Below are 72089 nucleotides of genomic sequence, written 5' to 3'. Positions count from 1 at the left end.
AGTCACAAATTATGAAATTGGTTTCTGTATTCACATTTCTTCATTCCTAGACAAAATACTAGTGAGTGGTGTATGTCTATGACATCTAACATTCTTAAATGTACTTTGTAGGTGGAACATCTGGTGCTGGGCCCAGCGCGGAGGTGGAGGACAGTTCTGGTGAGGAGGCGGTGCAAGTGCCGGACGAAACTGCTGTGCGGGTTGCCACGGTAGTGGCGGGCAGTGGTAAGCTCTTATATTCCTTACTTATTGAGATTGCAGACTGCATAGTGTGCTCTCTGCAGGGTGTAGTATATATGTTCTACAGTTAAGTTACTATACTGTTAAGCAGACTTTCAAATTTAGAACAAAGTTTTTTATCAACCAGGTAGTAGCCTCCTCTAAATTTACTTCAACTCAGCGGTGAATTTTTTTTCGCGAATCCAAATCAGATCTGAGATTAACTTGATGGATGGGATGAACGAAAAGCGAAAGAAGGGTGTAAGTAAGTGTGGAAGGACGAGCAAGTTAAAAGTAATGATGACTGACAAAGAAGAATGATACGTGTTTGATTGGTGCCCGAGGTGGCTGGGAAGGGATATGATGCATGGCTGGGTGAAGGATGAAGCAAGGATGGGTGGAAGGAGAACAGCCTGGGTGGGTGAAACAGAAACTGTATGTGTGCGCAATATATGCTTTGGTTGAAATTCAAATGCAAGTCAAGCACGGATGTATGGCTTGCGGTTTCCCAAATAAAATGAAAAGGTTGTTTTCCCGTGAGAAAACGTAAGGTTTGTCCAGATGAGAGACATGAAGAAGAATGATTGAAATATAGTTTGAATGGATGGATGCCTGGATCATGGTAGTATCTGACTCTTAGATAGCATATGTGTATCTAGAGAGAGTAGACGGTCACTGGATGAACTAAGTATTACTTTGAAGAGCATGTAACACCGCACCCGCACGTCCGTCCCAGTGTAGGAAAGGCAAGGAAAAGAAGTTGTAATTTTGTCGGACTACTACCATGAATAGTAGCAGTAGTTTGTATTGCAAGCACAGCATATATCCGGCTATTACGATGGCCACTCACTACCTCTGTTAATAAGTTTAGTAGAACTCGGTCATTCATGTGTGGATGTATCACTGTTCACTTAATAAAAAGCAAAGCACCTAACGTCATCCCATATGTAAGCAAATACATACCATGTGCAGTGATAGATAATCAGATTATTTATCTTTTTCCTTTTCCTTTTCTAGTGTTCATTCGCACTGTAGGGTGAAAGTTAAATTAATTAAGCAGTAGCCCTTGTAACAGAGTATTCTCAGTGCCACCGTAATAGAAAAGTAAGAGCATCACCACCTGCATGTACTGGACTGGTACAGTAACGCAAGTCTGTCTCACTCATCATGGCGGGCGTCTGTTTTTCTCTGGTGCAAGTTGACTGCACTGGCATTATGCCGGCTTGCAGAAGTTAACGTACCAATTTTGCTAAACAAGAGAGAAGAATAAGACTGGTGTACTGTCATAGTCGACTCTAATGGAGTGAGTCCATAGTGCTCGTAGAATTGATTCCTTAAACTCCCACTAATGTTAGAGCAAGGATGAAGAAGTGGGAGGTTAGATAGATACTGGCCACAATATAGTTATGTACTGCGCTTGCAAGTTGCTAGTTCTACTGTGACACCACTTTCTGCTGAATCATTTTGTGTTAATCTTAAAGAGCATTGGTTACAGACTATGTCTTTCTTTCTTCATATAGATGCTCCTTCCAAACCAACACGGAAGGAGCTGGCTAACAGGGCCTGGCAACAGAATATCGACGGCTGGTGGCCCAGGAGGAGGAGGACACGCACAGTACGTCGACAACATCCACGACGACACGTGCATCCTCCTCCGCGCTCCCTGGGTCAGCCAGTCAGCGCAGCAGGTCTCCAGCGGTACGGAGCCGGGGTACCGCAGCCACTCGCCACCGCCGAGCAGCAAAGAAATCAGCTGTCCCCACAGCAGGTGCAAGGCACGCACGCACCGCCTTTCACTGAGGGTGTCCTACCTCGAGCAGGAGCTCCTCAACACCAAAACCCTGCTCGAGACCCTCCGCAAGGAGCATGCAGACCTGGCCCGAAAAGTCAACAGCAGCAGCCAGCAGTAGGAGGAGGAGACTGTCCCTTGCCCCTTTTTTAAAGACTTCTGGGGGGTGGGAATTGGGAGTTGGGTTTTCTATTTTTTGGGACTTGGACATTCGTTGGGGTTTGGGAGGGGGGTAGGTTGGGTCTTGCGGGAGAATATTTATGTTAGGGATATCTAAATATACTTTAAACTTTATCTTAGCATACGTTTTTTTTACTGCTTTTGAGGCTGGTGGGTGGGGGTTTAGCAGTAAGTTTGTTTTCCTGAAACTTAAGTGGTATCTTGATTCAAGTTGTGTAAGTACTAGTAATTGCCCAAATGTTATCAAAACTAAGTGCCTGTCACTGAGTAAGTGAATTCAATAGTCCTAGGACCTTTAGTCTATTGTCTCTCCTAATACTCCATTATACTACCTCCCCCCAAACGCTTATCTTACCTGTAATTTGTGTTTGGAAATAGGGCTAGGCACAGGGCTGGCTGCACGGGAAATGGCGATTAAGGTTGGCAATCCTGGGCGGATGAAATGTCATCATTGCGGTGGTACTTGTGGTGTTACACAGTGGCAGTTGCAGCATCTGAAAAAAAAGAAAATGAAACCTTGTTTGTCCTTACCGTAGCATTAGAACGGTACGATAGAGAATATAGCAGGTGACAGTACAGTAGAACAGTGCCACAATGTAGCCGAACAAATGGTAAAGTATGGAAAGTACTTGCGTTGAATTTCTTTGACATTGGCTACTACTAAATAGTACTGAAGGTGAAGGACACAGCAGTGTAATATTAATTTGCCACGTCTAGTAGGAGGATGTTCTTGATGACCAATCTAGTTGATGGCGCACATGAAAATCTGCTTTTATTTGCCAATAGTTACTCAGTGTCAAGCTGAGTAAGAATATATCCTCGGATTCCTTCACCAGCCTGTTGCTATCACCTTATCCTCCCCAGCAAGTGTGTGGAATTATTGCTGTCATTTAGTCACACATCAATCAAAACCACACAGCCCGGGGGAAGAGGGTTAGGGTTTGGAAAATGGATGGGTATGGGGGTTTTTGGGAAAGTTTTGTTGAGAGAAGAAAAGAAAAGCACAGCATGGACAAACAATAATTGAAGATAAACAAATCTTTGTGTACAAAGCTAGCGATAAATCTTGTAAGTGACATAAAGGAAGTGCATGGACTACTGCATGCATGGTTACTGAAAACAAGTATTACTTTCGACAACCGTGAACGAAAGAATGCGACATACAGGGCTGCAGTAATAATTATGCGTTTTCACTTGCCTATCTCTGCACTCTGAGAAACACTGCTTACATTAAATTAGGTTTAAAAAATAGCAGAAGTAACACCTATAGAATGGCTGTAGGGATGAATTTAGAAGCAGAGATCAAAGAAATGCAGAGTCACACTCATAGAAGTTCACAGCAATAACATTACTTGTAAGATAATTAGAAAAGAACGGATACTGTATCTGTATGTTTTTGTAGTTGTCCTGTTGAATTTGGTAAGTTGCATGCATCCAACCATTCCTCTTATTAGCGGGACTCCTCCATTCCATCTGACGCTCCGTCCATCAATGTTGGTGACCAGAAGACACCCTATCCACTGCCTGCCTGGCGGATGCTGCATTGCGGCTCGCTAATGTGAAGCCTGACTTCATCCTTTTTTTCCCATTGCACAGGCTGAATCCCGGCCTGTAATTATTGATGGAAAAACAGGAGGTGATATTAGAACACCACTGACAAATAAATATAAGGTATGTACGCTGTGTAGTGCAAAAAGTCACACTTTGAATTTCCTAATAGACAGTATAATATTTTTGAAAGTGCCTACTCTGTCTGAGTCTTCTTTTGAAGGATAAATAAGTATGGTCGAATTAATTTAGCGGATACTTACCCTCAAGCTAGGTGTACTGTAAACTGTGTTTTAGAGCAAAATTAGACCTTCCCAGCAGTGCTCCCAGACCCTTACTAAACCCAGTCGCAAAAATGTCGAAGACCCCCAATCAGATCTTCAAAAACGAGGCCTAGTAGAAAATGGTGACAAAACGTACTTGGAAAATTAAGTAGGCCAAAATCCCCCCTTACCCACCATGGATTGTATTGAAACCACTTGCAAGCAAGCAAAAGTATCCATACCCAGCATTGCTCCAAGACTCGCAAAACCCCCCACAAACACCAGGAACCCCCACAAACATCCCCCCGAAAACGGTAGAGTGAGCGAAATCTCAGAAAATGCAAAACACTTTTTCCCCAGGGATTGTCTCCAAAACACTTTCTTTGGGGTATTAGACCTTTCCAGCAATGGCTCCAGAACTGTCAACCTGGGCGAAAATAAGTTTAACCCCCCAACAAGCCAAAAGGAAAAACCCGGGAAAAGCCACACTTAAAAAACTTTGGGCCTACCTGGAATTCAGTCCAAATGCGCTCTGCAGCTAGGCCCTAACTCCCCTTTTCCACCATGGATTTCCTGAAAAACAAATGCAATCAACATTAGACTGTGCCAGCAGTGCTCCCAGACCCCAAAACCCACCCACAACAACCTAAAATCCCGTCAAACAGCACCCCAAAGACAGGCAAGTGATCAAAAGCGCAAAATCTTTTTCTGATCCGATTTTCTCCAAACCACTTTTAGCTGGTATTAGACCTTCCCAGCAATGGCCCCAGACCCGTCAACCCAGGCAGAAAGAAGTAGAAGACCCCCAAACAGCCAAAAAGCAAAAATACCAAAATGGGGACAGAAATTTTCAGGCAAATTTCCAAAATCACTCCACGCGCGCTCTGCAGCTAGGCCCTAACTCCCCTTTGCCATCATGGATTTGCTTCAAACCTCTTGCAATCAAAACTATCTATACCCAGCAGTGCTCCCAGACCTCAAACCCCACCCACAAAAACCCGGAACCCTCCCAAACAGCAACTCAAAGACAAGCAATTCAGCAAAAACGCAAAAGAAATTTCACCTCCGATTTTGTCCAAACCACTTTTATCCGGTATTAGACATTCCCAGCAATGGCCCCAGACCCCTGCAGCCACCTGCAAAAAAGCAGAACACCCCCAAACAGGCAAAAAGCAAAAATGGGCCTACTACCTGGAATTCAGTCCAAAAGCGCTCTGCAGCTAAGCCCTAACTCCCCTTTTCCACCATGGATTTCCTGAAAAACAAATGCAATCAACATTAGACTGTGCCAGCAGTGTTCCCAGACCCCAAAACCCACCCACAACAACCTAAAAGCCCGCCAAACAGCACCCCAAAAACAGGCAAGTGATCAAAAGCGCAAAATCTTTTTCTGATTCGATTTTCTCCAAACCACTTTTAGCCGGTATTAGACCTTCCCAGCAATGGCCCCAGACCCGTCAACTCACCCGCAAAGAAGTAGAACACCCCCACAAGTGCAGAGTCTTTCTTCATTGGGCGTAATCCAGCCATCTGCTTTGAGGGAAATAGGAGTCTGGAGGAGGAGGAGGATAGAGGAGCATGTTCTTGTGAACTGGTGAACATGAGGAATGCAGACTGCGGCACCTTCAAATCAATAAGCAAATAAGTGAAGACAGTTCTGCGGATGGGCTTGTTTTTGTGATTAGGTGATTAAAGTTTTTTTTATATAGATTTTGCAAAACAAAGAAAGACAGACACACAGGAATAAAAGTGAATATGGACGAAAAAGAAAGTTAGTGATTCATTGACTCATTTTCAGGGCTCGGTGTCAGGGAAGAAGAGCTCGTCCTCAAACTCTGCGAATTCATACAGGAGTAGGTCACTTAACAGAGAAGAACTTCCCTCATCTAAGTTGGTGTCCTCCTCGTCTTCTTCCTGCGTGCATTCTCGTATTTTGTAATCTGGTGGTATGAGGTGCTGATTCATCTTGATCAGTGTTAACCTCTCCACATTTTTGGGCGAGAGGCGGGTCCTTTTGGAAGTTACAATGCCACCAGCAGCACTGAAAACACGTTCAGAAGACACGCTTGCGAGTGTGAAAGACAAGTAATTTATAGCTAGGTTGGTGATCTCTGGCCACACAACTGTTTTCCCATGCCAATACGCCAATGGGTCATGAGAAAGATGGACCTCTGTTGAGTCATTCAGATAGGCCTGCACCATGAAATGAAATGAAAAATGGCATTTGTATAGCGCATAACTGCCCTAGGGCCTCGCAGCGCTTGAAGATAAAATGGTTTAGCGCAGGCTCGGGGCAGATCAGCAGGATTTAGCAAACAAATGCGTTTTTAAGGCCTTTCTGAATGAGAGGAGGTTGCTATTTCCTCGGATGGCAAAGGGGAGGGCATTCCAAAGTCTGGTCGCCGAATGGGAAAAAGAGCGGCCACCCCAACGGGCTTTGTTAATTTTAGAGGAGGTGGCCAGCTGCAAGGTACCAGACCGAAGGGGGCGTGCTGGGACATAAGGCGTGACCAAAGGGTGCAGAATCGCTGGGCCTACACGGTGAAAGGATTTGTGCATAATGCACAAAGCTTTAAACTGCACTCTGGCAGCCATTGGGAGCCAGTGGAGGTCTTTCAGAGCCTTCCTCGCCGACTGCCGAAGGGAGAGATTGAACAGTAGGCGGGCCGCACTGTTTTGTGTGACCTGAAGCCTCTGCAGTACCGAAGCCGGTGCTCCTAGGTAGAGAGCATTCCCATAATCCAGGCGAGAGAGAATCAGGGCCTGGACCATGGTCCTCCTCGCCTGGAAAGGGAGCAAAGGGAGCACCCGCCGGAGCATCCTCATTAGTCCAAAGCAAGTGGCGGCAGTCTTAGTAGCCTGGACCGAGAAATCAAGGGCGGTGTCAAGCCAGATCCCGAGGCTCTTTATCTGGGACTTGGGGGCAGGAGGAGCGCCAAGACATGGTGGCCAGACGGGTGCAAGAGCAGACGGGGAGGGATTTCCAAGTAGAATGATGTCTGTCTTCTCCCCGTTAAGCTTCAAACAGGAGGCTTGCATCCATCTGGCAACAGCCTCTAGACAGGGGCCTAAGGTGTCGGATGATCCATCTGCGTGGTCTAACGAGACCACAAGCTGCGTGTCATCCGCGTAGGTGACTATACGCACACCAAAGGGATGGACTATCCTGTCCAGAGGTTCCATGTAGGCGTTAAAGAGGGTCGGGCTCAGGGAGGAGCCCTGAGGGACCCCACACCTGAGAGGGTGTTTGGGAGAGACTATCTCACCCTCGAAGACCTGGAAAAAGCGCTCACTCAGAAAGGAGGTAAGCCAGTCTAGAGCCGCGCCCGACACGCCCATGCCCGCCAGTCGGTGTAATAGCGTGGCATGGTTCACCGTGTCGAACGCGGCGCTAAGGTCTAACAGGATAATGGCCACCTTTCCTCCCCGATCCAAAGTCGTTCTTGCTTCCTCTGTAACCGCTAACATAGCGGTTTCTGTGCCATGTTGAGGGCGAAAACCTGTCTGGGAGGCACGCAACAGACAGTTGGACTCCAAATAGTCTGTTAAGATATTGTTGGCGTGCCTCTCCAGCAGTTTACTCAGCCAGGGGAGCAACGAAATGGGGCGATAGTTGGACAAGTTGCTCTGGTCCAGGGAGGGCTTCTTGAGAAGCGCCCTCACCATGGCGCACTTCCAGGGGAGTGGGACCGACCTGGCCACGATGGAGGTGTTTAAGGCTTCCAGGATGACAGGACGAATAACGTCCAGTGCCTTGACAAGGATCCGGGGGGGTGCCGGGTCATTGGGAGACCCGGAAGAAACTTTAGAAATTAATCTATCCAGGCTGCCGGCATCAAGAAGCGGAATTATATCCAGTTTGCAGAGAGCCGGAGAATCAGCTGGCTTAGATGGGACGGAGGGGGCGTTGACCATAGGATTACTAAAAGAAGAGTATATGGTCGAAATTTTCTTGGAGAAGAAGGCAGCTAGCTCATTACAGCGGTCTTGTGCCCCTTCAGCAGTAGGACGCTCAGCCGGGGGTGAAATAAGGGACTTGGCTATCCTAAAGATTTCCCTAGGCGCGTTGGCTGCAGCACTAATTTTCCCTTCGTAGAAGGAGGTTTGCGCCAATTTAATCTCTGATTTATAGAGCCTTATTGCGGACCTATAATCATCTTTCCTAGACAGAGAATGGTCCTTCCTCCACGCTCTCTCTAGTTTGCGGCAGTCAAGCTTTAATAACCTCAGAGCAGGAGTGTACCAGGGTGCAACTTTAGGTCTTCTGATGAGTTTACAGGGGCGTTTGGGAAGAACTCGGTCTAGGGTGCTGGAGATCCAGTGATCAAAGTTGCTAGAAGCAGAGGCAGGGGTCAAGGCCCTTCTCGGGGGGTCTTGAGTGAGAGCCAATGTCCAGTCGGTGAGGGGAAGTGAGGACCATTTCCTGCCCATGTACTTGGTAGAGGCCTCACGGGGGGAACAGGAGTTAGAAAGCCAGGTGAACGGTATCAAAAAATGATCAGTCCAAGGCAGTGGAACAGGGGACTCTACATTAAGGTTGGTATTACTGTATATGTGATCAAGGAGATGTCCCTTCTTGTGGGTCGCCTGATGGCCTCTCTGGCAGAGGTCTAACGCTTGCATGTTGGCACGCAAGTTATTAGCTGCCATATCCTGGGGGTCATCTGAATGGATGTTAAAATCCCCAAGCAGGGTGAGGTTAGATGAGGTCAAGACTGCGTTGGCAGTGAGATCAGTAATTTGAGTGATAAAATTATTCAGGGAACCCGGTGGGCGGTAGAGTAAAATACCAGAAAAAGTGGTGGTAGGGGAGAGATCAAGTGCAAAGTGTAAGCTCTCGCAAGTCAGCAGGGAATTAGGAGTGACCCGACACTTAAAGCTGTCCCTGTATATAATTGCTAGGCCTCCGCCTCTCCCCGATTGGCGGTCGAGGCGCTTAAGTGTGTAGCCTGGAGGTGTGGCCCATATTAAGGACGGGTCGTTGTCAATCTGAAGCCAAGTTTCCGTTAAAAATAGGGCGTCAGGATTAAGCTCATCGATCAACAGATGCAGCTCTGTGAAATGTTTGGGTAGCGACCGGCAATTAAGGAGATACATTCTCCAAGTCTCTCCCAAAGGGAGGGAGTCGCTATATGGGCGGGAGGTGCTCCATGTACAATGTTTACAGTGATGGTCGATATTAGCTGGGGAGACAGAATGGCAACAGGAAAGACTGACGGGGGGACGTAAGGAGTGTAACCTCGTGGAGCTATAGGCAATTCGAGTACCCACCATGGTGCCGGTCACCACCCCAGACCCGGGCCAGCGAGAAGCGTCTGGACGCGGACTGGCGCAGACTGGCTTCTCTTTGGCGCCTCTTCGGCGCGTATACGGCGCTACCGCTGCGCGTCACTGCTGCGCGGGGTGGGAAGAGGTCATATAGATTAGGCGAGGGTGGAGACTAGCCCGTCAACCTCCCCAAGAAGGCTGCCCAGGATGGGACAACCAGGAAGTGGTGTCGCTTAAGCCTCCCTCCACACAATCAGCACAGGCTGTGGTGGACCGGGGAGTAGCGACCAGAAAACAAGTAAGAGCACAGAAATGTAATTTTAAAAACACATATTCTCACAGCAATAGGTTTTTAAAATTGTTAAAACGAAATAGCAGCTTGCAGAAGTGTAATTTTAAAAACACATATTCTCACATCAATAGGTTTTTAAAATTGTTAAAAACGAAATAGCAGCTTGCAGAAATCCTGGTCACATTCAAGCGCTAGCGCTATGATCTTCGTTTGGTAGGTGATCGTGCGCGCAATATTCCCGCCCTAAAATAGTGAGGGCGAGGGGGGAGACTAGCCCGTCAACCTCCCCAAGATGGCTGCCCAGGATGGGACAACCAGGAAGTGGTGTCGCTTAAGCCTCCCTCCACACAATCAGCACAGGCTGTGGTGGACCGGGGAGTAGCGACCAGAAAACAAGTAAAAGCACAGAAATGTAATTTTAAAAACACATATTCTCACAGCAATAGGTTTTTAAAATTGTTAAAACGAAATAGCAGCTTGCAGAAGTGTAATTTTAAAAACACATATTCTCACATCAATAGGTTTTTAAAATTGTTAAAAACGAAATAGCAGCTTGCAGAAATCCTGGTCACATTCAAGCGCTAGCGCTATGATCTTCGTTTGGTAGGTGATCGTGCGCGCAATATTCCCGCCCTAAAATAGTGAGGGCGAGGGGGGAGACTAGCCCGTCAACCTCCCCAAGATGGCTGCCCAGGATGGGACAACCAGGAAGTGGTGTCGCTTAAGCCTCCCTCCACACAATCAGCACAGGCTGTGGTGGACCGGGGAGTAGCGACCAGAAAACAAGTAAGAGCACAGAAATGTAATTTTAAAAACACATATTCTCACAGCAATAGGTTTTTAAAATTGTTAAAACGAAATAGCAGCTTGCAGAAGTGTAATTTTAAAAACACATATTCTCACATCAATAGGTTTTTAAAATTGTTAAAAACGAAATAGCAGCTTGCAGAAATCCTGGTCACATTCAAGCGCTAGCGCTATGATCTTCGTTTGGTAGGTGATCGTGCGCGCAATATTCCCGCCCTAAAATAGTGAGGGCGAGGGGGGAGACTAGCCCGTCAACCTCCCCAAGATGGCTGCCCAGGATGGGACAACCAGGAAGTGGTGTCGCTTAAGCCTCCCTCCACACAATCAGCACAGGCTGTGGTGGACCGGGGAGTAGCGACCAGAAAACAAGTAAGAGCACAGAAATGTAATTTTAAAAACACATATTCTCAACCATCAACTCAAGGTTCTCCCGGGTTCCTCCACTTTGCTTACTTTTTTCTGGGACCATTTCAGAACGGACGCTCACTAATCAAACGGACGTACCTGGGCAAATTACAGAGGCTCCACAGCGCAGCAGACCTCCAGCCCTCCTCTCCAAGCCCATTTCTCGCAGCACCCGCTCCGCGGGTGCCGCCTCGTGTCTGGGCGCAGAAAGCAAACTAACAGCTGGGAGGAGCAGCAACACCGGAGAACAGCGGAAAGGCGGTGAGAGGCGTGAGGCACCAGCGGGGCTGCGAGCGTGCGGGGACTTCATTTCCCAGAAGTCCCTGCAAGACCGACGTATAGCTTCCGGTCCGCTCTCCCTGCTGGCCCCGCCCCCCGCCCATCAAAGACATTTAAAAGCGTTCCTGCCCTTTAGCGAGCGGGACGCTCACTAATCAAACGGACGTACCTGGGCAAATTACAGAGGCTCCACAGCGCAGCAGACCTCCAGCCCTCCTCTCCAAGCCCATTTCTCGCAGCACCCGCTCCGCGGGTGCCGCCTCGTGTCTGGGCGCAGAAAGCAAACTAACAGCTGGGAGGAGCAGCAACACCGGAGAACAGCGGAAAGGCGGTGAGAGGCGTGAGGCACCAGCGGGGCTGCGAGCGTGCGGGGACTTCATTTCCCAGAAGTCCCTGCAAGACCGACGTATAGCTTCCGGTCCGCTCTCCCTGCTGGCCCCGCCCCCCGCCCATCAAAGACATTTAAAAGCGTTCCTGCCCTTTAGCGAGCGGGACGCTCACTAATCAAACGGACGTACCTGGGCAAATTACAGAGGCTCCACAGCGCAGCAGACCTCCAGCCCTCCTCTCCAAGCCCATTTCTCGCAGCACCCGCTCCGCGGGTGCCGCCTCGTGTCTGGGCGCAGAAAGCAAACTAACAGCTGGGAGGAGCAGCAACACCGGAGAACAGCGGAAAGGCGGTGAGAGGCGTGAGGCACCAGCGGGGCTGCGAGCGTGCGAGGACTTCATTTCCCAGAAGTCCCTGCAAGACCGACGTATAGCTTCCGGTCCGCTCTCCCTGCTGGCCCCGCCCCCTGCCCTTTACGCCCCCTATTTAACAATATCTTACTCCCGCAGCGCGGGACGCAGCACGGGCGAAGACTGGGCAAAGACAGGGCCGTTTGAGGCCGTTCGAGGACGGCAGAGGACGGCCCTGGCCCTGTCACCCTGCATTTTACTTCGTTCCCTCAGGTCCCCACGATTCCTGATTTACTCCACTGACGATCACGATGCGTCCCAAAACCAGAAGCACATCTAAGAAAGCTACTTTGGTGACACAAGTGACCGGTCCCATAGACCTCTTCATATCCAGGGTAAACGACACCATTGATAAGAGCATAATCCTACTGGAGAAAAGAGTTTCCTTGGACCTCATGCAGGCTAAACGCTCTTCGTTAGGTTCACTTGCCACCGCAAACTCCCCTGCACACCAGGTCGCTAACAACTGCTCTTTACCAATACCACTAACTACTGTTCCTACGATGACTGTCCCAAACTTTGTAGATTTATCCGTAACCCAAACAGATTCCGATCAATCATATGCCGACCTTGAGGAGACTCCAGACTTAGAAGCCTGCCAATCACCAACCGAAAAATTAGACCAGAGTGTCACTAGTAATTCCATACTACCTGATCCAGTAACGACCCTAGAACCGACAAAAACAAGGAAAAACACCCCCACTATCACCAAGGCTATGCCAAATATCAAGGAAAAACCTAAAATAAAAATAAAGAATCACAACCTGATTACGCCCACCTCAAATCCCTCGGCAGGTATCCCCTGCTGGGTGGAAAATATGGTAATGGACCTCAAATCAGACCTCGAAGCCACAATTTCAGCACAAATTAAACCTCTAATATCAAAGTTGGACAGACTCACCTCACTAATCAACACGAAATGTAGCTGCAAGATAAGCGGTAATGGCCCCGCACAAACGCATGGGGCAAAGGAAATATTCCCAAATAAAAACACACCTTGTATTAAACAAACAACAGGCATAACGACCAAGCCTAATACTTTACCAGCGAGAAAGGTGTCAGCAACACAACTTCCAGCTAAAAAAGGGAGCAATTCAGATGCTCCCCCTGACACCTCGGTAGCGGTAGATCTCCCCCCCGCAATACAAACAGACCCAGTAGGCCAAACCAAAACAAACAACCGACAAGTAAAAGGCAATAATGGAAACACCACCATTCCAGTGGAGACCCCCTTCCGAGAAAAACCACTAGAACCTAAGACCAAGCAGTCTCGGCCCAAAATAATCAATTTACCCCCGGAAGCTTCTCCCTTTGTGGTGGTGCTAACAGCTGTACCCCCACTGAAGGAGGGTGTAAGAGAAACTTTCGCAGAGTTGAGGAATAAATGTGCCCAGTGGTTCCAACTCCATAAACCCTTACCCGCTCACATTAGGGGCGATATCTTCTCCGTACGTAGAGGAGATTGGGTCGGCAGAAGCACAAAGTCCATAGCGGGGGACGTCATCAGCATCAAATTTAGGGAGATAGGGGCATCTAACTACATCTGTAACTCACCCAACAGTGGACCCGCTACCCAAATAAATCCCCTCCCCTTGTCCTATTTCCTACCCCCATCCTCAAGGCAAAATTTTCCCTGTCCCGCCTTCCCATTAAACACCGGGCCCATAAATCCCTCAGAATACAATACGCATCAATACCACACACCACGGTTTCCACAAGTACCACAACAATCAATCTTCCAGTGGCAACCACCTCCCCAAATTCCTCAACCTCTACATCTCGCTACCCAACCACCTGCTCATCCTCCTCAATACTTACACCACACTTCCCAACAGTGGTGGCAACCCCATCAATCCACGCAACACAATATTCACCAATGGCAGCAGCCGCGGCAAGGACGGCTCCCCCCATTCAACCCACTAGGCCTTAATCAACGAGGCAGAGAAAGGGACGAATGGTGTGGCCAGGATCACTGGAGAAAGCACAGGGATCCCACATGTTGGGATGGCTGGAATGACCTTCATTTAGCAAATAGGTATAGCGCCTTAGAGTGCGTTGACTGACCATCACAGCTACAAGAACACCCCCAAATTCACACAGACTCACCGGAACCTACGGTCTCTCCATTAGTCCCTCTAGACCTAGAGATCCCTCCAGCCCCAGAGATCTTTAACGAACCAAAAATAGCAAAAAGCTCAAGGAATAGTTCAACAATCCTGAGCCTGATCTCGTGGAACGTCGCAGGATTAAGGACAAAAATAGAGGATGGGACAATTATGCATCACATGCATAACCACCAAATAATATGCATACAGGAGACATGGTCATTACAAGAACACCACCTACAGGGTTACAAGACGTACTCCTCTCTCGCAAAGCCGGGACAGATAGGTAGACCAAAGGGAGGCCTGTGTATCTACGTAGCCAATACTATCCAAAACATCAAAATAAAGGTCATAGAACTGGACTCTAATGTGCAGATCCTTGGTCTCTTCTTCCCGAAAAAAGAGTCACTGGTTATCATTAATTTCTATAACAACCTGGATGAACTAGACTTTCAGGGAGTCCTGACCCATCTCCACGAAAAACTAACCACCCTCAGAATGAAACAAGGAGAAAGAGGCCCGGCAACAATAATATGGGCAGGTGACTTCAACCTTCACGCCTGTACCCAACCAAAAAGAAAATGTCCTGGCATGGTGACAGAAGAAGGCCTCTCACTCACCCATTTTTCGCATAACAACATGGGCAGACAAATGAATGATCTCCTATCCGACCTGGATCTCCAGATAGTAAACACCTTGGACTATGGAGATAACTCACTGGCACCTACTTACTTAGGAAGAGGCTATAAAACCACGGTAGACTTCATACTTATATCAACATCCTTACAATCAAGAGTAAAAAACTTTGAAGTCAAGCCGAATCCCCAAAGTGACCATGCAATATTAAATCTGGAAGTCTTACTAAACCACCAACAATGTTCTCCAGTAACAATAGCCAATGCACTGACCCAAGAAAATATCAATATGGATAAACTAAATGTGTATTCAATAAGATGGGGAAGGATCAACCCAGAAGAACTTACTAAAGAGCTAATAAGATTAGTCTATCCCCAAATCAAAATTTGTTTGGACATAGCAACAAAAGACGAGGAGCTTCTTAACAACTTTGCCCAAATTATGGTCAAATTAAAGGTTTTACTTACAGCAAAACAAAAACCCGGTCTATCTCGACTCAAAGGCTGGTTTGATCAAGAATGTACTAAGGCTCACACAAAGCTGAAGCTAGCCTTAAACAAAGATGAAAGGGACCCTCGCCTTATAGCCTTCCTTAGAAGTGAATACTATAAAACAAGGAAAAAGAGGAAAGAGGAACTCAAGCAAGCGCTTTGGCATGAACTCCACACCAGTGCACAAGAAAAAAATCCTCAAGCTTTCTGGAGAATCTTAAGAACTCCCTTCTTGGTAGACGACACGTGCCCAAAAATCGAAGCCGCCATAGATGCGGCAGCTTGGGTATCACATTTTACCAGCGTCTTCCAAAAACCATCCTCTGATCAAGAGACGGAAGAGGAGGAAAAAACATTCCTACCATACCCTATAGACATAAATTTCGAAATCTCCGAGATTCTTTTGGCACTGAACTCAACCAAAAAGGGAAAAGCTCCAGGCCCGGATGGAGTTCCGGCAGACTTTTTTAAATACCAAACAGAACTTTGGGCACCGATCTTAACAAGGGTCTGCACCGCAACGGCAAAAAAAGGAATTTTGGAGTCATGGACAAGGTCCATCATGGTGCCGATATTCAAAAAAGGTAACCGCATGGACCCTGCCTGCTACCGCCCAATTTCCTTGCTGGATTCACTAGGGAAAATAGCAGGTAGAGTGATCCTAGAAAGACTCCAGGATTGGGCGGAAGAGAGAGGCATCCTATCCGATCTACAATTCGGATTTAGAAAAGGACTAGGAACAGTGGAACAAGCCCTAAATCTATCGGTAATTTTTGGAAAATACGTGCATGCAAAGAAAGCAAAACTTTATATGACCTACGTAGACTTGTCCGCGGCTTTCGACTGTGTCTCCCATACAAAATTATGGTCCCTTTTAGCAGAAATGGGGGTAGATCCATCACTCCTGAACTTTCTGAGAGAACTCTATTCCAATCCATCCGCAAGAGTCCGCTACGGTACAAAGGGGGAACTGACGGCGTCCTTCAGAGTAGAGCGTGGGGTTAGACAAGGATGTGTCCTGGCACCCTTCCTTTTCTCCCTCTACACTAACAACCTGGAGGTAGAGCTCCTGAAGGGTGCCCGAGATCTTCCACTGGCCAAACATCGCCCGATCCCCGCTCTGCTCTACGCGGACGACGCCGTCCTCCTTGCACAAACCCCTCGTGAACTCCAAAGATCCCTCAGCAGATATTCGCAGTTCATGAGAACCCTTGACCTTCATATAAATGTAAAAAAGACTTTCGTAATGAAGGCTGGGGTCGGGAGGAAACAGCAAAAATCTATCTATCTTGACACCCAAAGAATAGACTCTACAAATGAATACTGCTATCTGGGAGTCATGATAGATAATAAACTCTCCTGGAAACCAGCAGTAGAAGCCAGAAAACATTGTTTTAAAAGAGCACTAGCTGCATTGATGTCGTTTACACAAAAATTAGGAAAACGTCCGCCCAGAGAATTGATGACCATATATAAAGCCAAATGCCAATCTACAGCTTTATATGGAGCAGGACTATGGGGCCATACGGATGTTACCTCTCTGCAAATTGCAGAAAACAATTTTTTTAGATTCCTTCTATCAGCCCCCAAAAGCTCTTCGACCTACGCCTGCCATCTAGAATTGGGTGTTCCATATATTGAAGATCTTGCGAAAATCCAACCACTTCTTTTATGGCGACGTATCTGGGCATCAGAAAAAAACGACCTTACAAAAACAATACTGGCAGATGCAATGTCCCTGGACTACGTTTTAAAAATCAAATGGCTGGCCTATATCCGGAACTTCCTCTTTGACCTTGGAATGGAAAAATACTACTCAAACCCCGAAAAAATTGGAGAACTCTCAAAAAATAACTTAAAAACACGAGCCTTGGAACATCTGGGTAACCTGAGATTACAATCAGAAGCCGGGAAACAGTCGGTACAGCACGCAATAATGGTCCAATCCACTCTTTTAATGCAGCCTTATTTAATTCTCGACATTGGCACCTTCGACCGATTTCTCCTGATAAGATTCAGACTGAACATATTTCACAAATTGGTAGCTTTTCCAACGCCAAACGTTTGGGACCCGAATCCTCTCCCATGTCCATGCGATGGGAAATCAAGACAAACCACTCTTCATACTGTTCTGTTCTGCAAATTTTATCAGGAACACCGCAAACTTTGGTTACTGACTCTTTTAAAATCTTGGGGTCTTAAACAATGTCGAGTAGCCATGTTGAGTTTGCAGCTTTTGGATACTGAAGCCACATGTTACCATGTTCTTAATTTTCTGAAATGTATATACGGACACAGGAAAAACCTTTAAAATATAATAGTACTGGATAAACTACCGAAATTCCTTTTGCTATTTTTAAAGTTATCTGTAATTATTTTGCACTGCAGATTCATTTTTACTATGTACTGCTTTTATGGATCTTTGTAAAAAATCCGAATAAAGTTTATTATTATTATTTTTCTGGGACCATTTCAGAAGCAAACCCAAGCTGAGTTAGCCAATCCTCTTCATCACCCAATATTTCTGTTGTGTCTGGTGCAGATGATACGGTTGCTGGTGTTGTTAACGGCTGAGAGGGAAAATCACTCACTTCTGCCACAGCCACAAATGTATAAGTGGATTTTTTTGACTGCGGACGGCCTGCTGATGCTGATGTACTGCCTTTTCCTTCGATTTCCTGCCGTTCTCTTTCAAAAGGAGTGGCTGACACAGCTATCCAATGTTTGTACTTTGTAACATCTGCGTCATCAAAAGGAAAGAATACTCTGCCTACCACTGCCTTTTTGTACCGTGGATCCAGAATAGTAGCACAAATGTAATGCTGTTCTGTCTTGATCATTTCAAGACGACCATCGCCAAGTAGGCGGTGTAATAACTTCTCCACCAACTCAAATGCTTCTTCCTTTCCATCTTTTTCAAACTTAGAACACACCGCCTTCAGTTGGTGCTCTAGCATGCTCAACAATGGGATAGCTTTTCCCAAATTACAGTCCTCCCTGCTGACTGCACGTGTGAAGACCTCAAAAGGACAAAGCATGTCTGTCAGGCTTTTAACTAGGTGCCATTGCTCCACCTGTATCCTCATGTCCATCATAGGTGTACCCAGTTTAAAAAAATACTGATCGACTACCGCATACTGCTCATACAGATGCTCAAGCATGTAGAAGGTTGAGTTCCAACGTGTTGCCACCTCCTGGATGATTGCTTTCACTGGCAATTTACGTTCATGTTGCAGGCACCTCAGCTGCTTCCGGGCCTTAAAAGAATGGTTGAAATGTGTGCACATTCTTCGGCAGGTGGTCAGTAACTCGGAGACTGGACTTTCTTCACTCAAGAATTTTTTAGCAACCAGGTTTATACAGTGCGCCAGACACAGCACTCTGAAATAGTTACCCATATCCATGGCCTTAACTACATTGGCGCCATTATCCGTGGAAACATAACCAACAATGCGTTTTCTTGGGGACAGCCATTCAAAGACCTTTGTGTTAAACTCATGCAAAATGTTTTCTGCTGTATGACTTTTCTCCATGGCAAACATGGCTATTGTTGCATGTTTCCGAGCAGCTTTATAAACTTTGTCCTCGTCAACTCCTGCGTTTATCTTTGCTTTAACCCCTGAAAAAGAGACCCAGTGTGCAGTGATGCACGTGTAATCAGTGGCTGCGCAACTGCTCCACATGTCTGTTGTCAGATGTATAGTGTGAACAGCATTCTTCTGCAAAGCTGCCCCAATCACCTCCAGCACATCTTCATGTAGTGCTGGAACCGCAACTCTGGCAAAATAGAACCGGCTAGGAACCTTCCATTTAGGGCAGAGCGTTGCCACCATTTCAAGAAAACCCACCCCTTCCACAAAAGAAAAAGGGAGAAGGTCCAGCGCTAGCATTTTAGCCAGCTTACTGTTATACAGACGCACCATTGGGTGGTTGCGTTCATATGGCGCTTCTGAAAACAACATGCTTCTAATGGTGGGCTGCACCATTTTACAGGATGATGATGACTTCTGCGACCCAGTTACGCTCCGTGGTGAACTTTTTCGCGTTAGTGTCTCACTCTCTCCCACAATCTTAGTGTGGCTCATAGATCTGCTGCTGACAGGGGTACTGGGTGTAAGTGAAGAAATGTTTGAAGCTTCTTCTTCCTCCTCATCATCAGCAGATGAAACATCAACGGATACAATTTGTTGACTTGCAATTCGGGCATCCTTCATCTCCCTTAGGTGCGCATGCCATTTGACAGTGTGCTGTCTCTCAAGATGACCTCTCTGGCCTCCGGTACCATAGTTGGTACCAAGCTTACCACGACTAACTCGAACCTTACAAATGGTACAAATGGCTATGTTTTCCCTTGTTGGGCTAACACTAAAGAAGTCCCAAACTGCGGACTTCAAATGTCTGTGGGGAGCGGAGGAGGCGATACTGGGAATGCTGCTAATGCCAGTTGAACTGGAGGATGTGTGTTGCCAAAATTTAGTACGTTGTGCACTTACAGCACCAATAATTGAGGAAATGGAGGTCGAGGTGGATGGAGGTCCCTTCTGGCGAGAAAATATGGAAGCTGTAGGTGGTGGTGTACTAGTTAACTGCATTCGTGGTGGTCCCATTGCCACGTCGCCATTATCACGCTTAGCAGCATTTCGGGATAGGGTAAAAATGTCTGTTTGCTGCATGCCCGCTGAGGTTGGAGTGACGGCTATGATGACTGCATCATCGTCGTGAGAGTCTTCATCAGCAGGAGTATACGTCACTTATTCTTCAGCGTCATCATCACATTCCATAACTCTGAGACTTTCGGGGACCTTCCTTTTACGCTTAGCTACCTTTGTCAGATCATGGTGTGCCTCACTCTCATACGGCCGTGGTGGTTCCCAAGTTTCATCCATATCATCAGAAGGAAGGGGGCTTGAAGAAGTAGACACCATCCTTGATCTTTTCCTTGCTGGGGATCTGGAAGACAATGAATCATCAGGAGGAGTGGCTTCCTCATGTGATACCTCGGCTTGAATGTCGATTTCCTGATGTGCCCCTACTTCGGGAGGAACAACTATTGTGGGCAAATGGGGGTGGAGTCGCACACTACTCACACACCAGCGGTGTCGCCCCTAAGGACTCTGGTCAAAGAAGTAAAGTGTTCGCGATGCATCATCTTTCGATCTTCTGCTATCTTCGCTGTCTTCGCCATCCCTGGACACGTGTTTCGGGGTATCACCCCTCGTCAGCAGGGATAGGCCGTGTACTGGGGTTGCAGATGGCTGCCAATATCTGCCAGGTATAGTACCACTCAGGCACGTAGGCGCGGGATCCCAGGCTCGTCAGCCCACTGCTCACGGGACCTTTAAAGTTACAAATGGGGGTGGATTCACACACTACTCACACACCGGCGGTGTCGCCCCTAAGGACTCTGGTCAATGTAGTAAAGTGTTCGCGATGCATCATCTTTCGATCTTCTGCTATCTTCGCTGTCTTTGCCATCCCTGGACACGTGTTTCAGGGTATCATCCCTCGTCAGCAGGGATAGGCCGTGTACTGGGGTTGCCGATGGCTGCCAATATCTGCCAGGTCTCGTACCACTAAGACGCGTAGTTGCCGGGATCCCAGGCTCGTCAGCCCACTGCTCACGGGAGCTTTAAAGTTACAAATGGGGGTGGGGTCGCACACTACTCACACACCGGTGGTGTCGCCCCTAAGGACTCTGGTCAATGTAGTAAAGTGTTCGCGATGCATCATCTTTCGATCTTCTGCTATCTTCGCTGTCTTCGCCATCCCTGGACACGTGTTTTGGGGTATCACCCCTCGTCAGCAGGGATAGGCCGTGTACTGGGGTTGCCGATGGCTGCCAATATCTGCCAGGTACAGTACCACTAAGGCGCGTAGTTGCCGGGATCACAGGCTCGTCAGCCCACTGCTCACTGGAGCTTTAAAGTTACAAATGGGGGTGGGGTCGCACACAACTCACACACCGGCGGTGTTGCCCCTAAGGACTCTGGTCAATGTAGTAAAGTGTTGGCGATGCATCATCTTTCGATCTTCTGCTATCTTCGCTGTCTTCGCCATCCCTGGACACGTGTTTCGGGGTATCACCCCTCGTCAGCAGGGATAGGCCGTGTACTGGAGTTGCCGATGGCTGCCAATATCTGCCAGGTATAGTACCACTCAGGCACGTAGGTGCGGGATCCCAGGCTCGTCAGCCCACTGCTCACGGGAGCTTTAAAGTTACAAATGGGGTGGGGTCGCACACACTTCACACACCGGCGGTGTCGCCCCTAAGGACTCTGGTCAATGTAGTAAAGTGTTCGCGATGCATCATCTTTCGATCTTCTGCTATCTTCGCTGTCTTCGCCATCCCTGGACACGTGTTTCGGGGTATCACCCCTCGTCAGCAGGGATAGGCCGTGTACTGGGGTTGCCGATGGCTGCCAACATCTGCCAGGTATAGTACCACTCAGGCGCGTGGGTGCGGGATCCCAGGCTCGTCAGCCCACTGCTCACGGGAGCTTTAAAGTTACAAATGGGGGTGGGGTCGCACACTACTCACACACCGGCGGTGTCGCCCCTAAGGACTCTGGTCAATGTAGTTAAGTGTTCGGGATGCATCATCTTTCGATCTTCTGCTATCTTCGCTGTCTTCGCCATCCCTGGACACGTGTTTCGGGGTATCACCCCTCGTCAGCAGGGCTAGGCCGTGTACTGGGGTTGCCGATGGCTCCCAATATCTGCCAGGTATAGTACCACTCAGGCACGTAGGTGCGGGATCCCAGGCTCGTCAGCCCACTGCTCACGGGAGCTTTAAAGTTACAAATGGGGGTGGGGTCGCACACTACTCACACACCGGCAGTGTCGCCCCTAAGGACTCTGGTCAATGTAGTAAAGTGTTTGCGATGCATCATCTTTCGATCTTCTGCTATCTTCGCTGTCTTCGTCATCCCTGGACACGTGTTTCGGGGTATCACCCCTCGTCAGCAAGAATAGGCCGTGTACTGGGGTTGCCGATGGCTGCCAATATCTGCCAGGTATAGTACCACTCAGGCGCGTAGGTGCGGGATCCCAGGCTCGTCAGCCCACTGCTCACGGGAGCTTTAAAGTTACAAATGGGGGTGGGGTCGCACACTACTCACACACCGGCGGTGTCGCCCCTAGGGACTCTGGTCAATGTAGTAAAGTGTTCGCGATGCATCATCTTTCGATCTTCTGCTATCTTCGCTGTCTTCGCCTCCGCACCTCTGCTTGCTCCTCTCCTTGCGCTGCCTCTCCTTCCACATGTACTTGGGCTTGTACTTGCACATGTGGTTGTTGTTGCGGCTGTGGTTGTTGACTTGTCAGATGAGATACAACAACCTGTGTTGATTGAGGGATGCTGCTACTTTCTTGCAATGAGCCAACATCACTGGTCGATGGTGATTGAACAACTATACTGGCTGCCTCTGCAGCACTCAAGGGCTTGGACCTAAGTTGGCGTGGTGGTGCTGGCACTGAGCCCAATGGAGCGGAGGTGCTGCTCCCAGCTTGGTCCCCAGCAGACCCCGCTGCTGCTGCAGGCGTACTTTTTTTAAGCCCAAAAAATGTGGCGGTCGTCACACCAGTCTCCTTGGTAAGTGGCGCCAGTTGCTTCTTCTGCTCCTTACTGGCAACTTTCTTGCTAGAGGAGCTACGGGCAACTTTTTTTGGGGCCATCTTCTTCAGATGTCAGAACAGCAGACCGCAGTTGCACAAGTTGCAGAGTTGTCTGTGGCCACACGTGACGTTGTGCTGCACACACCGCAGCAGGACTTCTTCCTGGCACTGATGAGGCTGATGATTCGTGTTTCTGCACCTAAAAGCAAACGAAGCCAGAGGAACATCAGTTAAATATATGTTGCATATGTAGCGCTTCAATTAATAGTTTGCAAGTAAGCATTTTTATTATACCCACCCCGCAAAATGGAAAGACCAATAAAATGCACCACTGACAGAGTACCCCAGGGCATAATGGATGAAAGCATGGCAGACTGGGTGCAGGCCTATGACACAACAAAGCACACTGCCTGGCTTCAAAATTGCCCCTAGACCCCCACCCACATGGCCAGGCCCTGCCTGGACCAGGCCTCAAAATGGCCCCCACCCACATGGCCATGCCCCATCAACACCCCCAAAAATCGAAAAACACACAAAAATCACCACAATCCAATGCCATTCATGCCCTCCATGATGTTTACATTCAAGACACCCCACAGAAAGACTAGGCCCATGCACCACTGAGTGAGTACCCCTGGGCAAAAGGCCCCAACAGCCAAAAACATTGAAAAACATAAAAAAATCACCACAATCCAATGCCATCCATGCCCTCCATGATGCTTACATTAAAGAAACCACACAGAAAGACTAGGCCCATGCACCACTGAGTGAGTACCCCTGGGCAAGAGGCCCCATCAACACCCCCAAAAATCAAAAAACACACAAAAAACACCACAATCCAATGCCATCCATGATGCTTACATTAAAGAAACCACACAGAAAGACTAGGCCCATGCACCACTGAGTGAGTTCCCCTGGGCATAATGGATGAAAGCAAGGCACATTGGATGCAGGCCTATGGCACAAAGCACACTGCCTATATTCAAAATGGCCCCTTCACCCCCACCACATGGCCCTGGACCAGGCCTCAAAATGGCCCCCACCCACATGGCCATGCCCCATCAACACCCCCAAAAATCTAAAAAAAAACCACAAAAATCACCACAATCCAATGCCATCCATGCCCTCCATGATGTTTACATTCAAGACACCCCACAGAAAGACTAGGCCCATGCACCACTGAGTGAGTACCCCTGGGCAAAAGGCCCCAACAGCCAAAAAAATCGAAAAACACACAAAAATCACCACAATCCAATGCCATCCATGCCCTCCATGATGCTTATATTAAAGAAACCACACAGAAAGACTAGGCCCATGCACCACTGAGTGAGTACCCCTGGGCAAAAGGCCCCAACAACACCCCCAAAAATAAAAAAACACACAAAAATCACCACAATCTAATGCCATCCATGATGCTTACATTAAAGAAACCACACAAAAAGACTAGGCCCATGCACCACTGAGTGAGTACCCCTGGGCATAATGGATGAAACCAAGGCACATTGGATGCAGGCCTATGGCACAAAGCACACTGCCTGGATTCAAAATGGCCCCTTCACCCCCACCACATGGCCCTGGACCAGGCCTCAAAATGGCCCCCACCCACATGGCCATGCCCATCAACACCCCCAAAAATCGAAAAACACACACAAATCTCCACAATCCAATGCCATCCATGCCCTCCATGATGCCTACATTAAAGAAACCACACAGAAAGACTAGGCCCATGCACCACTGAGTGAGTACCCCTGGGCAAAAGGTCTCAACAACACCCCCAAAGATCGAAAAACACACACAAATCACCAAAATACAATGCCATCCATGATGCTTACATTAAAGAAACCACACAGGAAGACTAGGCCCATGCACCACTGAGTGAGTACCCCTGGGCATAATGGATGAAAGCAAGCCACATTGGATGCAGGCCTATGGCACAAAGCACACTGCCTGGATTCAAAATGGCCCCTTCACCCCAACCACATGGCCCTGGACCAGGCCTCAAAATGGCCCCCACCCACATGGCCATGCCCCATCAACACCCCCAAAAATCGGAAAACACACAAAAATCACCACAATCCAATGCCATCCATGCCCTCCATGATGTTTACATTCAAGACACCCCACAGAAAGACTAGGCCCATGCTCCACTGAGTGAGTACCCCTGGGAAAAAGGCACCAACAGCCAAAAAAATAAAAAAACTCACAAAAATCACCACAACCCAATGCCATCCATGCCCTCAATGATGTTTACATTCAAGACACCCCACAGAAAGACTAGGCCCATGCTCCACTGAGTGAGTACCCCTGGGAAAAAGGCACCAACAGCCAAAAAAATTAAAAAACTCACAAAAATCACCACAATCCAATGCCATCCATGCCCTCCATGATGCTTACATTAAAGAAACCACACAGAAAGACTAGGCCCATGCACCACTGAGTGAGTACCCCTGGGCAAAAGGCCCAACAACACCCCCAAAAATCGAAAAAAATCACCACAATCCAATGCCATCCATGCCCTAAATGATGTTGAAATTCCACAAAACAGTTGCATCATGCACCCATAACTAACCCTGGTCCTACTGGATACTGTGGCTACCCACAATATATTTTATTTAATGTTCTGAAAAAGTTCCAAAATTGTAGTTGCAGCAACTGTAATGCCCCAAACAAACAACATCAACTTACTTGTGAAATTTCTAATCCAAAAGTGATCCAAAGAAAGTCAAAAAGGTCTCAAATCCAAATATCCAGGAGCATCCGCAAAAAGTAATCCTTCCAGGTCAAGATCCAAATCAAAGTGACGAGCACATGAAGAAAGCACTGGGAGGAGCCTGCTGGACAGGAACAGGAAGTTGGAGACTGTGGGGCACTTCCTTCCTCCCACCCCCCCCAAATGGACTCCTTGCAAAGAAAAAAGTGCAGGCAAATGTCAACCTGAGGAGTTATTCTGATAAAAATCATCATTTTCATACTGCTGGTGAATTTCTTGTGCGAAATTGCAAATTTTGCAATCTCGCAATTGCGAGATTCTCGCTGCCCGCCGCATCTACGTGTTCGCAAGTGTTTACTCCCGCGATGCGTGATCACGGGCCTTTATGACCTACTCGCGTTGACAAACTCTCGCTGTGCAAGTTGGCAAGCCGTGATGACGTAATCGCGGTCGACAAACTCCCGCGGGATCCCGCAGCAAGATCCAAAATGGCGCAGCACACGCAAACATGGAGAAAAACAACTCTTCAAACGCTGAATGACGGTAAGTGAACGCTGCGCGCCGCAAAATTGTATAGTATTCTATTTGGCAAGTGCGACCAAGCAAAAAAATCCACTTCGCCCGGATTTGCGAATTTTCGGCAAATTTGCGAGAGTTCGCGGATTGCGAATTTGCCGAAAATCCGCAAAATCCGCAAGCGGAACGGATTTTACACCCACGCTCAGATATAACATATGCTCATAAGAATAATCTAACTTATATTCTGCTTGATTAAGAGAAAGATTTTCTAAATTTAGTAGAGGAGAGAAGGAAGGATTTCCAAAGGAAGGCTGTTGAGCAGAAGTCACATGCACCGCCATGGGCTAATCAGGAGGGGGACTATAAGAAAGGCGAGACTCATGCTGCAATGTCCCTAGACTTGTCAAAATTGGGGAAATTCTGTCTACATAGGCTAAAAACAGATTATGACAATATCTTCATTGGTTCCAGTGAATGTGAACATCCCTTCCTAATCATGGGGGCATGGGGACTGAAAGGGGGAACTGATCCCGTTTTTCCAGGGATTTGTTATATGTGTGGTAAAAATGCCTATTATAGGTTACCTGCATGATGGAATGGTAGTTGTTACCTTGGAATAGTATGTCCAAAGGTTTATCACATAGATAAGAACAATGGAATCAATTAAGTAAGTCAAGGACTAAAAAGAAGTAAAAGAACAAGTTTTTCAGAAATAGTAGGTGACGTATTTGGTGCACTGATACCATCAGTTGGAGTCGTACTAAATTCACGTCAAATAAGTAAATTGTCGACAGTAGTTGATCGTCTATCAACAGATACTGCTAGAGGATTCTTGATGATTAATTTCAAAATGGTTGCAATTAGATCCATGGTTTTACAAAATCAACTTGCCCTTGATATTTTATTGGCAAAAGAGTGTGGAGTCTGTGACATATTGAAAATTCAACACTGCTGTACATATATCCCAGACAAAAGTAAAGGTGTTGAGGGATATATTTAAAGATATTACAAAGATACGTGAAGATTTGACCCAACTGGAGGTTGAAGGTGTATGGGAAAGGCTAAGTAAAAGTACTTCCAATATAAGTAGTTGGTTTTCTACTTTGGGGAATAGTCTATTAGGGAAAATACTAACCCCTGTAATCTCAATGGCATTAGTTATTCCGATGATAATGATGACCTATAAGTGTTGCAAGAGAAAGATGAAAACAAGAGTAGTGACAGAAATAAAGAATACACAAATGGGGAGAAAATGGGAAGAAATAGAGTTAGGGAAAATGAAGGGAAGTCTTTATTATAAAATGAAAGAATTAGACATGAAAGGAAAGATTGAAGGACTTGTAGAAAGAGAGGAGACACCAAAGTTGGATAAATAAAGTTGGCATTTGATAACGATGGTTATTTTATGATGGCTCAAAAATGCCATCAGAGGGGGGATTGATGGAGCAAGGATTTAAGAGAATGAAACTTGCTCAGAGAAATCCCTCATTAACTTTTACTAACAGTTAAAAGCTGTAGAATTAGGCGAAACTAATATACACCAGACACTGACACGCAGAAGAAAAACTTTATGCATGTTTAAATAACATGGAATAAATGCAACGCGACTAAAGCTCAATTTAACTTGGAAAAATGCTCTGCGCATTTTGAAAAGTGAATTACATAGAAATAACGTGACTAACCCGCTTTGAGAGGGAAAAACTGTCATGCATGGACAAAAAGGACTAACATGTGGTTGTGTGGTACCACATGCCCGGCATCTACTTACTTGAACACAAAAGAGTGCTGCTATTATTAAGGCTTTTGCTAAAGAGAATAATAATAACATGGGATAGAGTAGAAGTGGGTGGTGAACAGGGAAAACTATGGGGCATATTAACAAGGGCTTTAAAAGCCAAGAAAATGGAGATAAAACGATTGCCCTATTTACAAGAGGGTGCTAACATGCATAATCTCATGTTAGCACCCTTTCTCCAGACACCTCACTTTGCATCTGAAATTAAATGTAAAGTGGGCATCACTGGGTATACCCCTGATGGACTACCTTGTAAAATATCTCTGATGTGCACATCGCGATATTTACAAGGCAACCCACAGGATTAGATTTCAGCAAAAACTGCGGTTTTCGCTAAAAAGTAACGTCTGCTAAAATCCTGATTTATCTATGCTTAATATAGGGGGTGGATTATGCTGATACGGCCACAGGGTCGTATCATCAGGGTTATTGCGGTTTTGTAGGGAACATTCCCTGCAACACGGCGATTTCCCCGCTATCGCTGGATTTCTTATCGCCGTTGTGAAAAGCGTTGTTGATACATCGCTATCACGGCGATGACATCCAGCAATAGGATAAACATCACTAAACACGCTTAGCAATGTTTATCTCTAATGGTTGTTGATAGGCCCCTATATATATTTGAGAAATTAACTTTTATTTATGTTTCCTTTATTGCTGGTGCACATTTGGGCCTGCTATCGTACATGACTGAAAGAAATGGCACTGGATAAAATGGGAGCCGCGCATGCTCAGTGGATTTGCGGAAGTCTTGACAAAGAGGAGAGGTGTATCCCTTGTCTATTGGACCTGTAATAAATGGTAATCAATATGACAACAATATGTATATGAGAATTAGAAGGGTGACAGAGCTAAAGGGGAAGGGTTTGCAGAACAATAAAAACTTTAATAAATATGAATTTGTCAGCATGGTGTGATGAAAACTCTCATGGCTTTGTCCAATCATATTCAGTATTTCATCGATATTTGCAACTTTGAGGGTGGGACATGTAGAAATAAAGACTATAACTAGAGTGACTTAAGTTAGCTAGAGAGACATTGATGCTGAGAGAGAGAGAGAGAGAGAGAGAGAGGCAAGAGTTGCTAGAAGAAAAAAAGAGAGAGCAGACTGGGAAGATTCAGATCCAAATGGCAGCCTGATTTGATTCAAAGATTCCGGAAGAACATTGAGGAGGGAGAGAGTGTAAGAGAGGGATGCACCCTGGTGTGGCAGGTTTATAAGGGAAGTCCTGATCCTGTCTTATAGTCTTTGTCTCCTGACCCTAATTCAGGGGACCCCCACTGGACTTTGGCCTGAGGGGTGGTTTTCAGTATTTTCTTTAGGTAATTATCATTCTGTCTCAAATTTAAATATTCTCTTTGAAAATTTATTTTATCTATATGCCTTTTGTCTCTACATCTATTCACTCTTTTAGCATTTGATTTTGTTGAATGAATACTATGTTGATTTGTGTCCTTGCTAAATCAATTTTTCGCTCCATGTTAAGAACAATGTGATTTACACTGTGAATCTGTAAATGACTTAAATCTTAGATAAAGCTTATGAATTTTATCCAGAGTCTGTGGTTATTTCATGGAGATCTGTGGATTAGTTAAATAGTTGTTAATATCACCATCAACTAACTCAACTAATGGTCCATCGACCAGAGGAAAGAGTGTTGATTTGTGAAGATTAGTTATGAATTGAAATGTTAATTTAAACCAATTTTGTGATTACAGGGAATTAACTAATCAGAACTTAAGTGAATTATAAAACTTGACCCCTAGCGGGATTGACCAGGGAGTTTGAATGAACAATCGGATAAATGAGTATTGGCCCATTGAAAAAATTTGGTTTAGTGAATTTTCTAACCTTGGCTTTCCGCTGAATCAGTAGCAGCTTGATAACAAGGTGGTTGATTTTAGTGCCAGGGAAAATCAACAACATCAAAATATTAAAACTGTGTATTATTTCTTCTGGTCGCCGATTTGTCTTGAATATTTTGAAATTGGTGATTATTTACATGAAGTCTCAATCTCAATTTGATTTCTTGCTTTTCGAATGTAAATGTCAATGATTTGAGTTTTCTATTAGAAAACACATCTATTCATAATTAAACCTCCCTGAAGCTTGCATCAACTTTGTGGTGATCCCTATATTTTCTTTGCATTACCTTTAAGGGACACATTACATTATTTGATGTTTAATCAGTGACTTTTCATTTGTACCAAAACCTAGCAGTATAGCAAAGAAAAAGTAATTTTTTATGGCAGAAAGGTTGTAGAATTTTGCTCATTTATTTAATTTGTCTAGGAGGAGTAGGAAATTGCAGATTTGAAAAACAAAAAAACAGAGAGTTAAGCATGTCAATTGATTTTAAAGATGGCCGGTTACCAACTCTCTTCTTAAGAAAGTCACAACATTTCTTATAGAAAGTGACATCAGAACTGCTGTTCAAGTCCCCATACTTTTGTATCTTGATGTTGGTAATGCCCTGCTCTGTGGCCTCCCAGACTTCATACTGGCACCCCATAATGGCATGCGGCAAGCTGCAGTACCTCTCATAACGGGCCCGAAGAAAAAAATGATCACATTATCCCTTTCCTGATGGAACATCTACTGGTTCCCATAGCCAGTCTGCACCATCTTCAAAACTATCTGCATCAATTACAGCTCCATCATGACCAGCCCCCCTGCTAATTTTGCAGACAGGCTCACCATCTCTGGTGTTTGTCAGCACATCTACAGCCAGGACACCATCAGACTGCAGACTAAGAAGTGTAAAAAAGAAATAGAAAGACAGCAGGCCACCTATGCACCTACGATTTGGAATAACATCCACGTATCCATCAGGATCACCCCAAAACTGCCACAATTTAGGAAAGAGTTGAAGTCTCACCTCTTCAAAGAACACTACATCACAATGCATTAATGCTTCACAACCCAGCTTCCTCTTCTATTACTCATTGATTTTATGCTTATCCTTGACCATCAACATTTCTCTGCTACCTTCTGTGTAGTTTCACACTAAAGAAATACCATATCCATCCAAACTGACTTAAGTAACTTTTTAAAATGTGTCATTTCTGAGTGCGTAAGTCTAGAAAAACTGTGTAGGAGAGAAGATAGATGCACTTTTGCCACCATTCTCCAGTGTCAGCTGCATCACTTAAACAAAGTTCACATAAATAGGCATTTTCATGGCAGACGTTAGCAGAAGATACTATTTAGGAAATATTTTTCAGTAAAAAAATATAATAACACACCGGACCGGATTCACAAAGCTGTTTCTATGGGATATGTCGAAATCCAAACTTAGGTGTGACTTAAACTGAAATTACCAGGATTAAGAATTGCACACTTATGATTTGTGAATTGAGCACAGAGATATCTGGACCCTGAAAAAACAAGGCAGCAAAGCTCATCCATGAAGCTTCAGTGATGACAGCACAAAGGGTACAAGTCAAAACTTTTTTTGTGAATAGTTAAGTGTTTCTAATGTCTTCAATGTGACTAACACATGAAGATTCAGACATAAGTATGTCACACTTAAGTCAGGAGCGCCACACATACTCTCGAAAAATGCTTTGTGTATTGACCACAAATTGCCTTCATCTGATTGACTCAATATTTCCAATATTATGTGTGTCCAGGTGAGCTTTTACTTCATCAATTGAAGAGCTTGTAATTAAGATACAGTCCTTGAAAGTCCTGGATTCTAGCAGCCAACTTTTAAACTGAATCAGATTTTTGGGATAATTTGTGTTTTCCGTTTGCCCCGTTATATGTCAGCTGGTGCCGTAGGACCAGGAGCTTGTATTGGGAACTTTTAGTTCCCATTCTCAAGAAGGCTTTAACTAGTGATGCTAAATTCTTTCACTTAATTGCACTGTGGGCCAACGTTTAGGGATAGCTTGATGAATTAAAGGACTATGTGATTGACAAATAATTGACAGAATTCGTATTGTCTCTTCATCAGAGCACATCTGCTAACATTATAGAGCTATGCCTTTTGAATGCCATACTGGAGGGTAAAGACAGTCCCTACTGCTTTTTTTAGACTTTTTAGCAGCTTTCAGTCTTTTGGATCATTGCTAACTTTGGGCAAATCCTCATCAGTTTGTCTGTACTCAATCTTTATTATCAAAGATAAGACTAGTGAGGTTAGAATAAGTGCATATGTCAATACATTTAGGAGAGTAAATGGTCTTCAGCAGGCAGTGCTTCATTTTAGATGATTGTTGTAATTGGAGACAACCAGCACTCATTTTTGGGGACCAGTACTTATTTTCCCTCACCAGACATTGACTAAAAGCAAGTGTGGGAAAAACAAACACAGGGAAAAGAAGGAGGGAGAGAACTTTAGAAAGCCATCAGAAAGGGAGAATGCAGGAGTTAGATAACGGGGCAGGGAGTGTCTGATAGTAGGTTAAAGAGGTTAAAGAGGTATGAGAAGGATTCAGGAAAGCCCAGCCTCGGTATTCAGTGAGTCAAAATAAGATCGGACGCAGGAGTCTGAGCAAAGCCTCGGGTACTAGCACTGGCAGCATGGCAGTGTGCCCTCCTGGTTCTGATCTAAATTTATACTATCTGATTGAATAGCAGTTTTCGAATTGACTGTTTTTCTTTACACTGTAACATATAACTCAGGGTTGACAGCTGCTCTGATAGGCACGGTACAGGAATAGCAACTAAGACTTTTATTTTATTTCATTCAAAAAATTGAGTATGATAAAATGTGATCAAGACATCTATACTAGTCTTTAACACAAAAGAGGTGCTGTACTCATTTTATTTGTCTGTGCCTCAGAATAAACATTAGAGAAAGGTGATGGCAATATTTACTTTGTTTTAAGGTTAACAATCTACCCTGAATTAACTCAGGGTCCATTTATATTGACAATAAAATGCTGATCCCTCTCCAAATCCAAGATATGGTACCACATGAAATTAAGAGGGACTATCAGGCTCTTGGGGCAAGAAACTAGTGCATATTAAGATCTGGGCTCCATACTCAAATTACACATGCTTGGGTCTCTCGGGTTTAGGAACCTAATACTAGTACAACACTTGGTAAATAATGTTGCAAGGGTATCACCGCTGAACATCAAATATGAGCTGCTGTCTTTACTGGATATCAAGCTCAATTGAACCGCCTCACTGCCCTGAAAGTTGTTGGACGCCATCCGCATGTACATATTAGTGAATGTGTATTCTGAGAGCAATAGTAGGCCTGGGAGAACTTTAAAAAACGTACCTGGTAATATCCAGAGGAGGCCCTCTCAAATTTGGGCTCATCTATGTATATTCGATGGTCATTTTTGAATTAGAATTTTCTAGGGAAACTCTTTAGCTTCAGAGGATCAAAAAAGATCTGAGGGGCCTCTTGGATGACCACTCGAAACTTTGCATGGCCCACAAAACCAAATTGGAGACCCAGCGAGCGTAATCTCGGTCAAAGAGCAAGAAAGGCCTTTCGTATGTCCACTGTTTCCTTGCTGTAATCCTGGGAGACGTAAATCGTACTGGATTTCCATAGGATATGGTTGTTTTTATGTACAAAAGACAGTATCTGCTCTGAATGTCTGACAAAATATCGAGATTCACAATATTGACGTACAAAAATATCGGAGCAAAAATATCGAAATCAAAAATATCGGGTTCCTATACTTAACTAGATATATACACAAATATCGATTTTTTAATATCGATATACAAAAACATCGTTTACTTTTATATCGGCTACATTAACATCGGAAAACAAAAATATCGCTATCTTCAAAAAATAATGACATTAACTATAATATCGACATCAAAAATATCGTGCACTTCAATATCGGATTATCAGCTATATCGACTTTTTATATGCATCTGTTTGCATAATTAATTAACGTTTTATATGTTTTCACATCTAAATAAACACACAATACTTAAATTAATACTATAGACACACTATTAATTTGTCAAAAATATCCTATTGGTATAATTATATCACCTACACATATAAAAATATTCTATACTACTTTGTATAATTTTATAATTTGTTTTTGTTTTTCACTTCTATTACAAAGTAATCACAACTGAAATTCAAATATACTAACTAACCAATCACAAACCTAATTTTTTAAATGAACCAATAGCAAAGTAATTACTACTGACACTCCCCTATATAAACAATTAAAATCTAAGCACAAACTACTTGCCAAAAGTCACTGAAGGAGATTCATCTCTATCCGAATTGCTGCACAACAATTAGAAGAACCAGACTATCAACCTACTATCACATCTTCTAAGTAAGTAAATAAAATAGAAAGTGCATTATTTGCTAATACTACTTACTTACCTGCTAAATACCCAGTGCCCCTTTGCTATTCATACTACTTAACATGCTAAATAATTATATGAAACTATTTTTTTTAGATACAACGAGTACTGAATATTCTACTCAAAATAACTGTGAACAAACCCTAGGAATACAGATTCTAATAACTATGTAAGTAATTTCACATTGATTCATTATGTGCACATAAATCTAAACACACAGAAATAATGACTTTTGCCCCACATATTTCTTTTTTTCTGTAGATTCTACTACTGAAAACTGTACTACTAATGAACTAAGGACATCAGTACTATTTCTCCAATACATTTTACTACGTAAGTATTATGCAACTGAAATAAATGTGGAAAAACAATACAAACATTTAGAACTGTTCTAATTATGTTCTATTATATATTGTTTATTTACAGAGCAAACACAACGAATAGATATACAGACATAATACAGAACTCCACATTCTGAATAATACAGATAATAATCACAAAGTAAGTATATTAAAGAACATAATTACCATATAATCTATTAAAAAACATACCAACATGGTGATTATTCTAATACATATGTTCCTTTTTTATTTAAGATAACACTACAAACTACTCTCCAGAAGCTGAAGAAACAACTATACTGGCAAAGACCAACCTAAAAAAATATGTAAGTATCTTCCCAATGTGAATCATGAAGATACACTTTTGTAGTAGAAATGAGCTCTAACATTGCAAATGTACCGAAACATTAATTAATAATATACTACTTTCATGTTTTTCATAACAGCTACAACAACATCACAAACAATTATCCCCAACTAAAGAAGCAAGCAGCTCCTAATTTTGCCGTAAATTCAAAAAAACGTAAGTATAAACATTCCTACTTATCACTAACATAGATTATTTATCACATTTAATTTGACATTAACTATTATATATACATTTTATAGATATACAAAGTACAAAATGACCGAAGGAGCCGAATTTGTGACCAGCCAGAAAGGAAAACTATTACTATGCTACATGGGTTACACTTATACACAAGAAAAGCAATATGGCATGCAAGTTAATTGGAAATGTTGTAAATATTATTCTAACAAGTGCTATGGCAGAGTAACAACTAAAGAAGCTACAGTAGTGTATACTAGGGAACACAATCATCCACCTAATGTTACTGAAATAGAAGTTAGAACAGCTTTGGAAAATATAAAAGAAGCTAGTACAGGTTCCCAAAAGCAAACAAATGTCATTTTAAAAGAAGCCATTCCTAAAATCCCAAAAACTGCCACAACTCAAATGCCAAATATCCTCTCCTTAAAAAGAACTATAGCACGAACTAAAAAAGCTACTACTTCTACAACACCATCTCCCAGAACATATCAGGATATAAATTTAACTGCTAACCAAATAATAACTTTAAATAAACAACCATTTATAGTTTACGACAACGAAAACAATGACAAAAGGCTTATAATTTTTGGTACCAGTATGAATTTAGTTAAACTGCAGCAAAGCCAATATTGGATGATGGATGGAACATTTAACATCTGTCCCAAACCATTTTTCCAATTATACACAATACATGGCCTCTACCACAACTGCAACATACCTTTGCTATATGCACTATTACCAAACAAAAATAATTCCACATATATGGAATTAATAAATATAATTAAACAAAAAACTAATGATTTTTCTCCTGAAAGTATCATTCTTGATTTTGAGCAAGCAATGCTCTCAACTATCATAAAAATCCACCCCCATACCTGCATTCAAGGCTGCTATTATCATTTAAACCAGTGTTTATGGAGACGCCTTCAAAAAACTACCCTAAGTGTCGAATATGCTACAAACTCATCTTTTGCTTTCCAAATTAAAAAACTCATTGCACTTGCTTATGTACCTAAAACAGACGTTGCTGAACACTACAACATTCTTATAGACAGCCCCTTCTACAAACAAAATGAAGCTAAATTAAGTCCATTTCTCGACTACTTTGAAGACACCTGGGTAGGCAGACTCCACAGATCTGGCCACAGACGAAATCCCAAATTCCTCATACCCTGGTGGAACGTTTACAGAAGTACCCTTAACGGAGATTCAAAAACTAACAATGCAGTGGAAGGTTGGCACAATGCATTTGTACAATCAACTGGCAGAACCAAACCTACTCTAGAACATTTCATTAAATGCCTACAGAAAGAACAGAGCTACCAGGAATTTAGAATGGACCAATCTGTAACAGAACTTGTCCCTAAAACATCAAAGCAAAATAAACAAATGCACAAGTACCTGGAAGAACAAGTTAAACTTTACCCTAGTTCAAAAGGCATAGAATACCTAAATATCATTGCCAAAACACTACTCTAATTAATTCCCAAAATGTTATAAAACACTAAAAGTATCACCTAAGTATGGAAAAATATGTAACGTGAGCTTCTAAAGTATTTAATGTATGCAATATATAGAGATATTATTATAATATATGCACACAATAAAACTAAATAACAAGTAAAAAAACTATTCCATAATAAAAATAACATTACCCACCCACACAAAATAAGAAAGCAAGGACTTACCAATCATGTTGTCAATCCAATAACCTCCTTGTCCACCAAAGTAATCCAGGTAGTGCAAAATTAACCCAAAAAAAAATGTAAAAATACAACTGTTCCGAAATTAAGACATCCACGTTGTCCAGAGCCATCGAATAAGCATAAAAAACCCGAAAAATTGGAAAAATAGAAAGAATTGCTCCAGCAAAACCGAAAAATGTAAAGAAGTGTTTGTAAAGCAGTGTTGAATTAAACAAACAAACACTTCCTTAAAAAAAAAACGGAACTTCCGATGTAGCGTACACCTATGACAAAAACATAGAAAACAGACATTCCCACCCACATTAATTAGCTAGTAATTAGGTACAAACATATTAAAATAGATGATTTCACTTGTAGATATACCGTAAAAGACTAAAATTCACTCTATATATAATGAGTTAACTAACTAACACTACGTGTATATACCATAAGTAATTATCTGTTTTCGAAATCTAAAACATACCTCCCTCACATTCAACAACACAAAATATAAGGTCAGTAGTCTCAAAACATCATTAAAATACACATAAAACATATAAAAAAAACTTTACCTGAAGCGACGTGAAGTGTCTCCCAACCGCGATCAGCCCTTCTTCCAAATAACCCAAAACGACCTAACCCGGTTACAAAATAAAGCACCCAAATGCAATAAAATAGTCCCAACTATAAAATATAATATATATACTTCACTAAATATGCAAAAATGAACATTAAGTTTCTATTATTGTAAAGAAATATTTACTTTAATCCTACAATGATTTGATTAACAAATATGTAAATGAATGTAATAAATACATATTATGAAAAGAATAATATTTATATTAACAATGTCTAGAAATATAACTACATTGTCAAAAATTATAATAATAGAAAAATTTGTTAAAAATATGTGACTTATATAATAAATATTTTATGTATTGAAATAAAGTGTAAAAAATACTTTTGTTATTTCTACATTTCTTTATGAAATTACAATATGTAAAAGAGATAATAAATAATATTCATTTTTGTACAAAAAAGTATGAAAATAATAATGCTTCTGTATAGTTGCTTATCATTGTGTTTATAAAATATGTTTATAAAACCAAATGTAATAAAAAGATTTTTGTTATGAAATAACATTTTATTTGTGAAACATAAATAAAAATAATGTTTCTACAATCATGTTGAACTATTTGTATCATTATCTTACTATAATGTAACAATCTTATCAGAAATTTTGCACTGTATATTAAATGTGAGTATATGTTGGTCTCTAATAATTTAATTATTACTATACCAAATCCAGCGTACATTAAATTAAAACTGACCCTGAACCCAAAAAATACCCCTTTACCCAAAAACTGAAAACTGACCCTGAACCCTAAAAATACCCCTTTACCCAAAAACCCAAAACTGACCCTGAACCCTAAAAATACCCCTTTACCCAAAAACCCAAAACTGACCCTGAACCCTAAAAATACCCCTTAACCCAAAAACTGAAAACTGACCCTGAAGCCAAAAAATACCCCTTTACCCAAAAACTGAAAACGGACCCTGACCCCTAAAAATACCCCTTTACCCAAAAACTAAAAACTGACCCTGAACCCAAAAAATACCCCTTTACCCAAAAACTGAAAACTGACCCTGAACCCTAAAAATACCCCTTTACCCAAAAACTGAAAACTGACCCTGAACCCAAGAAATACCCCTTTACCCAAAAAATGATAAACTGACCCTGAACCCTAAAAATACCCCTTTACCCAAAAACTGAAAACTGACCCTGAACCCAAAAATACCCCTTTACCCAAAAACTGAAAACTGACCCTGAACCCAAAAACTACACCTTTACCCAAAAACTGTAAACTAACCCTGAACCCAAGAAATACCCCTTTACCCAAAAACTGAAAACTGACCATGAACCCTAAAAATACCCCTTTAACCAAGAACTGAAAACTGACCCTGAACTCTAACAATACTCCTTTACCCAAAAACTGAAAACTGACCCTGAACCCAAAAAATACCCCTTTACCCAAAAACTGAAAACTGACCCTGAACCCAAAAACTACACCTTTACCCAAAAACTGTAAACTAACCCTGAACCCAAGAAATACCCCTTTACCCAAAAACTGAAAACTGACCATGAACCCTAAAAATACCCCTTTAACCAAGAACTGAAAACTGACCCTGAACTCTAACAATACTCCTTTACCAAAAAATAATTATTATTATGTAATTACAAATTAATTATTAATTAACAATAACAATAAAGTTAATATATTAGCACATTAGCTGTAAAGAAATAAATTTAATTATTAATATTATTTTTTCCAAATTAATTTACAATAAGTAAAAAATATATATTAAACTAAATGAAGGTAATTAATATAATTAACTAATTTATATTAATTAATTACAAATTAATTATTATTTAAAAATATGTAAAAAATTATATTAATTAATTAACTAATTAATAATAATTAATTAACAATTATTTATTATTTAAAAATATATACAAAATTATATTAATTAATTAACTAGTTAATATTAATTAATTACCAATTAATTATTATTATTTAATTACCAATTATTTTTTATTTAAAATTATGTCCAAAATTATATTAATTATTTAACTAATTAATAATAATTAATTACCAATTATTAATTTTGTACAATTATGTACGATATTATATTAATTAATTAACTAATTAATATTCATTAATTACCAATTAATTATTATATAAAATAATGTACAAAATTATATTAATTAATTAACTAATTAATATTAATTATTTACCAATTAATTATTAATAAAATTTTTTTACAAATATATATTAATTTATTTATTATTTTTAAATTACTTCCCACCCTTATCCCCTATAAACCCAATAACCCGCTCCTAAAACTATATATGTTTTTTTAAAATATTTTTATATTAAATATTTTATATTAAATATATTGTAATTTTTTAATATAGACCTTTTTATCAAATGTTTATTTACAATTATTATATTTTTCCTATACTATTTATTTTTTCCATTACTACACGATATTTTGTATTGTCGATATTTTGTCATACGATATTATTTTTTTCGATATTTCTACTTACTTACCTATTACGATATTTTTGTATCCGATATATTTGCTTCCCAATATTTTTTACCTTTGATATTTTAACTTCGATATTTTGTCTTTCCGATATTTTATTTTCGATATTTTGTCTGTGTACCATCTGCTCTACATGTTGATATCTTAGGGGTTGGCAGACAATCGGCCTGGGACCTCTTTGGGTCGGAGTGATTCTGCTGGGAACCCTGTGGGCCCTGTCGAATTCAAGCGGTTGATGGAAGCTGAGATTAGTTGCTTGCGAAAACCATGACTCTAGGAAGGAAATACAAGAGCTGAAGGATTCCTCTGAACCTTCCGGTATGCCAAAGATGCAAAGGTTTCCCCTACGATTCCTGTCTTCCAACTCAGACAACCTCCTTGACATATGATCTGAGGACACAGAGAGGTTTTTGAGAGTTTTGCAGACATTTTTCTCAGAGTCTTCTAGACAGCTTATCCTTGCTTCCGTCTCAGTAAGTCTGGCGTTGGTGTCACAAATGTCTTGTCTAATGGCTGTAAATTCTTCCTTTGTAGATTTCGCTAAATCGTGCACCTCCACCAGCTTATTTAAAATAATATCCATTGTGTTGTTGATGTCTTTCCTGCCTTCGATAGGCGAAATCCTTTTTGCTCATGGTGTTTAAGTGTGAAGAGCCGGAGCACCTACTACAAATTGCCCAAGGGTAGAGCCATTCAAAAGCTACTTATATGGACCCAGAAAGCTACTTATATGGATCCAGAAGGTTGACGGAGGTCCACTAGTGTGTAGTGGTAGAGGTATGTAGTGGTAGCAGAGGTTTGTCCTGGGCAAGCACGGCAATAAAGATCAGTGACAAAGACCTGTCAGGCATGAGACACATTTGCATTCGGCCAGCCACTGAGGGTGTGAAGCAGTTAACTCAGGAGTATCAAGTTATTAAGCGGTGTCTGCGAACACTAGTGCATGGTACCGGCGCTTATTCTCAGATTTTGCTTGCTGGCTGCGTCGCCCAAAAGATGTGAAGCACCCAGGAGTGCTAAATACTACTGTTCACATGTTACCTTCCACTTGTGCTCAGACAAGCCTGCACATTTCAAGTGTTGTCCTTCCAGTGAAGTAGATACCAAGGATTACCACGGGTATTCCAGGCAGACCAGCTTGCGTTACTTGAGCATTGTTAAGCCATTTCAGCATTTACCACGTTGTCAGCGCTGTCAACACGGTCAGTATCCTCTGACATTATCTGGCATGTCCTTTACTGATTGTCATGGCTTATTCTGACACCAGGTGGGCGATTTGCATATGCAGGGAGTTTCAGCGTAATCACTGTATTTTGCGAATAGATCGAATGTACTCTCCAGAGGTCAGATTAAGCCTGTTGCTTATTTCCCAGCATTATATCTTTCACACTCGCCCTATCACTGATAGGTGCTACACATGTCACCATTGTAGATTTGCATTGATCGCGTCACCATTGGAGATTTGCCTTGATCGCACTCCTTTTATGTGCCCAACCTTCATGCATCATATGCATCATATGTGCCTTCGTTGCCACATTGCCACATCGCCACATTGCTACATTGCTACATTGCCACATTGCCATTTGTTGCCATATGTACCTTCATTACCACATTGCAGTAAATATTCGACTGTGAGCAGTTATGGTCCACTTATGCCTTAATATGTCATCAATGGAGATTTGCCTTGATCGCACTCCTTTTATGTGCCCAACCTTTATTTGCCCAACCTTGCCTCATATGTGTCTTCACTGCCACAATGCAGTAAATAGTCGACAGTGAGCAGTTATGGTCCGCTTTTGTCCTTAATATGTCCTTAATTATGTAACAGACAATGTAGGTGTAGGGACCTGAGTCATGTTAGGGTTAACACATGAGAAAGCAGATATTTTATATTTCAGTTATGGTTCGCTCTGGGACACATCATTTAACCCCCACCGCTGACCGCCATCCTCTCATCTGCGCGCCCCAAGAGCCAACGCGCCCGCCATTTTCTTCAACATCTTCCCTCTCCGTATGAAGGCCCTTTAAAGGCCTCGGTGAGCCCACAGCGCGGAGACCCGGCCGCCAGCACAGGTATGTGATCGTTAGAGCAGGGGGAGCAGTCGTGTAAGGGCAGAACTCAGGGTGCACGGCTCACACGATGTCAGTGGGACCTTCCCTTCAGGATACAGCCGCCATTTCAAATTAGTAAAAACGCGGTTGGCGGATGTCGGTATTGATATGCTCGGGAAAAAAGATGTCTGGTGGGAAGTGCTTCTCCGTAGCCGGCGCGTTCACTTACTAGCCGTACAGTTCTCTGGTGCTTCAACAGTCCCCATGTCCTGTCCGGCATCCGTCGGACTCAAGCACCTCGGGAGCACCGCAGCCTCATCACTGCCAGCAGGGCTCCGGAACTTGTCGGGTCGCAGGTTTTCTCAGTGACGGGACCTCGAACCACTGCCAAAAGCTAGCCACGGAGAGACTGCACTTTCTGCTTACAGAATCCGCTGTTTAACACCGTTAAGCATGGACACGATGGCGCCGGATCCCTTAACTGCCTCTTCATGAGTATCCTTTCTGAGATATCAGCTCCTGGCCCATAGCTTATATGTCTATAATTACGCTTCCAGGCATCACACACTCTTGATAAGCCTTGTTTTGCCTACCATGCTTGCTTTCAGTGGCTGCTGACTATTGTCTATTGAATGTATCAAGAATGTCCACCAACTAAATGTTTGTAGTAGTAATACTGCCGCCTCCTTAAGATATCAGTCAATGGCTAGTCTGTTATTCTTTATTGGCCATTTTGTGCAGGTCTTGTTAACATTATACACCTGCCGTCCAAGTTCCATGTTTATTATATATGGTCATCACAGTCACAAACTTTTCATTGTTCATTATGTTACTGATATAGACACAGCTACCATCGTAACTACATCCACCAATGCTCTAAGGGCTGAAGCAATCGGAAATCGTCCAACGGGAGAGCATACTTCTTTAAGCTCACCTTCTGATGCTTCACCCAGTATCAACAAGACGGCAGGCTCTGCTCAAACTGAGTGCTCTTCTTTCGCTTTAATACTCCATACTCTGATGGAGCAGCGACAGGAAGCTCAGCAACATTTTTTGCAATTAAAGGAAGATAATAATAAAATGCAAAATTGCTTACTAGAGGTGACTAGTAAGATGGGCGGCATCACACACGAAGCTGAAGAACTGCAACAGAGGGTTGTGCTGGTGGAAGAGCTATCTGCAGGCACAGAGTCACGATCTACCCAACATGATGCTGAGATCAGGGAGCTGCAAAACAAACTTGAAGATATGGAAAATAGACAGCGGAGGCAGAACCTCAGACTTTTTGGGATGCCCGAGGGATCAGAGGGCTCAGACCCTGGTGCTTACATTGCAAACTATTCCAATGTGCCTTTCCTGACCTGGCCGATTGGGATTGGGACTCGCAACTTCAAAGAGTTCACAGACTGCCATTAGTAAACAGAAACAAAGGAAGTAAATTCCCGCGCCCTTTCTTGATCTTTTTTGGGAACTTTCTACTTAGACAGGCAGTCTCCATGAAAGCAAGACCCAATTTCCCGGTGGTTACAGAAGATGTAACATTTTTTGTTAGGTCAGATCTTTGTAAGAATACAATGGAGAAACACTGGAAGTTGCGACAGCTTATAGGTCCTTTTAAGTCAACTGGGGCTCAGGTATTTCTCCAGGAACCGGCTTGTCTCAAAGTTATCAAAGCTGGTCATACATATTACCTCACCGAGGTTAAAGAAGCTGAGATGGTATTATCTAAAACTAGTACAGCATAAAGAACACTTATAGCTGGAAAAGTAGAAAATGGATCCTGGGTTGGGGACATGTTAATGGTCTGAGTACTTATATTTGGGCGATTCAAGTTTCATAAACTAGAGGGAGAGGGATCTTTAAGACAGCTGCACCTTTAGTTGGCTGCCCTTCCAGCGGCAGCGGGTGTTAGGAGGGGGTTTCCCCTTTAGGTACTTAGCGGTAGGGGGTAGGACCGGGGGTGGTGGAGGGTTTGGGGGTTGGGGGGGGAAAAGGTGGAAAAAGACAAGACAAGCTTCAGGGTGTTTAATTTTGTAGACTGCAGATTGCAGACTGGTTATAATGTTGGAATCACAGAGGTGGGCAGAATGTTTAGATCTTTTAAATATTTACAATGTTTTAAATTAGATGTTTAGCATGGAACGTTTCCGGCTTGAACAACAAAAATAAAAGGTGTTTGGTTTATGAGGAGCTCAAAATGTACTATCCACATTTGGTCATGCTGACGGAAACACATATCTGTTACAAGGATAAGAAATTACCGGGGCAACTGGGCTACAAGGTGGTGGTATGCACTACATTAAACGCTCCTATTCGGGGGTGGCGATTTTGAAGAACAGACAATTACGTGGGGTAGTAATTAAAACTGCTTCGGATAATGGAGGCAGATGGGCTATTGCCCAAATGGAGGTGGAAAATTGCAAATTTGTTTTCTGCGCTATTTATGGGCCTAACACCGACGAACCACGCATTTTCGATTGGCTGAACATTGAATTACTCGCTTGGGAGGGGGAACTGATTTTGATGGGGGACTTTACCTGTGTCCTGAATTATGATCAGGATGTAACTAAGAAAGGCTTATTCCGATCTATGCGTAAGACTAGGGCTGCAATTTTGGAATTAGCTCGGATACATAATGATAAAGATGTGTGGAGGAATTTACATCCTGGTCAAGCTGGTTATACGTACTATTCTCCACCTCATAAATTGTGCTCACAAGTTGATCTAGCCTGGGCATCGGACAAAGTTATTGAATCAGGGTACATGGAGATTTGCCCAAGAGTAACGTCAGATCACAACCCTATATTTTTTTCATTAAGCATAGTTCAAAGGACACTGGAATCTAGACCTTTTACGTTCCCTAGATATTTATTAGCAGATCTTGCATTCATAGAAAGACTTAAGGAGCACATTAAAAAAGTTATCAAAATAAATATTAACACTGCCTCACTCATTTCGGTATGGGATGCTTGTAAGGCCTCTATTAGGTGACTTGCGCAACAATATATATTTAAACAAAACGCAGAGCGTAAGAGAGAGATCAAGACGGCCACATCGAACATTTCGCTACTTGAAAAACAACTTGCTGATTCACTTAGAACCGGTGGGCTAAGTACGCAACATATTGCTGAAATAGAAATGAAGTTAGTTACTTTACGTTCGGCACTAAAAAGCTCTTTCGGGGAGAGAACTAGTCTTAAAATACATAAATATAAACTGTCTCAATATGAGTGTGGGGACAAAGTCGGGAAGGTCCTGGCTTATAAAGTTGCAGACGATCGCGCAACTACACTAATTAAATCTATCAAGGGCCCCAATGATATTCTGTATACCCAACCAGCGCAAATATTGGAACAGTTTGTTTCATATTATGGAAAGCTGTATACCCCTGAGAGCTGCCCCAGTGAGGCCCATATACAAAGGTATATCAATAAGAATCAGCCTGTAGGAGAGTACTTACATCAGGAATGTATCGATCGATTGGAGGAAGCGTTTACACTAACGGAATTGCGCCTTGCTATCAATTCTCTTCCTTCTAATAATGCGGCAGGGAGGATACTCTTCCTATAGAACTTTATAAAATTAGTGCGGACGAACTTCTACCACTTCTCTGCCTAGTTATTAATCAAATCGGCGACACGGGGGGAAGCCCCTGATTCATGAAAGACCGCCAAAATTACGTTTTTCTTAAAAAAAAAACCACCTACAGACTGTGGGTCGTACAGACCCATTTCCCTGATCAACGCGGACGCAAAAGCCTACTCTAAACTGCTTGCAACACGTTTGGCTCCACTCATGCCAAGGCTCGTTAATGATCAACAACATGGCTTTGTGGAAGGGAGGGATACCACCACTCACGTTAACATGGCTATAGCTGCTTTCGATGTGGTTGCAACTAATCTCACCCCACTCGGTATGGTACTTTTAGATGCAGAGAAGGTGTTTGACCGAGTGGGGTGGGATTATCTGTGGGGGGCTTTGAAGCAATTTGGCCTGAAGGGTCGCTATTTGAGAAATATACAGGCTCTTTATAGGGACCCTAACGCCAAAATAAGTTATGCTGGGATACTGTCGTCAAACTTCTCAATCTTAAGGGGAACTCGGCAGGGGTGCCTGTTGTCACCCCTGCTCTTTGCTCTTTCCATGGAGCCATTTATCAATGCCCTTCAAATGCAAACTAAAATCGAACCCTTCTGGCACAAAGATAAAACTCTTAAAATCACAGCGTACGCTGATGACTTAGCGATTTATTAGATAAATGTGGTGGACGCTTTGGTAGGGATAACTGAGGAAGCCAATAACTTCGGTCTTATTTCTAACTATAAATTAAACTTAACCAAAACCCAAGTTATAATGAACTACCAATCTAACTCTCCAGTTCAGGGTTTGTGCCAGGCCGCGATTTATTTAGGAGTAAAGATATCTTCTAAGATTAGAGAAATAAATGCACTCAACTATGATACTTTATTAAAAGAAGTGGCTGTCCTCCTGAAAAAATGGCATACGATCCCACTTAATCTCCTAGGGTGAATCAATCTAATCAAGATGAACATTTTGCCGAAATTTCTATATCTTTTTAGGTCTATTCCTTTTCGTGTTTATAATCTGTTTTTTTTTTTAATTAAATGGCATTTTCAGCAGTTTCATATGGGGCTATAGAAAGCCTCGAAGATCGATGCTGGGCGGTCTTAACCTTCCTGATTTCAGAGCCTATTTTTTTGCTTCCTTCTTGGGTCGACTCCGCAGTCTGTATGCTGTAAACAACCAATTTTTTTTCATCAATTTATGCTTGGAAGAGACTCGAACCAATTCTTGGCAAGAGTGCAAGACCCGAATTATTTTAAACGTGTCAAATTTAAGACGGCGAAGGATGCAGTACGCATTTGCAACCTGATATTGACTAATTGTAGTACTTCCTTTTTTCACATTGATCTGACACTTTTGGATAACCCAGGGCTTCCTGGTATTTTTAGCGATAAAGCAGGGCGAGACTGGGTCAATTATGGTATTAAGATACTAGGAGACTTATATGGCACAGCGGGTTTCTTACATTTTGAAACTTTGAAACTCCTGTACAAACTACCTGAATCTATGCTCTATAAATATATTCAAATAAGGGATTTTCTCATTCGTAAGATGAGTCTGAAGGAAGTGAGTGGCTCAGAAATATGGACATGTTTCTATTCGGGGAATAGGAAATCACTAATTAGTGTGGGTTACAGGTGCCTCAGTCAATACAGGATAGATGATTGTCCTAAAATGGCTTTAAAATGGACTACCAGATTAAGATTTAATGTAACAGCCCAGAATATTTCTGCGGCATTAGTTAACATCAACAAAGGGGTTCAATCTTCTAGCTTAAAGCTCCAAACTTACAAAACTGTATGTCATCTATATCACACTCCACAAAGAATTTTCAAATGGTCACAAAACAGCTTAGTTAGTGATCGTACAAAATGTCCTAAATGTGGTATGGTGGCAGCAGACCTCACACACATGATTTATTCATGTCCATCATTAATTAAGTTCTGGACAGCAATAGAAAATATCTTACTCCAAAAACAAATGATTAACTCTGCATTATCGGCAGCTTCAGTTCTATTGGCTATACACTCTACTAATACCTTTAACAAAGATTTGTTAAATATTCTTTTGTCCTGTGCTAGATTTGTTATAGCTAGAGCCTGGATTTCTGGGAATCCTCCTCACACGACTGAGTAGTGGGCTTTGGTTAATAAGATTCATACTATGGAAGGGTCACTTGCCAAGATTAGAGGAACCAAAGCAATGGGGAAGTTTGCTAAGATATGGGGTAATTTTTTGTGAAACTTATATTGTTATAGACTACGGATGCTCGGGGGGGTTGATGATTTTACTTACCGGCAAGGGTTATGAGCTGTTTCTTCTTTTTCTGGGGGGTTTAAGTGTAGCTAAACAAAGATAATTGGAAATGTTAAGAGCCTGCATTGTGTATACTTTATCTGTCTGCATTTTATTTGCAAATTAAGACTGTTTACGCCTTGGCTTGTCTGTCAATAAAAAAAAACTTTAAACAAAAAACAAAAAAACATGTATACGCTTTTGTGATTAAAGGCAACCTGACTGAGAAGATGATTCACCTTGTTAAGTCATGCTTATTTCCGCTTGACTGTATTGAAGTATACTTGCACTCATCTCTGCGCTAATGAGTACTGTGCTAGCCTGACATTGATCTACTCACTACATGGGGGCCTACGAATAGAGAAAATGCCATAGTGATGATGCAATAGAGTACCAGTGTGGTTTGCTGATGTCACGGTTTGTCTCACGTATGTATGGCTACATGTATCCCGAAATGACGTAATGCTTTATGTATCTCGACTCGACTCCATTAGTCTATTATAGTTTAGGATTATATTGATTTATGCACCTAATGTTATACAGGTTGGTCAATTTTCAAATTCAGTTATGACTTCTGTTCAAGGCCTTGGGAGGGCAGCCGTTTTCCCTTGTCACCATGCCTACTAGAATAAGTCAGGGTGGGATGGGTGGGTTGGGTAGGGTTGGGGGTTGGGGTGGTTGGGGGAGGGATGCGGGTTGGGTTGGGAGTTTGATTTTTACTTTGCTTTTTCTGTATGTCATTATTGTTTGCTGTCTAGTGTGGTCCGACAATATATTTGACAACTGCTCAAGTGACACTGTTAATTGCTCTACAAGTGATATTTACCTCAGGTCCGCATATATTTTGCCTTCACTATATGGGGTTGTTACCTTCTGCTTCTACAGGTTCAGACATTGCCAGTTGTGCTTTATAAGCTTTACTACATATTGCTTGATGGTGTGTATTTGTCTCAGGTTCCCTAGTACCTATGAATATCACTTATAATTGGGAAGGTCAGCTGCTTTGAAAATAACTATATCTCTGGCCAGTCATGATCCCTCAATATACCCTTATGGCACACTCCACAATTAAAACACCACTTGTAATCTCAAAGGTGGACAATTTGAAATTACTCCCCCTTAATGTCAAGGGTCTCAATCAGCCAATTAAACGACAGAAGATCCTGTACTATCTCTGTAGACAGAAAGGAGATATTGTCCTGTTGCAGGAAACTAAGATTGATGCTAAACAATTCAATACGCTCAGGAACAAAGTCTATGTCGAAGTGGTAGGTTCTGAAGCTATAGGCAAGAAAAATGGCGTATTAACACTAATAGCAAAAAAGTTGAATGTTGATCTGCTTTCTTTTACAGCTGATACTAATGGGAGGTGGGTCACAACTAGGTTGATTAAAGATAACATGGAATTGTATGTCACAAATGTCTATGCCCCTAATACCAGCGACTTAAGCTTTTGGACAGATCTCTCTAAACAAATTGAAACTATTCCCGATTCGGCGGTACATATCCTGGCAGGTGATTTTAATTTACCCCTTGACCCAACTCTCGATAGGGATTCCACGTGTGTTTTCCGTAGTAATAAATCCCACAAAGCCTTTACTAACCTTTGCACTCGCTTCCACCTAGTAGATTTGTGGCAATTGCAGAACCCTACAGGGAGAGAATATACATTCTACTCCTCTCCCCACGATTCGTACTCCCATATCGATTATCTCCTTATCTCACAGAATGGCATCCCCAGAATAGACGAAACAACGATAGAACCTAGGGTCATATCTGATCACTCGTGCATCTCTTTATCCATCTCGAACGTAAAACCGTCTACTCGTCAATCTATTTGGCGACTAAACGATGAGGTATTGGAGAAAGAACAGCATCGGGAAGCCATAGAATCTGCAATCAAAATGTACCTGGAACACAATAAGAGAGGGGACACTTCTGATCTTACCCGCTGGGAAGCCTTGAAAAGCACAATCAGGGGGGTTATTATCAAAATCAGATCTGCAATGAATAAAGATCACAATAAGGCCCTAGAAACCCTGGAGAGGGAAATTTTTACTCTAGAAAACAAACATCTTGCGGGTCGAGAGGGTGCTATACTGAATGAGTTGGCCAATAAGAAATATGAATAAAATAAAATTATAAGAGGAAGAGCAGGGGTCTGGCTAGATAGGAGAAGAAAGTTTAAACTCTGCGAATCAAACAAGGCGGGCAAGAGCCTAGCCGCATACTTAAAATTCAAGGTGCAGAAGAACACGATTAACTCCATTAGTGATCAATCTGGGGTGTCCCACTCAGACCCTGACAAGATTGCCGACATATTTAAGGATTTCTATGAAACTCTTTATGAGAAAAATAAAGAAGTAGACGAGGCCAAAATTCAAGACTACTTAGAGGAATGTGACCTGCCATCACTCTCCTCTGATGAGCAATCAGACCTTAATAGTCTGCTCTCGAGTCTGGAAATAGAGAAAGCAATCAAATCATTAAAATGTGGGAAGGCCCCTGGCCCTGATGGGTTTAGTGCTAGATTTTATAAGTGCTTCCCTTCTCTCTTATCACAACCACTCTTACACTTGTTTCAGGAACTCAATGACACAGGGGAACTAAGGGGCACACTGTCTGAAGCTATTATTGCCGTCTTGCCCAAGGAGGGAAAAGACTCGACACTCCCTAAAAATTACAGGCCTATCTCCCTTATTAACTTTGATTGTAAGCTTTTAACCATGATCTTGGCCAACCGTCTTCAGCGAGTACTTACCAAACTAATCCACCCCTGATAGAGTTTTGCGGCGCGGCGAGTTTTGCGGCCGCATCGAAGACCTTGACATGTGTTCAGTCTTGGTCACCCCTCTGTTCTTCCACATGCTCCCTAACTTGCAAACACCACACAATGCTGTTCTTTTGAGACGCTCCCTTAGTCACGTAAAGGTATGCATCTAAACGTAAGCCATTGCTTGGCTTACTGTTCCGGTATCACGCCCCTTCCTTGCTTTCTGGTTGTAGAGCAGCGTCTCTTTCCTTGCTTCGCTGCCCCGTTCCTGCTTGTTCTCGTTTAGGTGGAAGTTGGGTGCCTTTTCCTGCTTTCCGCTATCGATCCCACATACGGATAGCCCTGTGGATCCCCTTCAGTATATTGGGCTGAGAAGCCTTTCTTCCTCGCTCACTCACGAGCCCCCACCATAGTCCCATTCACAGATGGCGTAGAGGGTCTCGTAATTCTCCCTCCACAGCGGTACTCAATTTATCTGCTCTCAAGATTCCTTGGAGGTTAGTCCACCGGTTTCTGAACACGGCACTTCACGTTCCTCGCATTTGGGCCATAGTATTGACCGGATGGTCCTTTCTGATTAGTGTGGGATTATTTTTTGCCCAGTTGAGAGTGTGCTCGCTCCGCTTGGTAATCACTTCCCGGGCCGGGCGGCACACTTCTTGAGCGTGTGGCTGCTCCGCTCTCTCACCCCCTTGGAGAGCCGGCCAGCGCACCTCAAATCCATTCCCCATTTAGTTCTTTTTAGTGTCTGGTGTATGAATGCGTCCTTTTTACGGTCCTGCCCTATCTAACCTGGCCTCAGACTTCCCAGGTACATTTTGCCTACAAAGACATCCAGTTAAGGCGCCATTGGACTTCACTGGGCATGACCCTACCAGACAGACCAGCATCCTCCTTCCTGTTACCCCCCCTCGTATCGGGAGAGTGATCGACACTCCTTGGGTTTTTCCCCCATACTTTTAAGGAACAGCTGGCAGGAGTGTGTCTAACAGTACATGCCTGATACTGTTTTTTGGAGGTTAGGAGGATTTATCTTCGCTCCCGTGGAATCCCGCTTGTATCCTTTTCAAGTCTGACAACCCCTCACAAGCAGGCTTTTTGAAACATAGACTGTCCAGTGATAATACCAGAATATCAGCACATGTACTTGAGAAGGCGAAACTCCTTAACACCCCCACAGCAGCGATAACGCTTGACGCCGAAAAGGCTTTCGATAAAGTGGACTGGACGAATCTGGAAGAGGTGTTAAATAAATTTAATCTGGGGAAGACCTTTACGAGATTGGTGATGTCCCTATATTTCTGCCCTTCAGCCAGAGTGAGAGCGGGGGGTTCGTTCTCCCCCTTTTTTAGACTTCAACAAGGAACCAGACAACGGTGCCCCCTCTCCCCCCTCGTTACTTTTATTGGCAACTGAACCATTCCTTCACCACATACGGAATAATGATGGGATTTCTGGTATTCCCTTTAATGGATGCAAAATAAAGATAACCGCATACGAGGAAGCTATTCGTGCCCTTATGTCCACTATTGATGAGTTCTCGCTGGTATCAGGGTATAAATTAAATAAAGACAAAACCGAAGTTAAACTATTGAATAATATGGGCAATAAAGACATAATTGGTAATTCCGGACTAACTTGGCAACCGGAATGCTTCAGATATCTAGGGATAGACTTTGACAAGGACTTAATCTCCATTATAAAAATCAACGAAAATCTGGTACTAAAAAAGGTTTCCACTCTGTTAGATGGGTGGTCTCCCAAGTTTCTTTCATGGTGGGGCAGGGCCGAAACCCTGAAAATGATGGTGACTCCGCTGGTAGACTACTTGGGAAGTATGCTACCAATGACCTTTACGGAAAACTTTTTAAATAAGGTGAATAAGCTTTTTGGTACTTTTCTCTGGCAGGGGAAGAAGCCCAGGATATCAATGAAAAAGCTGCAGCTAGCTAAAGGAAAAGTTTGCCTGGGTCTCCCCAACTTTATAAATTACCAGACAGCGTTCCTCTGCAAACAAGGAGCACAGTGGCTGACTACGAACCAAGCCTATACCCCTCTGTGGTTAGACATTGATAAATCAATCATCAATAATGTCCCACTCCCTGCCTTGCTTACCATGGTCCTCTCCCACCTGACCCATTCCAAATACATCCTGCTTAACACAAGACGCGCCCTTTTAAGACTTGATCAGTCCCACAAATCCAAGATAAAAATTAAAAAATCCACAATGGTAGCCTTATGGTGGAATCCTTCCCTTAAGATTGAAGGGAAACCACTGGGAATCTTGGTCCAAGAAAGGCATTTATCTAGTGAGTGACCTCTTTGAAGGGGAATGTCCTTTACTGTTCTCCTCACTCCAGGCTCTACATAATCTAGCACCTAATAGATTTTTATGACTTCCTGAAGTTGAAAGTCCTCCTCTCGACGCGCCCTTTCAAACCCCATGTTCCTTTGCTTCTGACTCAAATACCACGGTTCATGGCTGCTGGTCATTTTGTCTCTAAGGTGTATAAGCTCCTCCTTCCTCTGCCCAGGAAATCACATAAACAAAACAAACTTAAATGGGAATCGGAGCCCAATTCTACGGGCATAGCGTTTGATTGGGACATGATTCATAGCACTGCCTTCTCGAATAAAATCTCCCCAATCCTTTCCCAAACGAAGTACATGTTGCTAAATAGAACATTTTGGATGCCGGATAGGCTTTTTAAACTACGCTTGAGAGATAGTCCTAACTGCTGGAATTGTAACTCATAAGTTGGGGACTTGGCACATATGCTTTTTAATTGTCCTTCTCTAAAATTATACTGGGGGAAAATCTTTGATTGCATAGAACACATATTTAGTTTTAAGCTTACAAGGGAATTTATATATGTCATACTAGGAATCCTTGATTCGAGTCTACCTAATGCTTATGACCGCCAACTGCTTCACCTAATGTTCACTCTGGCCTGTAAGGTAGTTTTATGTAAGTGGAAGAACACCTCAGAGGGGTCTTTTAAAATGTGGCAAGATTGGTTACTGATAACCCTGCGTTGCATTCCTCCCCCTGGCGCACATCCCATAAGAAGCTCTGGAAATCTCTTGATGCTTCATCATTCACATTTGACCCCCCGTGATTTACTGTTTAACCCCAGAGCGGTACATAATATTTTGTGATGTGGTAGAATATTGTATGCTATGTATTACTTATTGGCCTACTGGACGTGGCAATGCCTGTCTCCATGTAAATCAGAGTATGCATGACTACACAGAACACTGGACTTGTTAAAGATCTAGGTTTACCGTCTAAGACAACCTATATGTATCATGCATTCTATATGTGCCAACTGACTGAACCGTTTTTCTTGGGTCGGACCTATCTGCTTTATTTGGTTTTGTATATTTTTGTATCACCACGTGACTATGTATTAGCCTTATTTTCTGTTTTTATGACAACATATGTAATTCAGTTCATGTATTTGTTGAATTTGTGTCTTTTTCTTACATTTTTCTTCAATAAAAATGATTTGAATATATAAAAAAGAATTTTCTATGGAAACATACTCCATTCCAAATTTTCCATCAAAGTGGTGATTTTTTTGTATGCACTTTTCTAAGCAAATGTTTCAATATATTGCCAAAGGATTATACTGGTGTGTGCCAGGCACACACAGAACCACAGTTATTCTTATGGATGGCTGATCCAAGCCACTGTAGATTACATTCCAGTCAGGCTTTCAGGGTATCCAAATCAATTTGCTCCACGGACAATTTGCATACAATATATTTTTGTGGATACTAATTGTTGCTCATTTTGAAAATTCATCAGCATTTTTAATATTTTTGAGTTTTAAGGTGATGATTTACAAGCCCCTTGTGACACTTTTGTACCGCTGTTGCATCACGTTTGTGATGCAATGGCGGCATAAACAATGCTGCCAATTGACAATGTGACGCATCTAAGGATATGCGTCATGTTGTAAAGCCCTGTGCCACATTATACCTGCATCAGGTATAATGTATGTAGGGTGGTAATTCCTATCCAGGAAAGACTCGTAGAATTGATGCAGTGAAAGCTACAAGATTTCACTGCGCCACTTCTAGGATGCCACTGCTTCCAAACTTTACACTTGCTCGAAGCAGGCGTAATGAGTGACGCAGTACAATGAGTATACACTTCCCCCTGCATTACTGGAGTTGCGTTGTGCTTACAACACAACTCCAGCAATGCGTGACTTTTCGGCCAACAGATGTGTCAGAATTTCTGATGCATCTGTCAATCCTTGAACCATGGTGCGCGTATTGTAAATACGGCTCATCCAGGGTGGTGCAATGATATCACAGGCTGGTGTAGGGAAACTGACGCATATCTACAGATGCGTCAGTTTCTTGAAAATCTGCCCCTAAGTGTTTAGCACAACAAATTCAAAGGGGATGCAGGTGCTCATTTTACTCTACGTTATGGCATGTATTAAGTTACTGCTCTAAATGTTATTTCTATTCTCTCCAGTTTAGCACAATTCCCTGAAAGACCAGATATTTGTGCTTACAGTGTTGCATGATGGTACCTGACAAAAAGTTGCCTAGCAAAGTTGCATTTTTGACATTTAATAAGTATAGAATTATAGATGGGTAACAGCGAATAATGGGGTGTTTGGATTGTGAGTGACATCAAACAGACAACAGGGGCTAAGTTTGAGTTGTCTTTCATGTCAACTAAAGACCTGAGGTGAAGAACATTCCCACTGTTCCATTTGTATTCACTTTTTAAATACTGCTATGTTATATTGGCTCCCAAATTAATCTGCCCTACTTGTAGCTGGTATGCGGCGACCAAGGAGTAATGGGGACCCATACATAATTTGGCTTTTTCACAGTGCCCAAAATGTAAAGGAGGTACCGGGCCTCCAGCCACAGAACCCACCACCCTAAGTGCTATCACACTTCCTCCCCTCCTGAAGCTGTGCTCTCTGCTTTCGATCAGAGCACAAAGTGAGCACTGCACTAACAGGATCTCAGAAAGCCCTGTCAGAGCATCCAGGAATTCCTTTAAGACACAGCAACGGGGGTAAGAACTATTACTACCCACTGTTGTTATGCCACAGCAGTAAATAACCAGATTTAGAATCTTTTGTTCGCGATTGTGGCTCTCAATGATATTCATACATGGCATATGAATTCACCTAGCATAACCAATTAATTATTGATAGCATTATTAGGTCAGTAGGAATGTCCTAGGTGAACCACTGGTCTCTTTCAATTTGTATTAAAAGACTTCTGGCAATCCTTTTTAGGCTTAGGGCAGTGAGATCTCGAAGCGTAGTGCACTAAGGCATCATCATCTGGTCTGGTACCCATAAACATCTGTTATTTGGTGCCAAGGAGCCCTAAATGGTGAACGTGCACTTTAAAAACGGTTGTATGACGTTACAACGCATACTTTTACAACGCACACATTTACAACGCATTTTTTACAACGCAACATCCATTACAACACATTCCATTAAAACGCATGCCATTACAACGAATTTTTAAAAACTACCTTTACAACGCATTCCATTACAATGCATACTACCTTTACAACGCATACCATTACAACGCATAACATTACATTGCATGTATGGTAAGTATTGGATAGTGTAGGGGTAAAAATTACTATTCTAACTCTAGGGGGTGCAACAGTAGGGTAAGTATTGGATAGTGTAGGGGTAAAAATTACTTTTCTAACTCCAGGGGGTGCAATAGTAAGGTAAGTCTTGGATAGTGTAGGGGTGAAAATTACTATTCTAACTCCAGGGGGTGCAACAGTAGGGTAAGTGTTGGATGGTAATGGTATGCATTGTAATGGTATGCCTTGTATGACTGTGTTGTAATGACATGCGTTGTAATGGTATGCTTTGTAGTGCCATGCGTTGTAATGGTTGCGTTGTAATGGCATGCTATGTAATGGATGTTGCGTTGTAAAAGTTTTGTTGTAATGGTAGTGCGTTGTAACAGTTGCGTTGTAAAGGTTGTTTCCCCTTAAAAACACATACGATATGTACTGACTGTATTCGCCCATGTACTGTTACATGAAATGAAATAAATAATGAAATACTGGTATTTGTAAAGCGCAAACAATTACCCCCAAGGGTGTCAAGGAGCTGTGGCCGTCTGGAAGATTAAGCGAGCCATTGCCCAGAGACACATGGTGCTGGGCTGAGCTGCCGCCGGGGATCAAACCGTGAGCCACCGGGTTCTGGGGTCAGCGGCCCTGGCTGCTGCGCCACACCTCTTCATCAGAGGACATTGTCTCTCACGTATTAAGTCTTTCAATTACATCTTTGTTGCCTACGGTTCCATTATTATATTGAGGTGAATGATAGCTGTCATTCAAACGATTTCCAATCAGTTTTTCAACCTAGTCAAAACACTATGTCACTGGATCAGTTGGTAGGTCTGATATTTTGGGAAGTGATATTTGATTTTCCAGATTACTATGCAGTATGTACAAACATATTAAGAAATATCTTTAGGACTCTGCCCTACACTCCTCGTAGAAGTTGTTCTCTCATTGCCTTGTGTGCACTGGCACATTACAAAAGGGTTACGAGCAGGGCCGGACTGGGAACCGCAACCGGCCCTGGCAGAGTGCTCGGCCCCCCCCCCCTTCCCCACTGGGGGGGGGGGGGTTTGGAGGTGCCGGCAAACTCTTTGCCGGGGCCGGTTTTCGGCCGATTTTGGTACAGGGCCGACTTTGCAGCTATGCTGCAAAAATGGCCCTGTAACAAAAATGGCCCCCAGGGGCCCAAAACCGGCCCCCACCCGTGCGGCGCACCGGGGTATTGCACTGTGCCCGCTATGGCCAGTCCGGCCCTGGTTACAAGTGGCCAATGTTTATGTGCACCCAATGGCGGCATGCCGAGGGAGTGCTGTGGGGCAGTGGGGTGGGGCTGGGGAGGGGCAGGGTGAGTGAGTAGTGGACTCAGATATACGACGGAACGGAGTAAAGTAAGTAAATAAATAAAACTATTTACCTTGTGCGCGCTGCAGAGCCAAGTCGGCAAAGCAGTGCGCGCAAGGTAAATAGTTGTATTTATTTATTTACTTACTTTACTCCGTTCCGTTGTATGTCCGAGTCTACTACCCCCCCCTCCCCCTGTCAATCCCCACCCGCCCCACTGCCCGCAGCACTCCCTCGGCGAGAAGCCACTGTGTGCACCCTAAAGCAGGGCCCGACTGGCCGTAGCGGGCACTGGCCAATCCCACGGTGCGCCGCACGGGTGGGGGGCCGACTTGGGGCCCCTGGGGGCCGTTTTTGTTACAGAACGGTTTTTGCAGCATTGCTGCAAAAACGGCCCTGTAACAAAATCGGCCGAAAACCGGCCCGGCAAAAGCTTGGCGGCACCCACAACCCCCAGGGAGGAGGGGGGGGGCTAGCCGAGCACTTTGCCAGGGCCGGTTTTGGTTTCCAGTCCGGCTCTGCCCTAAAGAAACTTCATTATGCAAATTCACGAGTTTAGGAAGGTAAAATTCAAATCTTGATTCATGGAACCAACATTTTTTGCCATTTGACTTTAGTAAAGTACACTTATGTGTACTGGAAACCAGCCAGCTCGGCAAAATTGCCATAGTCTAAATGCCAGTGAGCACTCACACATTAGTAAGTGTATGCATAGGCAGGGTGTCTTTTCAGGTACTTTTCCACTCTGGGAATTAATACATTTTTCTCCAGTGAAAGGCGCGCGTGGGTGTTTTTTCAGGGTGGGAAATGGAAAGAAACGTTGCTTTATTCATTTGCGATGGGACGAACGACGTTCTCCATAAGCAGAAAGAAGCCTTTCATTTGTCGAAAAAGGTATTCAACATATGCAAATACACATTGGCAAGCCATTTACACATGTTGTATTTTAAACTTGGGCAAAATTCCCCAAACACATCTTTTGTGCACTGAACTACTCAACGAAACGTATAACTGTCACACGTTCAATAATGTACTCTTGGCATTCTTTGTAAATCTCGAAAAAAGTATGACATCATCAACTTCAAACTTACAAAGTCCCCTAGGAGAGCAGATTACTCTATATCCACAAATTGTTAAATGGGCTCATTGTACATACGTCGGTGAGATGATAATATTCCAGAAGGATTAGAATGGTGTATATTTTTTCTAAAAAAAATTATTGATAACTCTTTGATCGACACATTTAACTGTGAAGTTTCCCTTTTCAACACCTAGAGCATGCTGATTGTCACGGGTCTTTTGCTTTGTTCTGAATTTTTTCTGCTGTTTGGTTCTGATATTTCCTTTGACAGACATTTTGAATGTTTGTGTTAATATTTCCCAGTCTAGAGCTTCACGTGGGCTTTCATATGTCCTGAGATGTAGTTCAACCCACAGCTAAAGTCTCAATCAGTCATCACAAGTCAATGAATTTAAATAAATGAATAACTGTAAAAAACAAGGTTTTTCTGCAATGTACATGCTCGTCTCCAAGCTCTGTCTATTATCTTCATTGCCTGATAAACACTAAACGTATTCAGATGAGAATAAATCTGAATCATGAAGTCCACCCAGACGAATGCTTATGAGCCTTGAATCAGTAGAAAAATAGTTTGATTTGCCTTTCAATCCGAAAATAAAATAACAGCCAGGAGTAAGGCCCATAAACTTATGAGAGAGGTTTGCTGCCAAGAAATTGCGAAACTTGCATATATATTTATATACACCATTGTCTTATAGATTTTGATGGTTTGCGTCATAACCATATTTGCAGAACTAAGGGGCTCATTAGGATGGCGGGCGGAGGTACAACCGCGGTGCTGGCGGAAAATGACCTTTTCCACACTCCAGCAACGGTCTTCGCGTCCACCATATTACAATGAGCAAATATAGCCAATTTTCCGCCCCTCTGCAGGGTGACGTGAACCGCCAGAAATTAGCGCCCGTCACCGCGGTGGAGGGAGCCAATAGAGACCCACTGCCATGCGGAACGATGTCCCATCCGCCGTACAAATCATGATGCCCCAAACAGCCCATCACACCGCAGCAGAGAATCCACCCACCCAGAGACGGTGGAAGCACGACAGTGGAGTGCGAAACCAGACTCCTGGTTCCCTCCACCCGTTCTGGACCGCAATGGATCCAGCTCTTCAAGCCTTTCCACTGCTGTACCTCATTCACTACCAGCAAATAATGCACCGTAGCAGACAACGCGGCCGGTACGCAAATACATGACTGCACGCAAACACAACACACAACTCCTGTGCTGACATACTGCTCCTGTCCACATCAGATACTATGGAACACAGGAACATACCCCCCAGTCCACCCACACATGTCCTACCTGTCAGAAAATAACCCCTCCGCATCCGGGTCACCCATCAACCGTGAAATCACTGCTATCTCCCAGGCACATCACCGCAGCGGTGAAGACGCTGGAAAACCTGCAATGTAGAAGGCAGGGCCTGCGTCAGGCATGGGTAGTCCACAAAGATTTACAGGGCTCCACCTCCACCCTTCACACACTACGCTTCCCACACCCATTTGGGAACATGCTGTGTGCTCCTCCTGTGCCCCCGGCACAATTCATCTGCCAAGTGTAGCCAGACCTTGTACCTCACACACCAAAGGACAAGGTAGCCTGTCTTGGAAGGTGGGGGTGAAGAGGAACAACCTGCACAGAAGCTCGGGGGCTGGACAACCCTCCTCCTCACACCCACCTTCCACTCATGTGAAGCAAACTGAGTATAGTTCCAAACTGAAGACTCACACTGCATATGAACATCCACTGAACTGCTCATACTGCCTGCCAAGTCACTAACAAACACCCCACACTGACACTCTGCCACATACTCATACCATAGGTCAGCAGCAATGGAGGACAATAAATGTGCCAGCCAAAAGTGAAGTGGACAGTACTGGAACGTCATGGAGCAAGCTACAAAGCATGTGTACATCACATGCAAGAGAAGGAACATATCACACCACCCTTAGGCCATCAAAGCAGACATGGGTGGCACAGTGAGTGAAATGAAACCAAAGTGACCTCTGTGGAACAACTCAGGGAGACATCAAGGCAAGCTCTGCAAAGGCAGAGGAATGATAGGAAGTGTCTGAACTCAAACAGTGATCATATTTGGAAAACAATTTTTGCACCGGGCATAGTGCTCAGCATTAGACTGTTTAGCAGTTAAACCATAAATCCATAATTAAATTATACAATCGAAAAATAGTATGATGTAAAAAAAGATTTCTTTTTTATTTCTCTTCTTTTTTCTTTCTTATGAATTATTTCAAATATTATTAAAAAAATACATACATATAATCAATGTTTTTTTTACAAAAAGCTTTTATATCCCAAATCTTTCCCTATATACATGGAAACCACAAGTTGTTATACGGTATGATATGCCTATGGGATGCAAATGTCCCCAGTTGATAAACAAAATCAATCACAGCTGATCCAATACAGCATATCAAAAATGATATTCTATAACACACCAGACTTGTGTCAATATCTAAAGAGTTGATCACAGATGTTAATTAACACATATTTTATGTGCACTGATTTTGAGAAGACACTGGTTACAGATCTTTACTATCACCAACGCGTTTCGGCGGTAGCTTTCCTCAGGGTTTTCACACCAGTGGTTTACAGATATACTTGGTTCATTTTCTTCTTCTTCAATATTAAAAACTACAAGGAAAGGAGTTTCTCTATTTACGTTTGTAATCACTATCCTGCTTTATCTAAATTATTTTGATCATATGTTTTGATATCTTACAATCCAGCAGAAACCATCCACACAAATGTATTAATTAGTCGATTCTTGGATAAGGAGGACCCTAAAATGTAACTTGTTACCGTGTCATCATGAAGTGGTTCAGGCAAGTAAAAACTTCCAAACCTTTTATAGATAAATGTCCCTCTGTAGTTAGGGGTAATTTATATCACAGCTTAACTCCTCTGGGTATCCATGTTTCTCAATTATAAAAATGCGTTGAAATCGGTCCTGATGTATCCTTTCTCGCTTGGTGAGCTCCTAAACCATATTGCAGGATATCGGGATGCAAAACCAGCCAGACATCTGTGTAAACTGACTTGACATGTGTATGTCATCTGCAAAAAGAACAATTGATGGACAGAATGCAGAACAATGTCATACATTCACTCCAGTACAAAGATCTGGGCCTAAATCCATAGTTTTTTTGCTCACCAATTCATTCCAGTTTGGACCCAGCCATATGCAAATTAGTCTTGACCCTGCACCCAATAGGAACAGTCCAGCACAAACTGCCAGGCCAGGTACTCCCTGGACTGGAAACAAGCATCCTAGGACCCGTTTCAGGCTTTCAGCCCTCATCAGCCAGGATAGCTTGACTCCAGTGACATGGAGAGCACGGGACCCATGTTTGGGCATACCCGTCCCACTCAGGGTGACAGATGCAAAAAGAACAATTGATGGACAGAATGAAGAACAATGTCATACATTCACCCCAATACAAAGATCTGGGCCTAAATCCATTGTATTTTTGCTCACCAAGCCATTCCAGTTTGGATCCAGCCATATGTCTTTTGCATATGTCGCCCTAAGTGGAAAGGGTATGCCCAGACGTGGGTCCCATGGTCACTACACCACTGGATTCAAGCTAGCCTGGCTGATGAAGGGTGATGCCCTGAAACGGTCCCCGGATGCTTGTGTCCGGTCCAGGGAGGACCTGGCTTGGCAGTTCGGGATGGACTGTTCCCACAAGGAACAGGGTCAAGACTGATTTGTATATGGCTGTGTCCAAACTGGGGTGGTGTGGTGAGCAAAAGAATGATGGATTTAACCCAGATCCTTGTGACTGGGGGTGAATGTTTGCATTTTCCAGCATTCCGTCCATCAATTGTTTCTTTTGCATATGTCTCCCTAAGTGGGAAGGGTATGCCCAGACGAGGGTCCCATGCTCACTACACCACTGGATTCAAGCTAGCCTGGCTGATGAAGGGTGATGCCCTGAAACCGGTCCCAGGACGCTTGTGTCCGGTCCAGGGAGGACCTGGCTTGGCAGTTCAGACTGGACTGTTCCCACAAGGAACAGGGTCAAGACTGATTTGCATATGACTGGGTCCATACTGGGGTGGTGTGGTGACCAAAAAAATGATGGATTTAACTCAGATCCTTGTGACTGGGGGTGAATGTTTGCATTGTCCAGCATTCCATCCATCAATGTTTCTTTTGCAAATGTGTTTGTCATCAGCACAACACTCATGGATCATTGTCACACTCCCTGACTGTCAAACACAAGCAGGACATTCATACATTCCCCTCACCTACCCACCACACACCGGCAACACTCAACACCTGTGTGAAACACATAGAAGGGTGAAAATGATGTCCTGTGAGTTCACTGACAACCAATCACACTCCCTGTGGTGCATCCACAAACATCACACTCACACTCAGGGATGCCTGAACCAATGCAGATGCAAAACAATAGCCAAACACAAAGAAAACAACAGTCCCCAGCACAAGTCTAAGTAGTGTATACAATTATATTATAAGCACCGAGTATGCAAAACGTTTCTTCAAAACACATATGGATTTTCTTGTTTTATTCCTGTTTGTCTTCAGAAATTGGCAGCCCACACGTGTTCTGTGGGCAATATCCTGTGACTTTTTCAAGTCTATGTCTTTTCAATGTGAAGCCTATCGTTTGTGTTTGTACTACTGTCCCACAATGTGTTTCAGTAGCATGGAACATTGTGTCTATGTAGGGTCTTGAAGCCCCGTGTGTTTAAACAGTTTCCAAAGTCACCCGATCGTGACCGCACAATGCCTCAGGGTAAAGTGTCAACGTCGCTCTCTGTGTAGACGAGCGGCGTCAAGATACCTATAGAAATATACCATCTGTCAAACCATTAGCCAAAAACAAAGCTCACAAACAACATCCACAGAAGTCTAATAAGCCCACACAAGGGCAGCCAAACAGTGGAACGGCAATGTGACCCTATACGGAACAGGAATACACAACATTGTCACACTGGACAAATGCACAGACACCATACCTCAACACAAACAAGGAGTGCATCCTCAAAAATCAATCATGAACTCTAACTGGGATCAATGGGACAATCAGCTAACACAGACAGAGACACCACACAACTCATCAAGTGAACAAGGTGCCATAGTTTACCACAAGAATGCACATGCACAATCCTGACAAGTGACAGCTCAAAATTAGGAGGACAAATTACCAATGTGCACTCAAGACAAGCTCAGGAGCAAGAATCCACCTTGCTGCATGTGATAGGCACACAAGTAATGCATACTACACCTGCAACACACATCTGAATGCATCACACAGCAAAAACTACTTGCACACAACATCATGCAAATAGAACATCACACATATCTAGCAGCTGTCAGAAGAAAGAGCCAACACAGGCCAAACACTGCATAGAACTACAACAAAAACACAACAGATCCACATACCAATCCATCCCATTGTACACTCAGGTGCATATCAGGGGGATGCACAACAAGCAAATACAAGGCAACATACACTGACAACACTGCATGCACACCAAGTAGCGTGTGCACACCAACCAAATCGGTAGCACACATATCTGAGTGCCACACCATGTACTCCCACCACACAAATCATCACAGCACACAGAGAACATCACACCCAGGAAGTGTAGCAGTACCTCAACAAACACACATACAGCTTACCCATCACCCACAGATGCACAACTCAGGGACACCCAGGTGAAAACAATATGACTAGGGGACTGTGCTGCCCAAACATATGCACTGCACATGAGCAACCATGATAGCAAACCAGTATAAGAAAATAACACATAACTAATTGGGAAACAGTCCTGAGTAGCACATTTGTCATGCACAAAGATCAGCCTCACAAAGCATAGTGTAACAAATGAAGTAGTGGGGAGGCTCACACACTGGCAAGCCAAAGGGTGGAAGACATGAGATTGAAGTGGTGTGTACGTTAGTAGTGGACAGGTGAGGAGTGTACTGTAAACAAATACATAGAGGAGTCACTCACAATTTGTAGGAATCAGAAGCACATATAGTGGGTGGTATAACTTCACATACCACATACCATACTGGAGCCAAAATGGGTCAAGTGACAACAATGCATGAGAAAACCCACAAATAATGTCAGTGTGGCTAAGCAGGAAGCACAGTGAGCACAAATAGTAACAAGACACTTGGCTGATCAACAAAACACAACACAGACTTGGCTGTCACAGACTCTGCATACTCACAACTGGCAGCAACAACAAGTAGATGTCCCCCAGGAGTGCAAGGACACACTGCACTGTGCACAACCTACAACTCCTACATGTGCCCAACATCTGAATCACATGGCAGACAAATGAAACAAACAGGCACTCATCTCCTGGGTCATACATGTGTGCAGTTGGCATTGCAGGGGCACACACACATCAACACTACTGACAATGTCAGCCCATTCACACTGTATGACCACACAAATGCACACATTCAAATGTACCCATGTGACCAAGAAGACAGGCCATCACAATAAGAACACACATCAACACTGCTGTACACACATCAAGAAAAAGCACACATATACGATGGACCCTGGACACCCCACAAGTAATCCTGTAGATAGAAGTCACCTCTGATGTGGTATAGCATCATAACATGACATGTGTACAATTTAGCAAACATGGCCATATGATGAGTATCGTGACAGTAGATCATCACAAATACCCATCATTGCACCATCAAGCCTCAGAGTGAAGAAGAACTAAAGTGCCTTTCACAACTAGCAAACTCTGAAAAAGTAAAACAAGCAATTGGTAATGTTAAAGTGGAATTCAGAGCATTTGTCACATGCAACCATACCCATACAGAAAGCACTTTTATTTAGCAAGGACACTGACAAAGCAGACAACAGGAGTAACTGTCTTTATTACATATCACCAAGATAGGCATCACAAGTAGACAACAGCTAGGGCAGTGGCCAGTCCATAGTTCAAAGGAGGTATATGTGCGCATGAGAACCTGCACAGGGAATGGACATCCAAAGTGACAAACAGCAAGGCCAGCGGCCAGTCCATAGTTCAAAGGAGGTGCATGTGTGCTAGAGAACCTGGACAGAGAATGGGCATCCAAAGTGACAAACAGCAAGGCAGGTGGACATTCCATAGTTCAAAGGAGGTACGTGTGTGCATGAGAACCGGGCACAGGGAATGGGCATCCAAAGTGACAAACAGCAAGGCCAGTGGCCAGTCCATAGTTCAAAGGAGGTACTTGTGTGCATGAGAACCTGCACAGGTAATAGGCATCCAAAGTGACAAACAGCAAGGCCAGTGGCCAGTCCATAGTTCAAATGAGGTGCATGTGTGCTAGAGAACCTGGACAGAGAATGGGCATCCAAAGTGACAAACAGCAAGGCAGGTGGCCATTCCATAGTTGAAAGGAGGTACATGTGTGCATGAGAACCGGGCACAGGGAATGGGCATCCAAAGTGACAAACAGCAAGGCCAGTGGCCAGTCCATAGTTCAAAGGAGGTACTTGTGTGCATGAGAACCTGCACAGGGAATGGGTTATACCGCACACTGCCATGGGAAGCAGCACAGCTAGGGGGATAACAATGGGCAGTCCAGGCACCGCTGTGGGAGAGATAAGTTTGGGTGGGGGACTTAGCCTCAGACTTGGATGTCAGTCAAACTGGGAGGAGGCTGATTGTCGGGGCCAGTTGGATGACTGGACCTGGGAGAGAGAGAACCAGCTGAGGTAGAGGCATCAGTGTCTTTGGGAGCTGGGGGGCGTTTTGGACAGGGTGGCGTGGTGGCATGGGGAGCTGGAGACATGCTGCCATGAGACACAGTGCGAGGGTGAATGTGGAGGGCACCCTCTCCACTTCTTGGGGATTCATTAGCAAAGAATTGTCTTGGTAGAAGTGCGAAGTGGGGTGGGCACAACAGGCACACTCACCACAAAGGTGCATCAGGTGCAGGTAGTGGCCCTCCCTCTGGGGATCTGGTGGATCTGGTTGTACGCTTGGCCTTGCATTTTCCCCTCCATTCCCTGTTGACCAGGTGAACCCCGCACGTTGTCCTCCTGTGCCAGCTTCACAGGGGTGTGGGAGGAAGTTGAGGTTGTGGGTAAATCCGCCTTAGGGAGCTTTTTCTGCAGACTCTTTGCAGGCACCAGCTTCACAGCAGGCACATCAACTGTTTGCCTGCCTTTTAAGAGCAGGTGTTGGGATTGGAGTATCCTTGAATGGGACTTATTTGGATGCATGTGAGCCTGAGGTCTGATTCTTGGCTTTATGCCCCTGAGTGTCACATGAAGGGCTTTTACCTTTGTGCTCCTGTGTGACTTTTTTTGGTTTTGGGGATGGTATCTGCGCTCTGGGCCTCTTGGAGTGCAGCTGTTGTGTGCTGCATGTGGAGTACTTAGAGCCTGAGGACTGTGGTGTGTGATCACTCTCGTCAGATGTTGCCACTGGCAGGGGGGTTGCCGAAGGGACTTGTGCTGGACTCACAGCCTGTGATAGCTGAATGGCTGCCGCCACTGGGGAGGACAAAGCCTGGACATTTCTGTGTAGCCCACCCATGTCAGAATGAATCCCCTCCATGAAGGCAACTACCTGTGCATGCTTCGTGTCATGATCCTGGAAGGCATACAGGAGAGTAGTCTGACCCACACACAGCTGGCGCAAAAGGTCAACCGCCTCAACACTGAGGGCAGCAGGGGAGACAGGGGCAGCGGTGCCTGGGGGAAGGACACTCTACCTTTCTTACTGCTGCGGGCACGGGCAGCACTAGTGGAAGTAGCCAGGTGGGTGGGCACTGGATGATGTGTGAGGGAAGAAGAGGCAGATTTCCCACTCCCTGTGCCCGCCAACATTGAGGAGTCACCGCTGGTGTCAGATGACGTTGAGGTTGGTGTTTCTGGGCGGATTCTTCAAGGGCACTCCTGTCCCCCTCCAAGGCGCTGGTCACATCAGTGTCAGTGAGCTCATGTGTAGCAGTTGTGCGAGTTCCCTCACCACTGGTGTCTGTCCCCTGTCCTTCTGTGCCCTCGGTAGATGCTGTAAGAGAAAGAGACGTAGGTTCAGTTTAGTGCCATACTCACAAACATCATATGCAAGCAAAGCACAAAACAAGATGATGACACCTCCATGTTGCATACCCCCTGTGCAGTCTGCATGTGCAACGTTAATGCAAAAAAAACACAAAAGATGCATGGTAACATGCATACTTGGCATTAATAACCCATGTGATATTAACACAGCCAAATAGCTTGCCCGTGCCTCCATGTAACCTGACATACAGATTCCTGTAAGCATACCAACGTGCCTGTAGGTGAAAAAGATGTACATCTCCACATGTTGTCAAAGTCACATATGGAGTCACTTTAAGGGGACAACACAGATACAGACTCCCAAATGTCCTTTTGCAATGGCCATATGTTCCTGCTATCCACCATGTTTTACTTTGAAGCACAACTACAGTTGCACATTGGTGTCAGATGTGTAGTTCTCACAATTACGAGGTCAGGCACTGCACACATCCATGAAAGCACACTAAGATGAGGCACGCTGCCGTTCATTGCCTAGGGGTGTCCATGACTCCCCTAATGCAGAGAATGCCATAAGGCCACATTTCAGCATGCAATGTCGAGGGCCATTACATTAAACACATGAGAATGTACATGTAGCGTAAATGCATGACAGCTGTACACAGAGGCCACTTACAAGCCATGGAATCACACTAGAAACATAACAGAGCTCTGCACTGGCTCAGGGTTGTGATACAAGCAGTCACTCACACCCAAAGTCACACTGCCAAGATGCGGGCCATTAATGGTGTCATGCTCCTGCGCGCCAATCTGCCAGTCCGAGGGAGCAGCCCTAGCATCCTCTCTGCCACGTTTTTGCTCAGCCGGCAGATGTCATCCCACCTCTTGTGACAGTGTGAGTGCCATCGGTTGGAGACACCCAGAGCCCGCACCTTGCGTGCAATGGCCCTCCATAAGGCCTTACGCTGGTGAACTTTAAGCTGCAGGCATGGGAGACCAGAGGAGGAAATGTCAGTAACACTTAGTTATGTACCACTGTGTTTTAGTATAGGAGCATGCACAAACCTAGCACAGCTATTCAGATATATTTAGTAGAGGCCATACAGCATGACAGGTATGAGGATGGACACAGTACCTGGCCATCTCATACACATGCAGAATGTCAGCACAGAAAGCGATGTGAAGAAGGCCCACATCTGCAATGCAGTTTGTGAGTGAGCAAGACATACATTAAATTGTAAATGATGTGTCGGAGCAGACTCACTGTGTCCAACACTGCACACCCCTCAATGCCCTTGGCCTGTGAATGTCTACCTGTGTCATGGAGGTCACATTTAGGGACATGATCTTACGTTCTCACACCCTTCTCACAAGGTCTGTCTTGTGCAAACCACAGGCCTAAGCTAGCTCATTGAGGAATAGGGTGCAGCAACACATATGTCTCACTCTGTCAATTCAGTGATGAGTCCCTGTCAAATTGGGCAGTACATGTGCGGACCAGAGGGGCTCACACTGAGGTTAAACGTGGGCAATCAGAACTGTCACATGCATGTACAATATGAGAGGGCAAACAGTGCCTACACATGCAAGTCAATACACATAATGACACAATTGGAAGGAGGATGCTGCAGAAGTATAACAATCTGATGTGTCATATGGGAATTTCCACCAAGAGTGTCACCCTCAGGCATTTCATGACCACTTACTCATTGTTAGTGAAATTTCGCCCCCTCACTTGACCACACCATTAAGTGAGGCCTGCCCCTGCACTTGCACTCTCATGTGTGCTGGTGTTCGAGCCCTCCTCCACCCGCAGGATCACCAGTGCCTCATCCCTGGTGGTCCAGTGGACCCCTTTTCCCCTTTGCCTCGCTCCGGGGATGGCCATCTCACTCAAGGGACACCTGCGCCCTTCGGCCCGATGTCAGTAACACACACATAGTCACTGAAGACACTTTACGTAGCTTTAGTGTAGGAAAAGCACTATATTTACTCAACGAGTTAGCACTTACTGATTAGCCAGTAGAAAGTACTTCAGTTGAGTAGAGGTATCACACAAATCAATGGCGTCTGCTTGGATAAATATGAAGGGCAGTGTTTATTGTGGCACGATGCTCCTGTAACAAAAATTAAACCTCAACAGGAAGCGCTTACAGATATAAATAAAGCAGGTGCCAGAGTTGCTTACTTGCAACTATCCTCTGACCCTGTCCTGACCCTAAACAGCCTGGTGCCCGAGGCAGGGTCGGAGAATAGTTGCAAATGGGCTGGCGCCTGCAAGCTGCCAGAGTTTAAGTTGCTTACTTGCAAATATTCTCTGACCCTGTCCTGACCCTAAACAGCCGGGTGCCCAAGGCAGGGTCAGAGAATAGCTAAAACTAAGGAGGGGCCTGAGTTGAAGCTCAAATACAGTAACGCATTCATCAGCCCAAAAACAATTGTGAGCTTTGTCGAGGCTGGGCAGGTGTGCTTTCTCCCCATATCTATAGTTGAAAATTAGCTGTGATGCTGGATAGAGGCCTTTGCATCCTTCACTTTCACAAGCGCAATCCCCGTGCAGTTCCTGTGACCAGGAGCTTCTTTCTCCTCATCTGCTGCTCTGATCAGTCTCTGACCTTTTATACACACAAGAGGCATGTGAACTCGCATAGAAGGCCCGCCCGTTTGGCCCCTCACACACACTCGCGGTGTCACCGTCTTCCCGCCATTTACCCACTATGATGGACAGTTCACTCAAGGGACCCCTGCACCCTTCGGCACAATGGCATAGTAACACACACATGGTCACTGGAGACAACTCTTCTGGCACTTTACGCAGCTGTGGTGTAGGAAAAGCACTATACGTTTACCCAACAAGGTAGCACTTACTGATTATCCAGTAGAAAGTACTCCAGGTGAGTAGAGGTATCCCACAAAACTGTGGCATCTTCTTGGATAAATATCAAGGGCAGGGTTCATTCTGGCACGATGCTCCTGTCACAAAAATTAAACCTCAACAGGAAGCACTTACAGCAGGTGCCCGAGTTGAAGCTCAAATTCAGTAACGCATTCATCAGCCCAAACACAATCGTGAGCTTTGTCGAGGCTGGGCAGGTGTGCTTTCTCCCCATATCTACCGTCAAAAATGATCTGTGATGCTGGATAGAGGCCTTTGCATCCTTCACTTTCACGAGCGCAATCCCTGTACAGTTCCAGTGACCAGGAGCTTCTTTCTCCTCATCTGCTTCTCTGATCGGTCTTTTTATACACACAAGAGGCAAGTAAACTCACATAGAAGGCCCGCCCGTTTGGCCCCGCACACACACTAGCGGTGTGCACCATCTTCCCGTCATTTACCCACTATAATGGCCAGCTTACTCAAGGGACCCCTGCGCCCTTCGGCGTGATGGCAGTAACATACACATGGTCACTGGAGACAACTCTTCTGGCACTTTACGCAGCTGTAGTGTAGAAAAGCACTATACATCTACCCAACGAGTTAGCACTTACTGGATTAGCCAGCAGAAAGTACTCCAGTGCAAATCGCAAAAAAATCAGCGAGTTCGCGGGAAAATCCGCAAACTCGTGTTTTTTTGCGATTTCACGTGAATTCGCGGACCGCAGATCTGCAAAATTCGCCCATAACTACCTTTTGCTGGATCCATCACGGACATCACCTCGCCGCAGGCCATCACATCCACATGCTACACCCTGCTGGGAGACCTCAACTTCCACCTGGACAACCAACGGACCCCAAGACCACATTCCTCCTCGAGAACCTCCACAACATTGGACTCCGCCAGATGGTGACCGAACCCACGTACTCAGCAGGACACACACTCGACCCCCTCTTCACAACAGGAAACTCCATCACCTTCAGCAACATCACCAAACTCCCATGGACCGACCCTTGATGCATTCTCTGCACCCTCGGAACACCCACCATCCACAGACACCAGCACCTGCTCTCACGAAGAAATTGGACCAGAATCACTGACGACCAGCTAACCTCATCACACAGCAACTCCACCTCGACCATCGCAGAAAACGACGACCCCAGTGCCGCAGCCCGAACCCTGCACAGATGGATCACCAACAGCGCCAACATTAGACCCCTAAAAAAAAAAACAACAACACCCACACCAAGAAAACCAGATGGTTTACCACCAAACTTCGAGAGTCCAGACGCACTTGCCACCGTCTCAAAAAGGTCTGGAGGAACACCAAATCCACAGAAGCCCAAAACAACATCAGAGCCGCCACCAAAGTCCACCACCAACTTATCAGAAAAATTAGAAAAAAACAATCGAAGACAGAATCTCCACCCACGCACACAACAGCAAAGAACTCTTCATCATCAAGGAGTTCACCCAACCTACCAGCGAGTCCACCGACATCCCACCCTCACAAGACCTCTGTGACAAACTCAACCCCTTCTTCCACCACAAACTCAAGAGCATCTACGACAACTTCGATGAAGACAACCAACACACTGAAACCGCACCAACCACCCGACATCATGAAGGCAACGATCAACAACTGGACAGCCCTCACCACGGATATATGACGTTACAACGCATGCTTTTACCACGCATGCTGTTACAACGCAAGTATTACAACGCAAACCTTTACAACGCATAGCGCTTTGGGGTGCTGGATAGTGAATAGTTTGATTTATTATTCCAACTCCAGTCCCCGTGGACACTAGGGAAGGTGTTGGATAG

Source organism: Lissotriton helveticus, chromosome 8 (assembly GCF_964261635.1).
Source record: "Lissotriton helveticus chromosome 8, aLisHel1.1, whole genome shotgun sequence".
NCBI lineage: Eukaryota > Metazoa > Chordata > Amphibia > Caudata > Salamandridae > Lissotriton > Lissotriton helveticus.
This window is presented reverse-complemented; position numbering follows the sequence as displayed.